This window comes from Dipteris shenzhenensis, chromosome 2, assembly GCF_047967505.1.
Source record: "Dipteris shenzhenensis isolate YYH24624 ecotype China chromosome 2, Dip_SZ_1.0, whole genome shotgun sequence".
Classification (NCBI taxonomy): Eukaryota; Viridiplantae; Streptophyta; class Polypodiopsida; order Gleicheniales; family Dipteridaceae; genus Dipteris; species Dipteris shenzhenensis.
This window is the reverse complement of record NC_141597.1, coordinates 58,606,888-58,678,976: the sequence shown is the minus strand read 5'-3', so window position 1 is coordinate 58,678,976 and position 72,089 is coordinate 58,606,888. Positions and strand designations below refer to the sequence as shown.

The 72,089-nt window shown below is 41.6% G+C and overlaps 1 protein-coding gene across 5 annotated transcripts; it reads right to left on the bottom strand.

The window, feature by feature from the left end:
- Positions 1 to 26,655: 26,655 nt before the first annotated feature.
- LOC147905055 (putative sulfur deprivation response regulator) lies at positions 26,656 to 60,719 on the bottom strand. 5 transcript variants are annotated; one of them, XM_087397187.1, is made up of 10 exons: positions 60,240 to 60,719; positions 36,922 to 37,184; positions 36,295 to 36,538; positions 35,963 to 36,132; positions 35,536 to 35,647; positions 35,224 to 35,388; positions 34,926 to 35,051; positions 34,457 to 34,720; positions 27,214 to 27,327; positions 26,656 to 26,986 (listed from the first exon to the last, which is right to left on the bottom strand). In XM_087397187.1, the coding sequence occupies exons 1-10, from the start codon at positions 60,282 to 60,284 to the stop codon at positions 26,843 to 26,845; spliced, it is 1,647 nt and encodes a 548-aa protein (XP_087253313.1). In that variant the 5' UTR covers positions 60,285 to 60,719; the 3' UTR covers positions 26,656 to 26,842. The 5 variants fall into 5 exon arrangements, with proteins under 5 accessions (XP_087253313.1, XP_087253318.1, XP_087253328.1 ...); XM_087397192.1 differs by lacking the exon at positions 27,214 to 27,327; XM_087397202.1 differs by lacking the exon at positions 36,922 to 37,184 and having other exon boundaries at positions 36,295 to 36,549.
- Positions 60,720 to 72,089: the final 11,370 nt, after the last annotated feature.

Genomic DNA, 72,089 nt, shown 5'->3' with positions numbered 1-72,089 from the left:
GAATTTTCATAGAGAAGTCTACTCTACATGTGGGTTTCTTCAAAAGCCATCCCATTATGCTCTCACCATTCCTACAGATTCACCTAAAGATTCTTGTATAAAATAGGCATTGGTATAATACTTTGCATATTTCTAAGTGAAACTATGTTTTCTTCTGATCGATTTTTGCCATATTTATGCATAGTTGGAAGCTTTTTTTTTCCTTCGCTCGGACGCTCGGAAGATTTCGCTCAGAAAATGCTCGTCCCCGTGAAGATAGTGGGAGAGAGGGAAGGAGTCTCACTTGCGGCTTTCTCACATACACAATGGGGGAATACACACAAAGGTGGAGGCTGAAAACAGTTTTCTTAGTTGTGAAAAGCCAAAAGAACTCAAGTACAAAGAAAATCTGCACAATAGGATGTGCAGTATCATCACCAGTCTCCACAAATCCTGGCTTTTCCATTTTCCTTGCATCCTGCATCCATTCTGCATGACCTATCATGTGGTTTGATGCACCTGAGTCAACATACTTCTTCACTTGTCACAGAATTGGTCATATGCTGCACCATAAATAAATGCTCATTTCTGTCATCACCAGTCTCCACAAATCCTGGCTTTTCCATTTTCCTTGCATCCTGCATCCATTCTGCATGACCTATCATGTGGTTTGATGCACCTGAGTCAACATACTTCTGCACTTGTCACAGAATTGGTCATATGCTGCACCATAAATAAATGCTCATTTCTGTCATCACCTGTCTACTGGAAGATGCATAATTGCCTTGCTACAATTTTCCATTCATAATGTCATTCTGCTTTTTGTAGCAGTCCTTAGCCATATGACCCATTCTGCCACAATAGTAGCATTCAACATTGCTGTTTGCATTTTGGCTTCTCTGCCATCCACCACGGCCTCTTTGGCTCCCCCTGCCTCTAGAGTTACCACGTCCTCCTGCATAGGACTGGTTTTCTTGAGTTTGCTGCATATTCTGATTTCTACCACGGCCTGCAGATCGGCCTCCTCTACCTTTGCCTCTACCTCTTCCAGCATTTGAGTAGAAGACAGTTTCTTTACATGTTCCGCTTGAAGAAGATGCACCCCCATTTCTCTGCTCTTAAGAAATTAGAAGAGCAACCAACTCTTCAAAATTAGGAAATTTTTTACGGACGGCAATGGATGTCCGGAACTGTGCATAGTCCTTTCCTAGACCATTCAAGGTCACAGAAACTAGATCATCATCTTCCACTGGCGACCCAATGGAAGCAGTGCATATGCAATTTTCTTCACCTTCATGTGGTAGTCATTTATGCTCAAATTTTCTCTCTACACATTGTGCAACTCCTGTTTGAGCTGCATTTTTCTGGCTTGTGTATTTGTGCTGTACATTTTTGCCAAAGTGTCCCATGCCTCCTTTGGTGTACTTGCATCTTGAATATGCACAATCATAGAGTCTGAAATACTGATAGACAGCCAATACATAACTTTTCTGGCTCTCTCATGCCATCCTTTAAATGCTTGCATTTCTTGTTGATTGGGAACATTAGGAAGAACTGGTTCTTCTTCATTTCCTGTAATGAACTCCCAATAGCCTTTTCCCATAAGGAAATTCGTCATTCTAAACTTCCATGCCTAGAAGTTGTTCTTGTCAAGCTTTTCAGTGACAATCTGTGAAAGAGAATCAGACGCCATTACAGAACACTGCAAAATATTCTGTCACTGTAAAAAACACAGCTTTTGCATCACACGGGCAGATCTGCAAAACTGACGAAAGTGGTATTTCACCACACAGTCACTTCCTAGTGACGATTTTGCATCAACAGGCAACAAACATGATTCTGCAACTCCCAATATCTCTACACACAGGCATACGATGCAATTTCTGTGGCAACTTTTCACCGACTAGTCGAGCAGTGGTCGACAGCAAAAATAGGGCCTTTTTCTGAGTGCGTGCGAAGAACTTCTGCCTTCGAAATGGGCCAAGAAATGGCCTCGAATCAAAAAAACGGACCCCTTTCCCGCAGCATATACTACGCTCTCGTCACACCACGAAGGGCGTCTCAATCTGAGACAATGCACTCTTGCACTTTTGGCTGTGCTACCTGCAGAGATTTGCTCCCAAACTCGAAATAGGAAAGCAACACTGGTCCTCTTACCAGGACACCACGAACTTGGTTTTCTTTCTTGAGCTCCTTACCACGAACAAGGCTCTAATACCATGTGAAGATAGTGGGAGAGGGAAGGAGTCTCACTTGCGGCTTTCTCACATACACAATGGGAGAATACACACAAAGGTGGAGGCTGAAAACAGTTTTTCTCTTCTTAGTTGTGAAAAGCCAAAAGAACTCAAGTACAAAGAAAATAGAAGAACCCTATATGTGGGTCTCAAACCAAACTCAACTAACTAAGGTGGCATACTAACTGAGCCACAAACTAGAGTAGATAAGGATAGCTATCATCCAGCTATTATTCGTGGGCAGTGTACCAACCGCATCTGCAGCTAACAAGTCGATGACATAAATACACAACGGTCACCCTGGCATATCACGAGTGGAGCTCGATATCTCAACACCCTTACCTATCAAAGTCATCGATCTCCACTACTCAATCTTGGACTCTTCCTAAACACTACAACCCCCTCTGGGAACCCTGGAACTCCTAGATAGCTCTCTCAACCATTTCCCTTTTTCAAACCCTGTAATTCCCTTCTAAACCCTTGAACTCCTGTGGAGGCAAGAGCCTACATCCATAGTTGTGAGCAAGCCCTCTTTCTCACCCATGTGCACATGAGATCTGGTTTCCATGCTTTAGCCTACATCTCTCACTAGAATACAATCCAAGGACCTATGCTACGCTTATGAACACCTATGCTACAATGAGCAACGACATGATTGTAGGTGACCAACACCCTCAAAACCTACACATGGGAGAAAAAGAGACAACACTGTGGAGGAATAACACCCAAGAAGAATCATGAGGGGAATCTACATTTTCAACATTGGAGCATCTCCTATTTCCTTTAAAATTTGCTCCCATATCCTTCATTTGGAATAGTAGGACTTGAACCTATGACATCCATCATCTCAAGATGGCATGCTACTGAGCATGAATAAATTACTAACTAAATGTAAGTATTACATTCAAGATGGCCATACTTTGTATTTTCACTTAAGTCTACCCCACCCTACCTTGTTTTCTAGAATTTGTTATTGTACCTTTTGAGAATTATTTGGCTATTGCAATCATTTTGGGTCCTCATTCTCCTTACTTGTGGAAATGTTCATCAAAGATTTGGAGTTCCTTGTGACAAGATATCCAATCCTCATCAACGATTTAGAGTTCCTCAAAAGAGGAGTTTCTAGCCTCTTTCTAGCCCTCTAGAGGACTCCAAGGATCTATTATATTTTGATTATATCATAGCTCCACATAAAATGCAATCCCTTATTTCATTTTTTCATCTCTTCATCAAGGATGATTCGAATTCAAGTGACAACTCATCCACCATAGACAATTTGAAGAGGGATTGCAAATGGATTGCAATAGAGTGATAAAAGAAGTTTGTCAAAGATAAATACTCCGTAAAGACCTTCACTTATAAGACATCAATATAGTGGCATCTCATATGGGAATCTATGTGAGACTTACACATATTAGTAATGCTCCTCTACATAGAGGCTTATTCCTCAAGCTACTTTTGAAATTTTGTCCTCATCAAACAAAGAGATGGCATTTGCAAACAAGTCTTGAATATTAGTTATTCAAGCTTAAATGGGGATAGCTTATGGAGGAATGGATCTATTAAGGAGAAGGTCAAAGAGGCATAGGGATAATTTTTTGGCTTAGACTTTGACTACTATTTGGGAAAGGTAGTGGAACATGCCATCTTGAGAGAGATGTCCCTTTTTAAGGCTAATATAGGAAAGAGGGAGAAGATATAGCACGGCCTACTCCCTAATATGGGAGGGAAGAGGCAGAAGATATAGTGGCCTAGCCCTTACTATGGGAGGTAAGAAGGAGAAGATATATTGGCCTACCCCCTACTATGGGATGTTAGGGGAGAAAGTTCTATTGAGTAGGGGAACAAGAAAATCTCACAAAGGTTTGATGACCTCTCATGTATTAGCCTCCTATTGTCTAGTTCGATTGATCTATATGAACTAAGAATCCCATAGATCCAAGCTAGGAATTCCACTTACCTTAGAAAATAATGGCTTTCTTCTCATATCCCATTAGGCTATGTAAGAAAACAATACAACGTCTGTGCTCAACAGATAATAGGATCTCGTACGCAAGAGAGAAAACAGATAGTATGGAGAATCAAAAATTTGATTACTATAAAACTGATACAATAGATGGCATTGCATCTCAGCCGTGCGCTCCTGTGAAAGAAGCTTCGATGGTGAGTTGGAAACAGTAGAAGACGGAGGCTGGATGCTAAGGAATCAGGGTTGCTGTAGCCAGTGATGAAATGGGCTTCACGGGCTTGTTCTTATATAGCCACCACAAGTAGTCGGTTAGAGCCAATTGGGTGACCGACCCAATCTACCCAAAATAGGCCAACTGGCAGTCCCAAAATAGGCCACCGACCACATGATAGAGCTGGTGCACAAAATAGAGCCATCCGGGATCATCTGAGGCTCCAAACGGGCCGTGCAACCTGAGAGGGGGCTGCCCCGAGAAATGCTCCATCTACCCTTAGTGCGGTCAGTCATGGGATGCCTTCCTACACTTGCATGTAGCCTAATTGGTGGTGTGCCAACTCTATCTCAAGCCATCCAGCCATCAGGCCACACATGGCCCCCATCTGGTGTCTAAACTAGGACCTACCAGATAACAGACCTACTCAGTTAACTAGTCTTGATTCTTGAAGTCACGTGTTGAAGCATGGTTTTACTTTTTTGTAGACATGTGTTCTTCTATAAAACCCTTATCGTTAAGGTGCTCTTAAGTTTTCTTCCCTTTTAATGTTCTTTTGTGTAGTCAACTATAGGGTTGACCTTTTTTTTCCTTATTTTCCTTGTTTTAAACCATTAAACTCCCTTAGTAGTTGGAAATTTTTGCCTTTTATATATGTATATAAGCTATTACAATAATTTATGTGTTAAAAATTTGATAAAGGTTAGCTCCTTATTTATTACTTTTAGGTTATTTTTAGAGGGTGTTGATGACTTATAGAGGAGTTCGAGATGACTGACGTAGGCATACTTCACTACTTCCTTGGGATTGAGGTGAAACAGGGAAAGAGCAATATCTCTATTTCATAGGAGAAGTATTGCAGGGAACTGCTCAAATGCTTTGAGATGGAAAATTGCAAAGCTATAGTGACTCCCATGGAAACTGGTCTGAAGTTGAGCATGTGTGATCCATCTCAAAAATTGCAAAGCTATAGTGACTCCCATGGAAACTGGTCTCTGAAGTTGAGCATGTGTGATCCATCTCAACCAGTTGATTCATCACTATATCGATGCTTGGTGGGGAGTTTGCTTTAACTCACCAATACTTGACCAGACATTTCCTTCGCAGTTGGATTGCTTTGTCAGTTCTCCGCCACACCCAAGAAGGCTCATTGGGATATAGTATGAGGATGCTAAGGCACTTGAAGGGTACCTGCACCTATGGCATAACTTATACCAAAAGCATCGAGTTGGGAGGTTTTTGTGATAGTGATTGGGTAGGTGACATCGATACTCGGAGATTGATTTCTAGATATTGTTTCTTACTCTCATCAGGAGCCGTGTCATGGCTGAGTAAGAAACAACCTACTGTCACCCTTTCATCTTCCAAGAGCATTCGTGAAGATGTCTGTAACCTTCTCTGTAGTCAAACAGTACACCAAGTCAACCTATCCATCCATGATGAGCTCGCGTACAAAGTGATATTGAATCTCAATGTGTTTTGTGCAAGCGTGGAACACAAGATTCTTTGCAATCACCATGCAACTCTGATTGTCACATGCATAGGCTTGTTCTGCACTGCACCCATGTCCCCTAAAATCCTCCTAAACCACACTGCTTCGCAAGAAGCAAAGCATGCTAATTTGTACTTAGCCTCGGTAGAAGAATGAGTAACTATAGGTTGCTTCTTGTTGACCCATGACACAGCTCCAAATCTAAGTGAGAAACAGTGACTTGTCACTGATCTCCTGCTGTCTGCATCTCCTTCCCAATCCGAGTCACAGAATCTGGTCAAGATGTTGCCCTTGGTATAGGTGATGCCATAATCAAGTGTGCCTTTGATGTATTTCAACACCCACATACCTACCTCCAATAGTTCTCCCAAGGCTTATTGGAAAACCTGCTTAGAACACCAGTCGCAAAGCTGATGTCCGGCTGCATGTTGCACAAGTAAATCAAGCTGCCCACAAGCCTTCTGTACTTCGCTTCATCCACCAGTGGTGATGAATCCTCATTTGAGAGCTTCACGTCAACCTCCATAGGGGTACCAACTGTCTTACACTCAACCATGCCAAATGCCTTCATTATCTCTCCAGCATACTTCAGCTGTGAAATGAAGATCTGTTTTGGCTCTTGCCAAACTTCAATCCCCAAACAGAAATGCATCAGTCCGAGGTTTGTCATTTCAAACTCTCTTCCTAGCAAATGCTTTGTTTGTGAGATCTTCTCTTCATGGTTCCTTGTTATGACAAGGTCGTCCACATAAAGGACCATGATCATACACCTGCCTCCTCTGAAGATATACAAATTTGCATCAGATGGGCTGCTCCTGAACCCATTTTGTAGAAAGTAGGCATCAATTCACTGGTACCATGCTCGTGGGGCAAGTTTCAGCTCGTAAAGTGCCTTCTTTAGTTTACAGAGTTTACCTTATGAACTGGGGATCTTGGGGATCACAAAACCTAGTGGTTGTTCCACGTATACCTCCTCCTTGAGATCTCCATTTAAGAAGGCAAATTTTACATCCATCTGAAACAGGGGCCAATTTCCCTAGGTTGCTAAAGCCAAAACACTGCAAATTGTGGTTAGTCAAGCTGTGGGAGCAAAAGTATTTTGATAATCAAAACCATGTACCTATGCGAATCCTTTTGCCATGAGCCAAGCCTTGTACTTATCCAACATGCCGTCGGACTTGTACTTGGTCTTGTACGAGTCTTGTACACCCACTTGGTGCTGATTACCTTACATTTTGGTGGTCGATCCACAAGGTCCCAAGTGTTGTTCTTCATTATGGAGCCATACTCGAACTGCATAGCCTCCATCCACTTATCATCACCCTGTGCCTCTTCAAGACATTTGGGTTCCTTAGCACGGATCACCTCTGTCATCAAAGCATAGTTGACCAAGTGTTCCTGTGCCCTTCTTTGCTCCTCTAATCTCTTGGACCGATGATGTTCGGATGGTTCCTCCTCAATGGTTGGAGGTTCTTTGCTGTCCAAAAGCTGCTTTACCCACTTCGAGAATGGCCATTGCCATTGTGGTTCTATAGGCTCTTCTTCCTCTTCTTTATCTTGAATCCTCCCAAGCACCATTGGGGGAGTTCGGTCTGCTGTTGGTGGTTGTACTGGATGGATATCCTAGTCCTGGATGTCTGGGAAGGAAGCACCGTGCTCCAATTGGTGCGGCTGTTCTGAGAAGACCACATCATGTCTTACTATTACCTTCTTGGTAACAGGGTTATAAAGATAGTAACCCTTCGCCTCTTCACTGTAGCCCAAGAACATATACTTCCGGCTCTTCGGTTCCCATTTGATCCTGTTAGCATCAGGGACATGCACAAAACAGTCACATCCAAAAACTCTGAAATGTGCAACTGAAGGTTTCTTACTAAAAAAGGCCTGTAGTGGAGTCATCCCATTCACAGCCTTCGTGTAGCTACGATTGAGAATGTAAACTACCATGTTACATGCTTCAGCCCAGAAAGTCTTTGGCAAATCTTTCCCTTTCATCATACTCCTGCCCATTTTGTAGATGATGCGCATCTTGCATTCTACTACTCCATTTTGCTGTGATGTGTGTGGGGGGGGTTTCTACCTCTTGATCCCGTGACTTTTGCAGTAACTTTTGAATTCACTTGATGTGAAGTCTCCACCTCTGTTTGATCTCAACTTCTTCACCTTCCTCCTCGATTCTTTCTCGACCATTACATGCCATTCCTTGAACTTACTAAATGTTAGATATCAATACTCCACTCTCATGTACCTACGTGGGAACCAGCTAACTCTACTTGTAAGCCCCCCATATGAGGAGAAGGCATTTGAGTAGCTCGATTATCCGATAGGTCCTAGTTTGGACACTAGATGGGGGCCATGTGTGGCCTGATGGCTAGACGGAGTTGGCACACTGCCAACTAGGCTACATGCAAGTGCAGGAAGGCATCCCATGACTAACCGCATTGAGGGTAGACAGAGCATTTCTCGAGGTAGCCCACTCTTGGGTTGCGAGGCCCATTTGGAGTCCCAGATGATCCCGGATGGATGTGGGCTGAACGGAGCCCATAGGTTAGTTGCTTTATTTTGTGCACCGGTTCTATCATGTGGTCGGTGGCCTATTTCGAGACCGACCCCCAGTCGACTATTTTGGGCGAACTGGGTCGGTCACCCAATTGAGCCCAACTGACTACGACTAGTGGCTATATAAGAGCAAGCCCGTGAAGCCCATTTTATCACTGGCTATAGCAACCCTGATTCCTTAGCATCCAGCCTCCATCCTCTACTATTTCCAGCTTGCCATCGAAGCTTCTTTCACAGGAGTGCACGGCTGGGAGACAATGCCATCTATTGTATCTGGTCTATAGTAATCAAATTTTTTATTCTCCATACTATCTTGTTTTCTCTTGTGTATGAGATCCTGTTATCTGTTGAGCACAGATGTATTATTTTCTTACATGGTATCAGAGCCTGGACTCTAACAAGAAGATTTGGTAATGTGTTTTTGTTTGCGAGCAGATTGTGAGAGATGGCCCAGCCCGCAAGACTGCAAATCCCACCGTTCGATGAAAGCAAAAAGTTGGATGGCTCTAACTATCCACTCTGGAAGTTCAAGATGAAGACCATCCTAAGTGCATATGAGCTTTGGGACACTGCTACTGGGGTGGACATGAGGCCGGTTGCGAGACCAGATCCAGCCAATGCAGGACAACAGATAGTACCAACTGCAGATGAGATTCTCGCATGGACAAGAAGAAATGCAGATGCGCTGTGTTCTATTGTCTGTAGTGTAAGTGATTCCATCATGGCATTAATTCAACATGTCACCACAGTGGAGGAGGCATGGACCGTCCTAAAAAATCAGTACGAGACCATGAATCAGACGCAGATTCAGAATCTGGAGACTCAACTCGTGAACGAGAAATTGTCTGAGTCTGAAGTGGCAGAGAAGTTCATCACCAAAGTGAAGAATCTGTGCGATCAGATGACTGCAATTGGCATAACCATCACTAGTGAGAATCTAGCACGAAGGTGTATACGGATTCTCCCACCAAAGTATGGCGGTCTTGTTATGGTGTTGAATACGTAGAATAAAAATCTGCCCCTCAACTTTGAGGATTTCAACGCGATGCTTCTAGAGGAGGAGATGCATCAACAAAAGACGAGGACTAGAGAAGATTTGGCTTTCTACACTAGATCAAAGAAAGGTAAGGGTAAGGACTCTGGTAATCCATCTTCTTCTGATGATAAAAAGAGAAAGAAGAAGATCAAGTGCTTCTATTGTAACAAGATAGGGCACAAGCAAAATGAGTGCCGAAAGAAGATTGCAGATGAGAAGAACGGAGTAAAGAAAGAGTCCAGCAATAGTGCACACGCAGTACCAGTAGAGCTATTCATCGCAATTGAGGAGATTTGCACGGACGTAGTTCATGTACCTCCGGATGAACCGTGGATCATTGACAATGGTGCATCGTGCCACATGACCAGTCGGAAGGATTGGTATACCTCTCTACAGCCGGTAGGGAATGACATCCTGGTAGCAGTCGGCCATGATGCAAAATTTCCAGCAAAAGGAAAAGGTACAATTGCTCTCAAGTCAAATGGAGTTGTAAAACAGTTGTCCGATGTTCTTTATGTGCCAGATATCAAGAGGAACTTATTGTCCATTTTCGTGATCACAGATCGAGACCTCAAAGTTCCATTCGATAAGAATGGTGCATAGATGCTAGATCTTCAAGGGAAGGTCGTGTTGAGATATCAAGCTCCACTCGCGATATGCCAGGGTGACCGTTGTGCATTTATGTCACCGACTTGTTAGCTACAGATGCGGTTGGTACACCGCCCACAAAAATAGCTAGATGATAGCTATCCTTATCTACTCTAGTTCGTGGCTCAGTAAGTATGCCACCTTAGTTAGTTGAGTTTGGTTTTGAGACTCACATATAGGGTTCTTCTATTCCTTTGTACTTGAGTTCTTTTGGCTTACACAACTAAGAAGAGGAAAACTGTTTTCAGCCTCCACCTTTGTGTGTATTCCACCATTGTGTATGTGAGAAAGCCACAAGTGAGACTCCTTCCCTCTCTCCCACTATCTTCACATGGTATCAGAGCCTTGTTCGTGGTAAGGAGCTCAAGAAAGCAAACCAAGTTCGTGGTGTCCTGGTAAGAGGACTAGTGTTGCTTTCCTATTTCAAGTTTGGGAGCAAATATCTGCAGGTAGCACAGCCAGAAGTGCAAGAGTGCACTGTCTCAGATTGAGATGCCCTTTGCGGTGTGGCGAGAGGGAAGTATATGCTGCAAGATAGGGTGAAGCCCTTGGTGACTTTATTTTTTTTGATTCAAGGCCATTTTGGGGCTCGTTTTGAAGGCAGAAGTTCTTCGCGGACACTCAAAAAAAGGCCTTGTTTTTGCTGTATGACCACTGCTCGGCTGGTCGGTGAAAAGTTGCCACAGAAATTGCATCGTATGCCTGTGTGCAGAGATATTGGGAATTGCAAAATCATGCTTGTTGCCTGTTGATGCAAAATCGTCACTAGGAAGTGACTCTGTGGTCAAATACCACTTTCGTCAGTTTTGCAGATCTGCCTGTGTGAGGCAAAAGGGTAGTGACATGAGGCAGTAGAAATGGAAGAAAGGGAGCGGGCGGGGGGGAGGGGGGCAAGACCATTGTGTTATCTTTCTTGCATAAAATTGTATGAGCAGAGAGAGTGGACCAAAATTAGTTTGAAGGTGATGGTGTCTATTGACAAAAGGAAAAGGATTAAGAAGCATCACAAGAGGAAGAATCAAGAGAAGCGTGGAAAAATGAAGGAGATGGGGGAGGGAAGGAGGACACAAAGAAATAGAGGCAAATCTATTAGTACCATTTCAAGAAAGGGACAATTGGGTGGAGTTTAATTTAGGGTTACATAATATGTAGGGCCTAAGCACGTTTATCTGCAAGCAAAAAGAGGATAGGAGAAAATAGTATTAAATGGTATGAAAGGAAGGCAATAAAAGAAAGGAAGGGGGTTTTATTGTGGAGCATAACATCAATGATACATGTGCATTTTTTGCTCTTTATTAAAATTTCAATTTGTGATTTTGTGGATTATGTGAAATCATTCAATTAAAAAGCCCCTTACATCAATTGAACCCACACTATAAGGCTACATTTATTTATGTGCAGCCTTGGGGTATCTCTTGCTCTATTTTTCCTCTTCATAGGTTGGCTTTGATATCATGTTATCAAAGATAAGCACATCAATTCATAGAATTATATAAAGTCAAATGGCGACATGCAGATAGTGGTATGCAGGTATCACGAAAAGGAAAAGAGAAGGTAGATCAGCCCATGTTTGATGTGAATGGAGGTCACTCTTATGTGGATGGTGAATCCAGTGGCTCAGAACAGAGCATTGATGATGAGTTGGGTATTCCTTCTGTTGTTACACCTGGATTAAGGAAGACCAGGGATGTTTTGAGAGCACCTGGAAGTGAGCCTATTTTGCGCAGGTCTACCAGGGTTAGGTATCCTGTGGATAGGCTGAAATATGATGGATTTACAGCCATTCACTATGCCTATATGGTCAAAGTGATACAGGAACTAGAACCCACTTCTTTTGAGCAAGCCATGGGAAATGAAAAATGGGAGAAAGCCATGGATGAAGAAATGGATGCCTTCGAAGCCAATGCTACATGGGAATTGGTGCCTTTGCCTAAAAACAAGAATGCAATTCGATGTAAGTGGGTTTACAAGATCAAGCACAATGCAGATGGTTCTGTGAACAGATACAAGCCAAGACTAGTTGTCAAGGGGTATGCACAGACATACAGCATTGATTATGAAGAAACATTCAGTCCGGTTGCAAGGATGGCAACTGTAAGAGTAGTCATTGCTATGGCTGCATCAAAGGGATGGTCTTTACATCAAATGGATGTAAAGAATGCCTTCTTGCATGGTGATCTGCAAGAAGAGGTCTTTATGGAGCAGCCAGTAGGTTATGTTCATGCTATTCATCCTGAGTTTGTTTGCAGGTTGAAGAAAGCCTTGTATGGCTTGAAGCAAGCACCTAGAGCATGGTCTGACAAGATAGGATAGTATCTTGTCACTATTGGCTTTTAGATTTCCAAGGCAGATTTCTCACTCTATGTGAGAAAAACAGAGAAAGGGATTATGCTGCTTGTCATTTATGTTGATGATTTGATCATCACAAGTGATAGTGATGAAGATATCCTTCATGTGAAAATGCTATTAAAGCAGAAGTTTGAGATGAAGGATTTGGGAGAGCTACATTATTTCTTAGGCATTGAAGTGATTAGATCACCAAGTGGGATACAGCTCTTGCAGAGGCAGTATGGATTGGACATGCTATCCAAATATGGGATGACAGGCTGTAAACCTATTTCAGTTCCTTTGGAGCAGAATGTGAAGTTGAGCACAAATGCAGGTGAGCTTCTGGAAGACCCTACTATGTACAGACGCATAGTAGGAAGTTTGATTTATATGACTATTACCAAGCCAGATTTAAGCTATGCTGTTGGATTGGTAAGTCAGTTTATGCAGGCTCCAAGGAAACCGCATTTGGATGCAGCTAGACGCATACTCAGGTATGTGAAGTCCACATTGCAGTATGGACTATTTGGCTGGGGTTCAGATACAGTTGCATGGATACACTGATGCTGATTGGGCTAGTAGTATTTCTGATAGACGATCTACCAGTGGATATGTGTTCTCTTTTGGGAGTGCTGCAGTCACTTGGAGCAGTAAGAAACAGCCTACAGTTGCCTTGTCGAGCACAGAGGCTGAGTACAGGGGTGCATCAATGGCTGCATGTGAGGTAGCTTGGTCACATAAGCTACTCTATGATATGCATCAGTCTACAGATGGGCAGTTGTCATTTATTGTGATAACATGAGCAGTATACACTTGGCAAATAACCCTATCTATCATGCTAGAACAAAGCACATTGAGGTGCATCATCACTATGTGCGGGAGAAGGTTTTACTAGGTCTTATTGATCTAGTTTATGTCAACACAGAGGATCAGGTAGCTGACATATTCACAAAGGCATTGGGTGCAGAGAAGCTATGCAAGTTCAGAGACCTGCTTGGTGTGCAAGAATTGGGATTGAGCTCGAGGGGGAGTGTTGAGATATCGAGCTCCACTCGCGATATGCCAGGGTGACCGTTGTGCATTTATGTCACCGACTTGTTAGCTGCGGATGCGGTTGGTACACCGCCCATGAATAATAGCTGGATGACAGCTATCCTTATCTACTCTAGTTCGTGGCTCAGTTAGTATGCCACCTTAGTTGAGTTTGGTTTTGAGACCCACATATAGGGTTCTTCTATTCCTTTGTACTTGAGTTCTTTTGGCTTACACAACTAAGAAGAGGAAAACTATTTTCAGCCTCCACCTTTGTGTGTATTCCCCCATTGTGTATGTGAGAAAGCCGCAAGTGAGACTCCTTCCCTCTCTCCCACTATCTTCACAGGTCGTTGGTAAAGGTACATGGCGTAACAACATCTATGAACTCTCAGCTTTCAGTGCTCGAGCGAGTGTGAAGAACACTAAGCTGTGGCATGAGAGGTTTGGTCATCTAAACCTTAGTTCTTTGAAGGAGATGCATAAAAGTGGTTTGATTTTAGACCTACCAAAAATTTCAGATCTACCTGATGTATGTGAAGCTTGCATGATGGGCAAGCAGCATTAGCATCCCTTTCCTAAAGAGGCCAACAGGGCAAAGGCTCCCCTAGAGCTCATTCACATGGACCTCTGTGGAAAGATGGAGATGGAAGCTTTGGGTGGTTCCTACTACTTCATGACGCTGATCGATGACTACAGTAGAAGGATATGGATATACTTCCTGAAGACTAAAGATGAGGCTTTTAGTAGGTTCAAGGAATGGCATGTAATGGTCGAGAAAGAAACGGGGAGACAGAGATGGAGAGTTCACATCAATTGAATTCGAAAGTTACTGCAAAAGTCACAGAATCAAGAGGCAGAAACCCCTACCACATACATCATAGCAAAATGGAGTAGCAGAACACAAGATGCGCATCATTTGCAAAATGGGCTGGAGTATGATGAAAGGGAAAGATTTTCCAAAGACTTTCTGGGCTGAAGCATGTAACACTGCAGTTTACATCCTGAATCGTAGCTACACAAAGGCTGTGAATGGGATGACTCCACTACAAGCCTTTTCTGGTAAGAAACCTTCAGCTGCACATTTCAGAGTTTTTGGATGTGATTGTTTTATGCATGTCCCTGATGCTAACAGGACCAAATGGGACACGAAGAGCCAGAAATGTATTTTCTTTGGCTACAGTGAAGAGGTGAAGGGTTACCATCTCTATAACCCTATTATCAAGAAGGTAATAGTAAGTCACGATGTGGTCTTCTCATAATAGCCGCATCAATTGGAGGAGGATGCTTCCTTCCTAGACAACTAGGACCAGGATATCCATCCAGTAACACCACCAACAGCAAACAGAACTCCCCCAATTGTGCTTGGAAGGATTCAAGATAAAGAAGATGAAGAAGAGCCTATAGAACCACAATAGCAATGGCCATTCCCGAAGTGGGTAAAGCAGGCTTTGGAGGGCAGAGAACCTCCAGCCATTGAGGAGGAACCATCCGAACACTGTCGGTCCAAGAGATTAGAGGAGCAAAGAAGAGCACAGGAACACTTGGTCAACTATGCTTTGATGACAGAAGTGATCTGTGTTGATGAACCCAAGTGTCTTGAAGAGGCACAGGGTGATGATAGGTGGATGGACGCTATGCAGTCGGAGTATGGCTCCATAATGAAGAACAACACTTGGGACCTTGTGGATCATCCACCAAAACGCAAGGTAATCGGCACCAAGTGGGTGTACAAGACCAAGTACAAGTCCAACGGCACATTGGATAAATACAAGGCTCCGCTCATGGCAAAAGGATTCACACAAGTACATGGTTTTGATTATCAAGATACTTTTTCTCCCACAGCTCTGACTAACTACAATTCGTAGTGTTTTTGCTTTAGCTGCCCAGGGAAGTTGGCCCGTGTTTCAGATGGATGTAAAATCCGCCTTTCTGAATGGGGATCTCAAGGAGGAGGTATACATGGAACAACCACCAGGTTTTGTGATTCCCGGTTCAAAAGGTAAAGTCTATAAACTAAAGAAGGCACTTTACGGGTAAAACAGGCCCCACGAGCATGGTACCAGTGAATTGATGCCTACTTTCTACAAAATGGGTTCAGGAGGAGCCCATCAGATGCAAATTTATATGTCTTCAGAGAAGGAGGTAGGAGTATGATCGTGGTCCTTTATGTGGACGACCTTGTCATAACAGGGAACCATGAAGAGAAGATCTCACTGACAAAGCATTTGCTAGGAAGAGAGTTTGAAATTTCTGTCTGGGGATTGAAGTTTGGCAAGAGCCGAAACATATCTTCATTTCACAACTAAAGTATGCTGGAGAGATACTGAAGGCATTTGGCATGGCTGACTGCAAGACAGTTGGTACCCCTATGGAGGTTGACGTGAAGCTCTCAAATGAGGATTCATCACCACTGGTGGATGAAGCGAAGTGCAAAAGGCTTGTGGGTAGTTTGATTTACTTGTGCAACACACGACCGGCGGACATCGGCTTTGTGACTAGTGTACTAAGCAGGTTTTCCAATAAGCCCTAGGAGAACCATTGGAGGGCAGGGATGTGAGTGCTGAAATACATCACCTATACCAAGGGCAACATCTTGATCGGATTCTGTGACTCGGATTGGGCAAGAGACGTGGACAGTAGGAGATCAGTGATAGGTTACTCTTTCTCAATTGGATCTGGAGCTGTGTCATGGGTCAACAAGAAGCAACCCACAGTTGCTCTTTCTTCTACCGAGGCTGAGTACAAAAATCAGCATGCTTTGCTTCTTGCAAGGCAGTGTGGTTGAGGAGGATTCTAGGGGACATGGGTGCAGTGTAGAACAAGCCCTACACAGTTATCATGTGACAATCAAAGTTGCATGGCGACTGCAAAGAACCCTGTGTTACACGCTCGCACAAAACACATTAAGATTCAATATCACTTTGTACGTGAGCTCATCTTGGATGGAGAGGTTGACTTGGTGTACTATTCGACCACAGAGAATGCTGCGGACATCTTCACAAAGGCTCTTGGAAGAGACTAGCTGGAGAGGCAGCTTCATCGACTTGGCATTGGATCGAAAAAGTAAGTTCACTTGCGGGTGGACATTGAGGGAGGGTGTTAGATATTTATACTCCACTCTCATGTAACTACATGGGAACTAGCTAACTCTACTTGTAAGCCCCCCATATGAGGAGAAGGCATTTGAGTAGCTTGGTTATCCAGTAGGTCCTGGTTTGGACACTAGATGGGGGCCATGTGTGGCTTGATGGCTAGATGGAGTTGGCACACTGCCAACTAGGCTACATGTAAGTGCGGGAAGGCATCCCATGACTGACCGCATTGAGGGTAGATGGAGCATTTCCCGAGGTAGCCCACTCTCAGGTTGCAAGGCCTGTTTGGAGTCCCAGATGATCTCGGATGGCTGTGGGCCGAACGGAGAACGTACGTTAGTTGCTCTATTTTGCGCACCGGTTCTATCGTGTGGTCGGTGGCCTATTTCGAGACCGACCCCCAGTCGATCGTTTTGGGTGGATTGGGTCGGTCACCCAATTGAGCCCAACCAACTACGACTGGTGCTATATAAGAGCACTGTGAAGCCCATTTTATCATTGGCTATAGCAACCCTGATTCCTTAGCATCCAGCCTCCGTCCTCTACTGTTTCCAGCTTGCCATCGAAGCTTCTTTCACAGGAGCACACAGCTGGGAGGCAGCGCCATCTATTGTATCAGTTCTACAGTAATCAAATTTTTGATTCTCCATACTATCTTGTTTTCTCTCTTGCATACGAGATCCTGTTATCTATTGAGCACAAATGTTGTATTTACACTAAAAGCCTCATCTTTAGTCTTCAGGAAGTATATCCATATCCTTCTACTGTAGTCGTTGATCGGTGTCATGTAGTAGGAACCACCCAAAGCTTCCATCTCCATCTTTTCACAGAGGTCTGTGTGAACGAGCTCTAGAGGAGCCTTTGCCCTAGTGGCCTCTTTCGGAAAGGGTTGCCGATGCTGCTTGCCCATCATGCAAGCTTCACATACATCGGGCAGATCTGTAATTTTTAGTAGGTCTGCAATCATTCCACTTTTATGCATCTCCTTTAAAGAACTAAGGTTTAGATGACCAAACCTCTCATGCCACAGCTTAGTGTTCTTCACATTCGCTCGAGCACTGAAAGCTGAGAGTTCATAGATGTTGTTACGCCATGTACCTTTACCAACGACCTTCCCTTGAAGATCCAAAATCCATGTGCCATTCTTATCGAAGTGAACTTTGAGGTCCCGATCCGTGATCGTAGAAATGGACAACAAGTTCCTCTTGATATCTGGCACATAAAGAACATTGAACAACTGTTTTACAACTCCATCTGACTTGAGAGCAATCATACCTTTTCCTTTTGCTAGACATTTTGCATCATTACCGACTGCTACCAAGATGTCATTCCCTACTGGCTGTAGAGACGTATACCAATCCTTCTGACTGGTCATGTGGCATGATGCACCACTATCAATGATCCAAGGTTCATCCGCAGGTACATGAACTACCTCCGTGCAAATCTCCTCAATTGCTATGAACAACTCTACTGGTACTGCCTGTGCACTGTTGTTGGACTCTTTCTTTACTCCGTTCTTCTCATCTGCAATCTTTTTCCGGCACCCATTCTGCTTGTGCCCTACCTTGTTGCAATAAAGCCCTTTGAATTTCCCTAAATTTCTTCATCTTCTTCTTCCTCTATAAAATCAGTTTCCTTTGGTGGAGAATATTTGTTAGTGACTTTTAGTGGCAATGTTTGCACATGTTCTTAAGTATTCTTGCATAGTGCAATCCAAAACAATTCTTTGCTATTTATTATCTTGGTCTCTTTGCTATTTATTATCTTGGTCTCTAGGATATCATGTCCCACTTTGATTGGAAGGGACTTGATGAGGATGATGACCCATGAATATATTGAGGATTTCTAATTATTATAATGTTTATATAAATATTTTCTTATAGCTTAATCATTGTTGAATCAACATAAATTTTTTCGTCTTCCTCTATGAAATCCTTGTCCATTGGTGGAGAATGTTTTTTTATGTTTTTTATTGGCAATGTTTGCATCTCTTGTTAACTATTCTTGCATAGTGGAATCCAAACTAATCCTTTAGTATTGATCTCTTAACAATAGATTTCAATTGTCCTACTATGTCTAAGTCTAACAAGGTAATTAGGGCCTATCGCTATCTATGATTTGGTTGCATTATTCAATTGAGTTTGAATCATCATGATTTTTACCACATTAATTACATTGAATTGATTATCTGGATCTTTCCATGTAAAGCTCTGAACTTAATTTGTTGTCAATGGTTTTGTTGAAAATAAACCTATGACTTTAGGTCCCCTTTATATAGATAGAATAGTATACACAAACACACACGCACACACACACACACACAGAGGCACCATGGGTGAAAAAAGCACATGCATAATGTGTGAAATAATATCTTCTCCATAAGAGCCTTCATTTTTGTAAGGTTGAAACAAAACACAATTAGAAACAAAAACATTCTTAATTTTCTTTCCTATGTAAGGGAAGATAAGCAAGGTCTTGCCAGGATGTGGGAAGCTAAATTTTATAAGAAAACCAATTGAGTTTGTTTTCTAAGAAATTTGAATGCTTTATAAAGAATACACCTCACTTGATATATTTCACACACAACAATATTGACCATACTCTTTTGTTACAATAGGGGCACATTATAAACCATATGGACCCATGAGAATGTTGTAATGGTCCATTAGAACATAGAAGAACCCTCTTGCATTGCACCCTCTCTCTACTCTAAGATATACTCAGATTTATCTCCCCTATTCATTAAAGATCTCTATTGGGCATTTTGGGTTTTGCCACATTGAGTCCATATTGAGAGTGGGTGAGTTAAGGGAGTACCCAAAGAGAGGCAAATTTATGCCTTATTTGATCTACAGGGAATCGAGTCAGAGGAGTATTTCATCTTTAGGTGCCTAGTATATTATGAGATCTAAGGCCGCTAATATTGTCTCTTCAAAGATAGCTTCAGCTGTTCTCCCACTTCCTTTCTTACTACACTGTGGAAGTTTAAAATTACTACTATTCTGGATTCATATGAGCTTCTGGAGACAGTAATGGGGACTTGACCCAGAACCACAAGGAGCCCCCGACCCAACAAATTCAGAGAGTACGCCTTCGAAGGAGCCCAAGATGGGAAAGCAAGTGAGAAGTGCAATAGAATAGGGTTTTGCAGGCATCAGTAGACTTAGGCACCCACTCTCTCAAACCCCAAAGTGTAGAAGACACCCTTCACTTCCATGTAGATATTCTTAGAGTATCTTTTGCACAATACCACCTTAACCTAGCTAATGCCCTCTAACCTAATTACTTTATTGAGGAGAAGTGCCATGTGATTGTAGATTGCTGGGTCAAGAAAGCAAATGAAAAGAATAGTACCCTGAAGAAGATAGATAAGGGGAAAGAGACAGCTAACACAGCGGAAGCAGAGTTGGATCTATTTTTGGCCATTGAGGAAGAGTGTTCCTCAGTTCAAGGAGCATCAACCACTGATTCATGGGTGTTGGATAGTGGTGCCTCCCGTCACATGACTTGCAAGATGGGTCGATATTGTTCCATGTAGCCTCTACAGGAACCCATCACTGTGATGGTTGGAAATAACACAAAATGCCTTATTGAGGGTACAGGTACGATTTCATTTGTTTCTGTAAATGGAGATGTTAAGAAACTATCTAATGTGCTATATGTTCCACAAATCAAGAGAAATTTGCTATCAGTTGCTTCCATAACTGACCTTGACCATGAGGTGAGGTTCCACAAGATAGGAGTAAAAATTTTGGATAGTGCTGGCAATCTTGTTGGCACAGGAGTAAGGAGGAACAACTTGTATGAGCTAAGTGCTCTTATAGCCACCGCTGGAGTAAGCACAAGCAGACTTTGGCATGAAATATTTGGCCACATTAGATTTACAGTGCTTAAGGAGATGCAGAAGTGAGGTATGGTTGCTCACTTACCTACAGTAGCAGAAATCAAAGAACCATGTGAAGCTTGCATGATGGGCAAGCAACAGAGAAAGGAATTCCCACAAGAAAGCAAGAATAGAGCAAACGCTCCTCTAGAGTTGGTGCATGTTGACTTGTGCGCAGTAAGATGCCTACACAAGCCTTGGGGGGATCTTCCTATTTTTTATTGATTGTCGACGACTATAGTAGGAAGATGTAGGTGTACTTTCCTCACAAAAAGGCTCAAGCTTTTGGTAAATTGAAAGAATGGCTATAGCTTGTTGAAAATGAAACAGGGAGAAAAGTGAAGAAAATCAGGTCGGATGGTGGTGGTGAGTTTGTTTCTATAGAGTTTGGAGATTTTCGCAAGATTAAAGGGATCAAGTGACAAATGACGACACCACATACATCAGCAAAATTCGGTTGTTGAATGCCGAATGTGGACCACCGTGGAGATGGGGAGGTGTATGTTAAAAGGTGCTAGACTGCCAAACCACTTTTGGGCTGAGGCTAGCAATACTGCGGTTTACATCCTTAATCGCAGCTATACAAAGGCACTCAAAGGTAAAACACCACATGAGGCTTACAGCGGTAGTAAGAAGCCATTTTTCTCCCACTTCAGAACATTTGGGTGTGAATGCTATGCGCATGTACCAGACAAAGAGAGAAACATGCTACAACCAAAAAGCACCAAATGTATCTTCTTAGGCTATTATGATGAGAAGAAAGCCTATAAGTTGTATGACCGAGAGGTAAAGAAGATCATAGCGGTGGTGTTCAAGGAGCAGCCACATGCAGTGGAGAAAGAGAAGAGCTCTTCCACTTTATCATCAAGCAAAGAGGTAATTCACTATGGACCTATCCCAAGAGCTATAAAGGAGGAGGAAATATCATATGATGAAGGTATAAGTCACCAACCTATTGTTACACCATCGGAAAAGCCATTGCTGTGATGGGTAAGGCAGCTCTATGACCATGATAACTAGATGCCTATGTCTATTGAGCAGCGTGCAGATGGACCAAGGCGGTCTCGAGATTATTGCAGAAGTAAAGGAGCTTGCGAGTTTGGAGGAAGCACTTGCAGATCGAGATTGGAAAAATGCAATGCAAGTAGAATATGATAGCATCATGAAGAATGAAACTTGGGAGTTGGTAGATCGACCACCTAACAAAAAGGTTATTGGCACCGAGTGGGTTTGGAAGGTAAAGTACAAGGCCAATGAGACTTTGGAAAAGTACAGAGCCAGATTGGCTGCTCATAAAAAGTGGCCAGTTTATCAAATGGATGTTAAATCAGCATTCTTGAATGGTGACCTCAAGGAGGAGGTGTACGTGGCTCAGCCACCTGGGTTTGAGGCCCCCCATTCTGAGAACAAGGTATGTAAGCTGAAGAAGGCTCTGTACGGGCTGAAACAGGCCCCAAGGGCATGGTACCAATGGATAGACAAATTCTTTCATAAATTAAACTTCAAAAGATGTGCCTTAGATGCTAACTTATATGTGTATAAGAAAGGTGGAAAATCTGCTATTATTATTCTATATGTGGATGATCTCCTTATTACAAATGACTATGAAGACATGATCCAATAGACTAGAAAGGCATTGAGCACAGAGTTTGAGATGACAGCAGACTTAGGCTTGATGCACTACTGTTTGGGGATTGAAGTCTAGCAAGAGCCAGGCAAGCTCATCTCTCAGCAAAAATATGCAAGGGAGATCTTGAAGGCATTTGGTATGTCTGAGTGCAAGGAGATAGCTACCCTATGGAGGTAAATGTGAGGTTGTCTATGGAGGATGCCTCACCACCAACAAACATCGGGAGGTACAAGAAGTTGGTCGGCAGTCTCATATATCTGTGCAACACCAGATCGGACATCAGTTTTGGTGTTGGCACTTTGAGCAGGTTCTCCAATAAGCCTCGGGAGAATCATTGGAATGCAGGGATGCGGGTGCTCAGGTATGTGAAGGGCACTCTTGATTATGGCATCACTTATGGTACGGGCACTTCCTTGGCTAGTCATTATGACTCAAATTGGGTTGGAGATGTTGATTCCAGGAAATTAGTTTCTGGATATTGTCTCTCTTTAGGTTCAGGTATCTTCTCTAGGATCAGTAAGAAACAACCAATAGTGACATTGTCTTCTACCGAGGCTGAGTACAAGGCAGCATGTTTTGTTGCTTGTGAAGCAGTGTGGCTGAGGAGGATCTTATGGCACATGGGAGTGCAAGAAGATGAGGCAACTGTGCTGAGGTGCGACAATCAAAGTTGTATGGCCATTGCTAAAAATCCAGTGTTTCATGTGTGCACAAAACATATAGAGATTCAGTATCACTATGTGCGTGATTTGATTGAGGACGGAATAGTGGAATTGGTCTAGTGTCCAACAGAGCCAAATGGAGCAGATATCTTCACCAAGGCACTCGAGAAGGATCAGCTTCAGGGTCATCTTCAGAGACTCAGCATTGGGCCGAGAAAGTAGCTCACCTGTAGGAGGACATTGAGGGGGGGTGTTAGATATGCTCAATGCCCCACCCTCCTGGCAACCACCAGTGGTCCAAGGTGCTCAAGTTGTAAGGCCCCCATATGAGGAGAAGCCATGTGTGAGCTCGAGACACTGGATGAATCCTAACTTGCATGTCAGATGAGGTCTATCAAAGAGACCGTTGATGGTAGAAAGGTGATTGTATGGGAGCCCCTTATTCTTACTAGGGCTTGGGGGCCAACGGCCCCCCTGGTAGGGGTTCGGGGGTGAGAGTCCCCGAGGCGATGGTATAAGGAATATTCCCTGAATATTCCATGGACGACTAGTCGGTTCCACCAACTAGGTTGACTGGTCGACTTCACTGACTAGGTTGGTTCCATAGACTACATTGATCTAACTACCGCCCTCATAGCTATAAAGAGGTGACCTCTCTAGTCCATTGCACTAGATCAGATCTTCCAGCTCGTAGCTCTTCATCTAGTATCTATCTAGATCACCATCTAAGTTCCACTATGGGAGCGCACGGGTGGACGGAGCCATCATCTGTACTATATCAATATTGAAGGAAAATTTTGTTCATCTCCAGCTTGTTGTGTACTCTCTATTCTTTGTTTAGCTTTTGTTCTGCTACGCCGTGTAATTTAACGGGTCCTTCAAAGAATTTAAAACTCTCTCTCTCTCTCTCTCTCTCTCTCTCTCTCTCTCTCCCTCCCTCCCTCCCTCCCTCCCTCCCTCCCTCCATCTCTCTCTCTCTCTCTCTCTCTCTCTCTCTCTCTCTCATGCATGCCCGCGATTCTCTATCTTTATTCAAGCTTCATAATATAAAAATACTTTCTAATCTTGTTCATTTGTTACATGTAATCCTAGCGATTGGTTTTCATTTCGTTGATGATCTTTTGAATTTTGTCAACTATTAATCATCCTCGGGATGGCATGAGATTATGTGTACTATTCAACTAGCTTCCTCATTATTTTCCATTCCATACAATAGAATTACATTAGAGAGTAGTACAAAAGAGTATCAAGAAGAACAAGATAGGTCACTAGTGAGGAGGAACAAGGAAAAGATAGATGCATAGCCTTGGTTATCACTATTTAAAAAAGATAAAAAATTGAAGGTATCTTAAATTGATTCAAGAAATCCATACAAAACAATTGGAAAAAGATTTCCAATATCAATGCTAGCAAAATTTGAAATAATAGGAAGAGAAAATGAAAATGCATTATACATAAAATTATCAACAAAATAAAACATGAAACAATTCTTCAAATGACTAGCTTTGAACAAGGAACACTAAGGGACTAGGATTCTCAAAAAAACGGTACGGTTCCCAAAAGCTTTGAAAAAATCAACAAAACATTCTCTAGAATTTTAACATTTGTGAATGTTTAGTCAAAAATTAGACTTCAAATTTATATGCATATTCAATTATCAAATATTTTCCATCTTTTCTTACATTATACGATACTCCTCACATTGATACCCTCAATTTTTATGTTTATTTATACTTGCAATTTCTAGGACTCTTAACCTCAATCTAGGGATACATCATCATCATGGAATTGATGTTAGATTTGGCATCCCCTCTATATTTTCAAGGATATGTCTCTTTTGGCACGAATTGACCATGTACCACCATGTGTCATCCAATTGGTCAAGATGAAAGAAAACCTATTTTGTATTTTCACCTCCATATTCTTCCTCATATAGAGGTGAATATACAAGATGATGCTAATTAGTACATATACGAAAGATATAAATAGGACATTCTAGTATGCGTTACAAACCTCATATCAAATCTTCAAGAGTCCAACATGCATTGCTCCCGATCAAAGAACTATAAATATATCTTTGTATTTACATGATAAAGTTGTTGCAATGGAGGAAGATTATCACAAAGAATGGAAAGTTTTATATATCCAAAATTAGTTTACAAAAGGGAAAGGTAAATTTTATGAGAAGAAATATGGGAAAATGGAAGATAATGGAATGCATTGTGCATATATGCACATAAGCTAGGAGGTTGTTGATGTGTCCAACATGCCAAACTATCAACAAAAGAAAACATGAAATAATTCTTCAAAATGATACACTTTCAACAAGGAACACTTAGGGACTATGACTTTCAAAAAGCTAATGGTTCCCACAATCTTGTTTAAAAACCAAATAGCCACTCTCTAGAATTTTAATGGTGTGTTTTCATGTTTTTGTGGACATTTAACTTTAAAATTAAACTTCAATTAATATGCACATTCTATGTTTCCACCTTTTCAATTTTACATTATACAATACTCATTATGTTTGCCTACTTTGACACACGCATCAACATTGATTTCATCATGTATATTTACACTTTTTAGCAATTGTAATCTCATTCTAGGGATACATGATCATCATAGAATTAATATTTGATTGTCTATAATGGTAAGAGAGGAGATGATTATCTTCTTGCTACCCTAAAAAGATTTTCCCCTTGCATTGAGTTAGGTTTTGTTGGTCGATATGGCTACTAAGATCTCAAGGGTTGATGAGATCACTTCTTTTTTATATTATTATCTTGATTCTCCTCCTCTATTTACTAGAATTTTCACTTATTGTATTACTTAAAAGAGTGAGACAAGGGCCATGGTCATGCACTTATGCACCTACAAGAGTTATTTTTGCAACTTTATAAGAAATTTGTGGAGCAAGTTCATCCTTAGTTTTTTTAAAACAAGTCATGGCATCTCCATCCACATTTCTTGTGGGAGTGTTTCATACAATTGTAGTTGTGCCATTTTATAGTTCAAGGAGTTTCTACTTGTGATATTTATGGCTCTTCCTTTGTAAACAATTATGGCCAAATTTTCTCGATAAGTATTGCAAATTATTGGTAAAATATTCAAATTTTGTTATTAGGTAAAATTAGAAAATTAATATTATCAATTTTCATAAGGTGAGTACAAAAAAAAGATTTACAAGGATCCGATGGGGCCCTGGATCACTAGGCACCATAATAGGATAAAAGATCCCCATCCAGATCGAAACCTTTTCCCCCTGTCCCCTCCCAACTAGAGCCTTATTTTCTGGTATAATTCAAGTTTGCAAACTTCATATGATAGGCAATTAGGGAGGATATAGGGATCTAGCACGTCCAGGGCTTAGTAGCCTACCCCCCAATGACATCCTATAAATCCCTATCCCAATTTAGAACTCTTGTGCCCCTACTAAAAATTTACTTTATGGTCATGTGTAGGTCTAGACACTACATTGGTAATTTCTCATGTGGACAAATTTTTAGAGTGATGTATAGGGGTCTACCTAGACCAATCATCCACCAAGCCTAACACTATCTCAAATCTATTTGGTCCATAGAATATTAAGCCGATCTATGGTGATACCACCATACCGATGTCACAAGGATCATTCCATAAGCTAACAATTACAAGGTTTTGGGACAAGTATATCAACAAAAAAAGAATTGAAAAAAATATAATGCCAATCCCTACATGCAAATTTCCTAAACATACAAATCTGAGATTATCTCTAGGCATACCCTAAGCCATACAAAAATCTCTACACAGTTCCTTAGATTATTCTATCAATAATCTAGATAAAAATGCAATAGCATTCTCAATGTATGCAAATATTAAAAATGCAATATGATTCTTTTGGGGGACAAAGGAAATAAAAACTGCAAATCTTATCAATGTTATTGTAGATTCAAGATGTGGATTAATTAGATGTATCAACGATTATTATAGAACTACTCGCCCCATTTGTACTGAGAGCAACATCTTCTATTTTGTCATCAAATGGGTTGACACACTACAAACTACAAAGCTTATCAACATTATTCTAGATTCAAGATGTGATTTAGAAAGATGTAGCCACGATCATTGCAGAACTACTCATTCCATCCTTACTGAGAGTAGCATCTTCCATTTCCTCATCAGATGGCTTAATGCAACTACTTGTCTCTGGAGGTAAACCCTTTTTGTAATTTAGACTATTCCAACTCTGCAATAATACCACATTATGTGTATGAGTGCTCAAAAAGGGCTTCAAACTTGCTTTAGGCCTTAATTATATTCTAAATCACTAACGCATCCATTGGTCAATCACATCTATAACTATATTTTATCAATGAGCATCTACAATATTGATAGTGGCAAGGATTTTAAAAGTACGATGGAGGTATAACAATGAAAGGCACAAGGCAAAAGTAAACGAGGACAAATAAGTACCAATCTAGCAATAAGGGGCACAGCACAAATAGTCACAATGATAAGGATGCTCCACCATAGCCACCAAAAATTAAGGGAAGCGGTGACACCAACAGTGACAAAAAGCAACCAAATCTGTCAATTTCACAATTCAAACTCAAATATTCTCTCTCTCTCTCTCTCTCTCTCTCTCTCTCTCTCTCTCTCTCTCTCTCATGTGTGTGTGCACGTGCACGTACATGTTTCCCTAGTTTCCTATGCATGTGTGCATGCATATACACATACATATCTAGGTAAATACCATATTGTATGTATATGTAAGTACAGATGTATGTATATTACCATATTGTATGTATAGGTGGCTACATATCATATTGTATGTATATGCATGCATGTACATATACAATGTATATGTATATGTATATGTGTATGTGTATGTATATGTATATGTATATGTATATGTATATGTATATGTATGTGTATATGTATGTGTATATGTATATGTATATGTATATGTATATGTATATGTATATGTATATATATGCGATTGTGTGTGCACGTTCATCACATTTTTGGATAGCATTATTACTATTCATGTAGCTGTCATGCTTGTAATGCCTACCAAAGACAAGACAAATTTCCAAACACTTGTAAATAATATAAGTTTTCAAGCATGAAAGAACGATGTAAGTAAAAGCGGATGAGACAGATATTTACACTAAAATCGAGAAAAAAGTCACAGTGTTACAATTGAAGGCAAATAACTAGAACTGGAAATAATAAGGCCTAGTTTTGAAAATGGTCACAAGTGGAATCTCTTTTTTAACAAGATACATCTAAGGGTTTGTTGAAAAACTAGGAGTTGTGAAATAAAACCTTCTAGAGCACCCACTATTGTAAGGGTTTAACTTATTATTGATTGTAAAACATGGGACATTTCCTCATTAAAAGAGGGTATGTTGGTATCAGCACCGTTGCTCTCGTCGATGTGGCTAGGGTAGTCACGTTGGTCGGAGGCAACAGCTCTGTCCCCTCGCAATCCCCCACGACTCTCTCGCTCCAAACCTTCATTTTCCACAACGAGTAATTGGTCCCGTCGAGCTTGCCCATCTCACCAACATTTGGGATCTGATATCTGATGGCCATAATAATGAACTAAAAGAGGTAGGAGTTTCGAGCGTCATACACCCGCCTGAACTTGAGTCTCCCATCTAGGTACAATCCTTCAGACGCCTTCCTAAACCTGAGCCTCCCGCCTTGGTACATTTTTTGAGACACTAAAGCTAATTCCTCCAAGAAAAGAATCAAGGTCGGCATCCAGCAAGGTTCTTGCTTTTAAGCTCCACTTCTCGAGAACTTCTGTCAGGGCTCTGATACCATGCTAGAAAATGAGATGCCGCCGAAGGGTATCCCGTAGCGAAAGACTGATAGATGAGCCCAAGAACTACACGTGGAAGTGTTTCACTACGGAATCAAACTTCATACCGTGTGTGTACTTCATAACCATTCCATCCACCATAGTTACCAGGAAACGGGAACATTTCGAAAATTTGGGTGTCGGAAACGCAAACGTTCTGAGAAGGGGGAACGGGAACTAGGGTCCAGAACGTCATGTCATACACGACACATCATCATATGACATAAAACTATCCTAGAAAATGAAAGAAACTAACATTTTGCAGATTTAAACTTTCTATATAAGCTCTAAAATACCCACTTGAAACTTACAAAGAGAATTTGTTTTTTCTTTGTTCCGGGGCCGTATGGTTACGTCTAGCTTCGTGGAACAACATTCCCAAATGTCGGAATGCCATTCCGTGGTAACTATGCTGTCAGCAAACTGGACACAATACATTACCAAAATGTTCTCCTACTATATGCTTGGCACCTCTAGATCTCTGAGTCCGCGTGCTCCACTAAGCTTACGTACACTCTGTCCAAAGATCCATTCCACCTTGCTGTCCGGAAAGCCAGCCTAGGTGGGCTGCCACTCTTGAGCTAAGCCATCTGCCCCATAGGCCTTCCAAAGCTTGCTGAACCTGTGTGTCTTCTTCCTGCCTCTGTTCCGTGCCATTACAACCTCTAGAATCGCTCCAGAGATGCTCGTACGGTCTGTTGTACTGTCCGAAACCTTTGCTGATGTCAGCACCTTGTCCACGCAGTCCTTGCCTGTTGGAAACCATTCCCAGATCTACCCTTTCCATCTGTGGGCAGCCTCTACCCGATCTCCCCTCGAAGATGGCTTTTCTCTACCAGGGATCTCCTTTCTCTCTTTGTTACCCACACAGCAGCCCATGTGGCAGCCCCATGTCCCATCCTATCATTCTATGGTCCACCCCCCTGATGCACTCCTCATATGGAGGCTCACAAGTGGGGAGACCAACCCTATTCCATCCAACACCCCCTCTCACCGACTCACATTGGCCTGATCCAAATCCATCGATGAAGATGCTCCGATAGCTCCCGTGTCGTAACCCTGCCCAGATCTGCCCTTTCCATCTGTGGGCAGCCTCTACGAAATCTGCCCTCCATGGTGGCTTTCCTCTGCCAAGGATCTCCTCTCTCTCTCTGCTTCCCACATGGCAGCCCCATGTCCCATCCTATCATTCTTTGGTCCAACCCCCCGATGCATTCCTCATATGGGGGCTCACAGATGGGGAGGTGACCAACCCTATTCCAACAGTGCCTGTATTTCGGAATGGCTTATGGAGCTAGACATGGAGGAATAGGTGTTGCAGGATAAAAGACCAAAGATCAAAGATGTCTCTAACTTGTTCCTGAGAGCTTCTCTATGGAGCTGATGGAGCATCAACATCGACATGTGGGTTTCGACCCATGATGGATCAGCAAGAGGGGGTGCTGGGATTTTAGGGGTCCCCCCAAAAAAAAAGTTCAGTGTCTTAAGCGTGTCTTAAAGACACGTACATTTCTTGTTAAATGTCTTACCTATAAGACACTTGTTTGACATGTACATTTCTTGTTAAATGTCTTACCTATAAGACACTTGTTTCTAGATAACCATGAGTCAAATGGTTTTTTCCTCACTCATAAAGCAACGCATCCGCAGAGGCTCCACATAATCCTCATCCCAAAAATAGACGATGATGGGAGGAAGCTGAATGAAGCAGCAATCACCCATCCCCTTGAAAAACACCTAGGGTGACTGCAAGACCATAAACATGCATAACACTCTCAATGTGGGAAGACTAATGCTGGCAGATCAGGAATCTGCCTATTCCTTTAAGCCAACTGCCCACCACTAAGACATACTACCAAAGCCATAGTGCAGCTTTACACCCTCTTGCCACTGCTCTCATCAGTCAAGGCATGGTATCTACAATTCTATGTTCAGGAAACCATGTTCCCGAACATGCAGAAATAGCATTGGTGCAAAGTCTTGATGGATGACCAGCCCAGCAATTCATGGTGCGTGGTTGCCCTACGAAGGACTAGGACATCTCAAGGAGTCCAGGGCACTCTAGAAAAGTTAGAATTAAGGTTTTTCTAGCCACACCTTTAAAGTGAGTTCCATCAATATGTCTCACATTGCCAAATATGCCAGAAGTGAAGGTTTCTCATGAGCTTCGGCCTAGCCTGCTCTAGCACCTGAAGACTTCAGACCAGCCTTCCAGATCAGTCTAGAGTTTGCCACTATGTGTTTAACCTAGCCTGCTCTAGCACCTGAAGACTTCAGACCAGCCTTCCAGATCAGTCTGGAGTTTGCATCCATAGCCCAGAAACTATGTGTTTAACCACAAAACAGGGCTTCAGAAAGTTTGTCATGTTATTGCTGTGCAAACGCACAACTGATGCTCAAGACACACCATGCTTGTTCATCAGATTTTGATACCTATTTGTGGCAATCGCATGGTCATATTGCCAGATAAAGACTCCGAGTGTATGTTCAGCTTCTTTCAACAACTTCGGTCCACAGCTGAGTCCTTCCAACAGCTGATATCCTCAATCAGATGAAGATCTACAAACAGCTCGCGTTTGATGTAGTGAACAGTTAGATCAATGAGACAAAGGCCCGGTGGAAGCAATATCTTCCATCAGTGCGGGGGATTCTGAATAACAGCATTGGTGAGAGTCCGTATGAGGCTGCAAAATTTCTAGTGACTTCTTCTTCTGAATGGCATACATTCCTCTACTCTACGGATGCTAATAATGTACAACAAATTATTGATTGTTGCTGTTTATATGGGGGTAGAACATGGAGTACAAATAGGCAGAACAGATGGAGCTGGTGCTATAGGATGCACGACTCCCTTGTTCCAGATCGTGATGCATGAAGGAACATGGTGTAGAGGGAGAGGGAGAGAGAAAGGATAGGCTAGGGAGAGAATATAATACTCAAATGGAAACATAATGAAAATGAAAGGAAATGGAAATGAGCAATAGACCAAATGGAAAGACTCACATTGATAAAGCTTGATATAGACTTCTTGATGTGTTGATGTAACACTAGTACAATCATAGACACACACTTTTTCCAAAGTGTATATGGGATATCTTCCAATATGACACGTGGCACTCGCACATAGGACTCTACTAAAACTCCCTAGTAGAACACACTAAAACACACTCAACTTGACTTCATGTTCTAACACCCCCCCATGAAGGAAAGGTGAGGGACTACTGGAATGGAACCAAGGACAAAACATGACAGTGACAGACTACCAATTTGTGCAACCCATGTAACTCAGAGGCTAAAGTCTGAGTGTGTTCAGAGGTTGATCCAAGCACTCTCATGGCTTGAGACTCAACATGACTCGGAGGCTCATGTCTTAGCATGACTATATGACTAGCTCATATGTCTAGGAATGCACCAACATCTTGGAACTCGGCCAGGCCTAATAAAGAGACCCTATCAAAGCCAATACATGGCTCCCACAATACATCCCCCTCCTGGCTCCAAAACAAGGTGACATAGAGCCACACATCATAGATAGCAAAACATCATTTTAGGGGACTATCCAACGCTGAGAACCCAAATTGACTCAAAGAGATTATACATTCAATTTTTGGGAACTACCCAAGGCAGAGTACCCATATACATCAAGCTCATGGACATATTTTAGAAGACATTCATCATCCTCATCTACCTCTTGAGGGAAGGATAGATTTCGGAGATGAGCAGTGGGAGCAAAAGTTGGTATCGAAGTGTCATCTTCTTCTTCTTCACTAGTAGCAGCCAAGTTAGCATAATCCTTGGATTGTAACTTGGCAAACAATCTGAAAACAACGGTCCTCTGTATGACCAAGCTTCTTACAATACGTACATTTGAAAGGTTTGAATCGCTTCTTACCCTTGGAATATACTGCATGCTCGTCATGGACATCTTTGTGCCTTCGTTCATGATTGAGAAGCATTGCAACCACATATCCCGTGCTACACGAAGCGCTGGTATATATCACAATACTGAGAAATATCCTCATGTTGGAAAGGAAGACAGCCACCTAATCATCTTCCCCAACAAGGGCCTTCAAAGCAACAAGTCGGGTGATGAGGGATTCCATATGATTCAAAGGAGCAATAAGATAATCTTCATGCTTCATATGGAGCTTAAAGAATTCATGTCTGAGAAATTTAGAATTGATGATTTTGTTGCCAAATAAGCGCTCTAGCTTGTCCCACAACTCATGTGCACTGTCATCAAAATCCAAGTGATGAATATCTGAGAAATACTTTGGAATTGATGATTTTGTTGCCAAATAAGCGCTCTAGCTTGTCCCACAACTCATGTGCGGTGTCATCAAACAATGTCATCAGACAAACCCAAACCAATTATAGAAAGACCTTTGTCATTGAGAGTTTCCCACAATACAATTTTCTTTTCATCAGATTCAGGTTTCTTGTCTTTGCCACTAGCCACCTTTCATACAACTTCCCTCATAAGCAGAAGCCTCAGCTTGGTTTGCCTAGTTGAAAAGTTCTTATCAAAAAACTTTTCCGTGACAATTCCCGCTCTAATACCACATGAAGGAACATGGTGGAGAGGGAGAAGGAGAGAGAGAGAGAGACGATAGGCTAGGGAGAGAGAAGATAAAACTCAAATGGAAACATAATGAAAGTGAAAGGAAATGGAAATGAGCAATAGACCAAAATGAAAAGACTCACATTGATAAAGCTTGATGTAGACTCCTTGATGTGTGTTGATGTGACACACAAGTACAATCATATGTAGGATAGACACACACTAGAATACCAAAGTGTATGTGGGATATCTCCCAATATGACACGTGGCACTCACACATAAGACTCTACTAGAACTCCTAGTAGAACACACTAAAACATACTCAACTTGACTTCATCTTCATACAATGCGGTTAAGGGAAAGCTTGTATGGACAAGATTATTGTTTAAGATAAAGACCTATCTTATTTGATTTTACATTGCAGCTCCTCATGGCTCATATCCAAAGAGCAATCAAAGAAGCAGAAGCTGGAAATGCTATGATGGCCTTTGCAGCTGGGGGGGTAACTTGGATTTCTGAATGCGATACCTTGTTTCTTGAATATTTGGCGCATGACGAGGGGAGAAGGCATACCAGGTTTGTCATCACTCTAAGGGTCTAGAAACCACAAACTCACGGCAATCAGAGCGCATTACACAAAGTACCCTCCCAATTTCCAGGAGCCTTTCATTTTTGCATGATTGAAAACAACCCTTTGCTATTACAAACCAGTATTAATTGTGATTTTAGTGGCAAAATCTTTCTGGGCAAGGATTGTTTTAATAAAGGGCAGACTAGGCTACATGTACTTAGGGTAGAGTGGGTTAGGGACTGTATTAGCAGCATTTGATCCTGAAGGATACTCTTGGGGTTTACTCCCCCTTCCATGCATCTACCACAGTTTGCTCATTGGTGGAATGGACCCTCACTGTCTCCCTCCTCCTCCAGCTTAACTCCTCTATCACACCATCTCCAGCTATTCCCCTCACTCAAACTCACTTTACCCTGCACTCCCATTTCTCCTTCCTCTCCCTTTTCAAACTCACTTTACCCTGCACTCTCATTTCTCCTTCCTCTCCCTTTCCCCTCCTTTCCCTTCTGAAGTCCACATTACCAATTACCACTCTCTGTCCCTCCTCTCGTGCAACCTGCTAGCTTTCCCCTTCCCTCAACATCTGTTTGCCTTCCTTTGCTAAATCTAAAGAAGGAAAAAATATGTGAAATCAGTACATAATCTGTTATAGCAACTACAAAGGATATTCCATAATCTCATCACCGCTTTTAACAGAACAAGGGTTGTCACTAACCTGCATTGGTCCACCGTAGACAATGTAATCTGCAAATTTATAGCCTCCAGGCCCATATACCATAAGGTTTGTTGGACATCCTGTTGGAGTCATCAAGCCAGCAGATGCAGCTAGCATCAATGTGTATGCAAAAGGTCGAAAGTCCAAATTTCCTGCCTGTGCTGCCGAAAGTGCTACTGGAAACATGATAGTGACTGCTGCATTATTTGTAATGGCCAATGAAAAGAGGGTAGTGGCAATGTATGTCCAAGTGATCAGGCCAAACTGTAGTATGAAATCAAAGCAGCTATTTTTGTAAGCACAACGTCACTGTTGTGAAAGTGATACTTTGAAAGTTAATTGATCAATTTGGTTGAGAAAACCGTATCTTTTATTTCAAATCAAAATCGAAAAGCAGAATCGAAAAAGCCCACATTCATGATGGATGCACAACTATTAGACTAAATCCAAGTAGAGGCCAAGGTCATACTTGAGATGTTCCTGCAAGACCCATAAGAGCTCTAGCAACTAAGTCGGCAGCTCCACTTTGTACCATGGCCTCAGAAATTCCAAATGCAGCTGCAATCATGATCAGAACTGGCAACTCTACCGCATTCTGGAAAATTCAAGTGCATGGTTAAGATAGGAACCATTACCTGGAATCACAAGATACAGATATGTTCAAGGTATCTACTTAGAAGGGGACAAATCAATATTTAGAAGTAGTTATAGAAAAAGCTCCAATTGAAAACTGACATTAAAGAAAGGAAGAATAAGCAGGAGCAAACCATGGCATCCCTAGGAGAAAGGCACTTAGTTATCAAAAGTCCAGCTGCTGAAAACAAAGCTGCTGTGATCAACTCAATGCCCATCCCACTTGCAGAAACCATAAGCAAGACAAAAACTGCTGCTATACAAGCCTTCTGCCTCTGAAGGGGCTCAAAACCTGGAAGCTGCATGCATTGAATATTTGAACGTCACCATGCAGGTGTAAAATCATGAGTCATTAGCAGACATAAATATAATGTAATCACTCACTTAAAGACAGTTTTAAAACAATTTGATTTCAGAAAAGCTAAGCCTCACCCAAATCCAAATACCTGAGAAACTAGAGCAAATGTAGAGTTATTTCTGTGTTTTGAAACAAACTCAGAGCCATCCGCAACCATCAACAAGCAATCACCAGCTTCAAGCTCAGTATCCCCAATGGCACTATACACAGTTCACATACGACTCTTAAATGAAGGTCTAAGAAATGAACCTATATCATTTGTACAATTTTTAGATTATATTTACTCAAGCTAGAGCCATCATTTGTCATGGAAGAGACTTCAACCAAATTGCCCTTACTGTACACAAAAGCAATGCATCTACTTCTGAAAGACAAAACTATAGCTTTTGACATTGTGTGCATTCTCAAAATCAGGAATCAATAAATGCAGGACTAGAGCAACAAGGGTTATCTTCTAGTCTCAAAAAAAATATTCTTGTTGAATAGTGGCAGAGTCTAGTCAGTGTTGAAATTACCTATTCAGCTGTGCTCCGTGCCTATGAATGGCGACAACTGCTGCTCTGTAGCGGGAACGGAATTGAAGGTCTGAAACTTTCTTTCGCACCATTGGGGATCTGCTTGCAACCACCGCTTCTACAAGGTATTGATTCTTTTTCAAACGATTCAAGTCAATTTGCCCTTGGCCCTGCCCAGACTCAAATTGAAGGGTCTTGTGAACACAGTGCTTTAAAAATAGATGCATAAATAACAAACATTAGAATTTTCAGAATATGAGCTATTTAGTGAAAATGAAAAGAAAGGAGAGGGATAGCGGCCAGAAAAAAATATTTGTCACAAATAGGTTTACCTCATCCTCAGCGAGTACCAAGCCATCAAGCTGTGTTAAAGCAAGCACTGCATCTATGACCCCAGTAAAGTGAATGCAATCTTTTGGTAAAATTACCAGATCCCTAGCGGGATTAGGTATTGCATCTCCCTCTCTTTCAATCTGCACTAAGTTTAGACCTGGCATTCTTCGTAACCCTGTTTGTTCGACTGTTTTCCTATTCAGTGAAGATACCGGTTTCACAACCAAGACAATGTTGTATTCCCTGTAAAATAGCTGAAACTTACTTCTCGGTCACTGTGTATATATAACTGCTATCTTAGCTCAACAAAGGTTCCTCGTCCTTAAACTTAGGGTTTGGTATGGTTTTTAAACACATGCAATTCTGGGAGAAACCGATAATGGGAACAGAAATAATGAAAATATGTACAGATATCTGCTTCTTTGTTAAACTGTTTTTTAAAAAAAGGTGCGTAATCACCATCTTGAGAATCAGCGGCATGAAGAATAAAAATAGGATTGCATTTTGTACATAGTTTTATAAAATCAAGTGGTTCCCAGTAATCTCATACGAAGAAAGACACAATTAGGCAAAAAATTTAGCAAAGAAGATGCAATGATAAACCTGAGCTTATGACCATTGCTGACCTGGCATTGATGCTTGTGGCTTGAATAGCAAGACGATCAGGCAGGAGTTTTCCAGAAACTGTCATTATATAGAGAATCCCAGCGACAGTTACAGGCACACCAACAACCCCTATTTCAAAAAGATTCATTCGTAGCTGTGGAATCTTTTTGGCAGCAAGTGATACAACCACAAGATTTGTGCCAGTCCCAATCAATGTAAGTGTGCCTCCCAAGAGTGCTGCATAGCTTAGTGGAAGTAGAAGTCTTGATGGTGCAATATTAACCTAGTTCCAGTAGATATTTTATGTATTTCAGGCCCATAGAACTTACCTATAAACATGACAATAAGCTGATAAAACAGGAGGATGGAGCATAGCAAGGAAATTCTGGTCTATCCTTCTATTTATAAATGCAAGATAGATTTGATTAACAAACTGCAGTCATCGACCCAAGGAGACAAGCAGAGTTTGATGATGCTCCATGATGTGCTTCATTATCAAGAGTTTGAATTTTAGTTTTGTTTTGAAAACTGTAGCCTATTCATCTTACCCGGCGTGAAAATTCAATTATGGGAGGTATCATCATTGCCACCAAGGGAATGTTGGCCAGAAAAGCACTAAAGATAGCCACTGGTACCATAAATTTCAAGAGTATCCACACAATGCTATTCTCAATTTTGCCAACAGGCTGACCGGGTTTATCTTCTGCCTTTCTAGTTTGAAACATCAATCTAGAAACATATTCCAATCCTCCAGAGAGCTCTATTCCTGTAAAAACCAGCATCTGGTGGTTTTTAATGCAGTCTATACAAGCAGGGTGGCATAAATTATTTCAAGTTCTGGCTCTGATCCCCGAGTTAAAAACATATATTTTGTGTGATCCATATCTGCATGACATTCACAAGAACTAAACTATATAAAAAGTCATAGACTCCAATTTTTAACGAGCAAAGAGGGTCTGGTTTCGAAAATGAAACCACTTGCCTTTGGCCACAATGAATAAAACAGCAATGGAAAGGACAGCACTATCGTTAAATCCATGGAGAGCTTGCTCTAAATCAAGTATACCAAGAGGAAGAAAAATAATAAGTGTCCCCATCATCACCAAGTAAGGAGGAGCAAGCTCTGCTATAAGTGCCAAGAGCATGAACAGTATTAAAGCTAATGTCACCCATCCTTGCCATCCAACAGTGGACTCCATAGTGCATGGATTATTCTTATACAACCCACCGCTTTATGTGTTGCTTGAAATATGTGATCAGCCTTCTGCTGGCATGATTTATCTGGCAAAACCACATTCTTCAATACTTTTAATTGCCTGTTTCTATCATATTAGAGCTTAATAATTTATTTGTGAATACACGCAGCATACATTACGTACATACACAATGAGACAATCTTATGGAAATGTTGGTGATAATAATTTAAACAAATTATTACCTAGGTGGACTCATTGTGTTGAAAATGCTATACCCCATTCCGATCGTACGTGAGACTACATCCAACTTAATAGTATTATTGTCTTTGTAGATAAGAAGAATTTGAAGGACAACGTAGAGAATGAAAAAAGCAAGAGCCAAAAATTAGATGTCAGAATCAAGAAAATAGGCATCACGAAAACTGATGATAAGAACTTTCCTTAATCTACTTTCTAATATTATCTTCTATTTCGTTATGTACAAAGGATCACATATACAGGAAAGCATCCAAGAGACACATAGACACTGATGTGAAGGTATCCTTAGTGATGGTTGGAATAAGACAAACATGGGAACATGTAAAGGAGAAAATGCCAAAGATGAAAGGCTGTAACCCACTTAGACACTACTTCTGTAACCTCTTTTCTTGGAACACCACATATTCCATTTAAGTGGAGCCACCACAGCTGATCCAATTCACCACCCTACATGCCATCACAATCAGTTTTCTCAAACCAACACATGCGTTCAAAAGGAGATGTCTCCAATCATGTATTGCATTCCATGGGCTTGCCTGCTAGATCAAGGACTGTTCAGAACTTTAGCAACTTTTTCCTTGGAAACCCCTTAACCAAGAAACAGCTGAACGAGGCAATGGATGTAATGGCTAATGGCAAGACACCGGGGGAGGATGGGATTCCTATAGAGTTCTACAAGGTATTCTAGGAACTGCAAGCTCCTTTTGTATTGTTACTTCGGCAGGAGAGTGTCCTAGAACAGCAATGTTGGCTAATAGAGGAGCTCCTAATTCTCTCTCTCTCTCTCTCTCTCTCTCTCTCTCTCTCTCTCCATAGAACAAGAATGAAAAAGATTGCAGGAAGTACCAATAACACAATAGTAACTCAAAAAACTTTCTCGATATCAAACTAAATACAGCTCATCCCTATTGGGCTTGTCGCATGTTACAAAATCGACTCAAAGACGTATGACCAAACTACTACGACACTGTCAGCTACTCGAAAGGGCCGACTGATCAGCTAACAAGACAACCTAAGAAGCTCTAAGCTCAAACCAGCACTCACGAAGATAAGAAGAAGAGACTACCGCAAGAGCAAAAAGAAGACCACCTCACTGCAAGGCTCCTTTAAGTCACGAAACCTTCATCAATATATTCCGCCACCACGTAGTTTCCATGCACGAGTGGCGCCGCGTCAAATTCGCATGGCCAACCCCCTTGATTAATGTACCCTATGAAAGATTAACCAACAAGAAGTTGCCTCAGCATTTGAATAGAATATCATTAAGCTTATTCCTAAGGAGCAACAAGGAGGAGATAAAAAATTAGGGACCCCTAACTATGCTGAATTGTAGCTATAGGATATTTGCTAAGGCTCTGACACTAAGGGTGACAAAATATAAAGAGAGGAGAGGAGAAGAGTGGAGATGAGGAGAGAGGGCACAGCTAGAGAGCACACCGCAAATTACTAACTGTAAACTAGATTTAGTTGAAAATGTAGAATATATACAAACCCATTTAGGGTTAGGGTTAGAACATCTAACCGTTTCCTTTATAGCACTCTATTGGGTTAGTGCTATGCACATATGATCACATGATGGTGCTATGCACACATGATCACATGATGTTGAGCGTGAACTCTCAACACCTTCCCTCAAGATCAACATCATGAAGTAGGCCTTCCCTCAAGATGATGATTCTGGAGAATCAAAGAAGGACTGAACATTATATTCCATCACACCCCTTTAATTGAAATGTCCTTCCTCTGCGTCAAACCAAGAGCTAGTCGGTGTTTCTCGAAAAGCTCTTTACCGAGTGGTTTGGTAAAGATGTCTGCAACATTCTCTTTGCTATCACAATGATGCAATGTGATGTCACTAAGTAACACTCTTTCTCTGATGAAGTGCTCTCTGACATCAATGTGCTTTGTCCTAGAGTGATATACTAGATTCTTGACCAATGCTTGAGCCGATTGATTATCACAATATATTGTTATTGGCTTGACTCATCAAAGTAATCTGTTTTTGACAATAGTCTTCTAAGCCATATAGCTTCTTCACATGCACCTGTAGTGAGTACTCTATATTATGCTTCAGTCGAAGACAAAGAAATAGTTGGTTGTTTGTTTAACAACCATGATATAGCACCTTGACCAAGGAAAAATACATATCCCTGTGTCGATCTCTTGGTCTCATGATCTCCGGCATAGTCACTGTCACAGTATCCATGCAACCATGGATGACTTCCTCTGTATTCTATCCCAAATTATCTTGTACCTCTGATGTATCTCAAGACTCTTTTGGCTACATTCCAGTGAGACTGTTTTGAATTTGTCATTAACTGTGCTAGTGAACTTACTGCATAACAAATATCTGACTGCATGATAGTCAGATATATAAGAGATCCGCTGAGCTGCCTATAGTACCTATCACTAACTGTAGGCTTTTCTGAATCTTTAGTAAGTTTCAAACTCTGTTCCATGGGAGTGGCTGCAATCTTGCAATCTGTCATATGAGACTTCTTCAGGAGACTGTCAACATACTTGAGCTGACTCATGAATGTGCTATCTGAATCTCTCCAAAACTCAATTCCAAGACCAATAGTGCATAAGTCCAAGATCTTTCATGTCGAACTGTGCAGATAAGTCTTGTTTAGTTTTTTTATGAAGGTATCCTTGCTTCCTGTCACAATCAGATCATCTACGTATAAAAGTGCAATAGTAATTTCTTCCCCTTGAACTTTGTAGTAGAGAGTATGATCTGCATTAGACTTTATGTATCCCAACTCAGCAAAATACTTATCAATTCTGCTGTACCAACTTCTAGGTGCTTGCTTTAAGCCGTAGAGACTTTTCTTGAGATGGCAAACCTTATTCTCCTTTCCTGGTTTAACACAACTTGCTGGTTGTTGCATGTAGACTTCCTCATCTAGATAATCATTGAGAAATGCATTCTTGACATCGAGCTGATACACATTCAATCTGCTGATTTTGCAACTAGTCTGGCTTTGTATCTTTGAATACTTCCATCTGGATTGTACTTCACTTTGTATATCTATTTGTTTGCTATGGCCTTCTTTCCTAGTGAAAGGTCACATAATTCCCATGTATTATTCTTATACAAAGTATCCATTTCTTCATTCATAGCAGTTTGCCATTCTGCATAACCTGCTGGTTGTTGCATGTAGACTTTATCGTCTAAATAATCATTGAGAAATGCATTCTTGACATCGAGCTGATACACATTCCATCTGCTGAGTGTTGCTAGTGATATCCAGAATTGTATGGAATCCATCTTTGCTATTGGAGTATAAGTCTCATAACCTGGTTCAACATAACCTACTGGTTGTTGCATGTAGAATTCCTCGTCTAGATAATCATTGAGAAATGCATTCTTAACATCAACCTAATACACATTCCATCTGCTGAGTGTCGCTAGTGATATCAAGAACTGTATGAAATCCATCTTTGCTACTAGAGCATAAGTCTCATCATAATCCTGACCATGTTGATGTGCAAATCCTTTTGTACTTCACTTTGTATACCCATTTGTTTGCTATGGTCTTCTTTCCTAGTGGAAGGTCGCATAATTCCCATGTATTATTCTTATACAAAGTATCCATTTCTTCATTCAGAGCAGTTTGCCATTCTGGCTTGTCTAGTGCATCTTTGAAGTACACTCGCTCTTCTATAGCCATGATGGTAGTCATAAGAGCATAGTTGGTCGTTTCAACCTGAATTGCTTTGTCTTTCTGAGCATATGACAATCTAACTGGAGGTCTGCTTTTCCTAGTAAACCATCTGAGCTGCTATGACTTTGCTTGGGGTGTTACTTGGCAATTCTTGCTCTTCTTCATCAACCTTTTCTGTAGATGATTGTGAAGTCGATGCTTCTATCTCCTGTGTGTTTGAGGTTTTCCATTCTAATTCCTCATCAAAGATTACATCTTTGGAGATAATGACCTTATGGTTGATGGGATCATACAACTTGTATGCTTTGCTTTCTTCACTGTAGTCAACCATGATGCATTTGCGTGACTTCGCATCCAATTTCCAGCGATGATCATCATGTATGTGGGCATATGCTATGCAACCAAATATGCGGAGATGCCCGATGTGTGGCTTATGTCCAGTGAATGCTTCATAAGGTGTCATACCATGTATCGGTTCGATCGGAAGCCGATTAAGCAAGAAGTTTGCAATGGCTATTGCTTCTGTCCAATACTGACTCGAAAGATGTTTCTCACTAAGCATTGCTCTAGCACTGTCTGCTAAAGTACCATTCTTCCTTTCAGCTCTTGCATTCTGCTGAGAAGTATCTGCACAATCGAATTGTCTTTGAATGCCGTGACTTCTGCAAAAGTTTATGAATGCTGAAGACATGTATTCACCTCCTCTATCTTATCTCATGACTTTGATCCTTCTGCCTGTCTGGTTTTCTACCATGGCTTTGAAGTCTTGAAATCTGAAAAACACTTCAGATTTCTCTTTCAGAAAGTAGACCCAATAATATCTACTGTAGTCATCAATGAAAGTTAAGTAGTAAAGTAAACCATTGATGCTGCGGGTCTGGACATAACCCCATACATCTGTATGAATCAAATCAAGAATACCTTGTGCACGAGAGGTACTTCTGTCAAAGTTGGTTCGCTTTTGTTTGTCGAAGCAGCATGCTTCGCGAACTTTTCCAAGAAACTGTAGCTTTGGAATCCCAATTGCCATATTCTGATTCCTGAGATCTAACAAGTACTTGAAATTAACATGATCATATCTCTTGTGCCATTTTGCAGATAGTGACATCTGTTGCGGTTGAGCTGACATGGCATGCTTCTCTGGTACTGTAGCTAGCATTCTATACAAGGGTCCTTCCTTGATACCTTTTGCTACTAGCTGACATCTTCTGGATTTGTCTCTGATAGTGTATTCATCTCTGTCGAAGATGACTCGGTAGTTGTGTTCCGTCATTTAACCTACGAACAAAAGGTTCTTGCTGAGTTTCTGAACATAGAACACATCTTTCACCAATCCTTTCGTACCAATGAAATTGTTCATAGGGATAACACCTATCCCTTGAACTGGATTCGGTATATTATCTACTGTGTAGATGACATTTTTCTCACTTTCTAATGGTTTCATCTCTATAAACCATTCCTGATGATTTACCATGTGAGATGATGCACCGCTGTCGATACACCAAGAATCCTGTTCCACTTGGTCAACTTGGTCATGAAAATCACTGTATGAATCAACTGCAAAACACTGACTGTGCCAAGTGAAATCTGAATTATCGGTGAAGATAGAATTGCAATAGATAAAATCTTATCTGTATTACAAGGCTTGTGGCAAATGATGCCGGGAATAGCCAAGAGACTTTACAAGGCTGAAATGATGTGCACAATGCCGTAAAGTAGCCAAATAGGCTTTACAATGGTGGCATGTGTGTGTAAAATCAAATCTTATGCTATCTGCCCACTAAACAATCAGCAATGCCTCTAAACACTTTGAAGTCTGCTCACTGAACTGATGAACGTCAGGTTTCTAGGTAATGTGATGATGTGAAACCGTATGTGAGCGTATGGACTGACTCCGAGTAAGTACTAGTCGAGAATTTCGAGCATGGCTTAGATTGGCAACTTGGGGGGATTCAAAGTGTTTCCTCTATGGCGATCTAGTCTCCTCCGATCTAGATCTATACCAACCGTTGATCGATGAAAGAACAACAAATAATTTCTTTTCTTTTGTTCTTTTAAGTGCTGAGTCAGATGCGTCAATGTAGAGGGTGATGTGCGTGTAGGAATTGGATTTGTCGGCGACGCTCAAACGTGAGTGTAACTTGCGCAGAAATGTGCACGTGATATGATGAGCACGTAGAGCACGAAAAATCGAGCGACTTTCCTTTTTGGAGCACCCTCAAATTCTTCTTGGATCAAGAGATACGACTTGATCTAGGTGGAGGGGCAAAAAAGGGTGAAAATGTGCTCAGTGATGATGTGGCCAGTGTGTTCACATGTCCCTAGGGGTGTGCCTGCCAAGGGGTGTGCCATTAGAGCAGTGTGCGGAGGTGGCACTGAGATTCACATGCAATGCCTATCAAGGGGTAACTGTGCCTGTAGGACAGGTGAGGTGGCAGTTTGGCTGACCTAACCTAGGGTCAAGTTGACCTAACCAAGGTAAAGGTAACCATGATGATGTGACAAGATGACAACTGGCAAGTGAGTCAGCAATGATATGGCAAAATAAGGGTCTGCCTACGTGGCATGGATGACGTGGTTGGCTAGTGTGGTTGCTGATGTGGCTGCCACTGTGACAGATGATGTGGCCCGTGGACTTTGACTGATGACGTGGTAGATGGGGTGACGTGGCAGAGTGCTAACGTGGCAAATAGGGTCTCCTTGTGCTGATGTGGCACGGTGCCACGTGGGAGATAAGGTGACACGTGGCTCTTTGTTGACCAAGCCTTGGGTGGTGACCCTCTAGGATAGGGTTGAACATGTGTGAAGCTCCAAATGACCGAAATCTTGAAAGATTCCGATGAAGATGCCAATTCTGGTGCTCTCTTCCGTCCGATTCGGGTGTGGCTGGCTGGCAATGGCGACGTTGAAGAAGACTATTAGCCGTTTGGAGCTGTGGGCTAGTAGATGCTTTGTATGGAGAGCTCCAGAGAAGGAGCCGCATCGTTGTTTGCCGGTGGGTTGCCTTGATCAATAAAACAGCCTCATCGTCTTATGCTCCCGCTCTCCATTCACTCGCGGTGATTCGATTTAATGGAAGCGAGGGCACAAGGAAAGATAAAGACTTGAAGGCAGGAGCTCAGCTCTATGCGGGGGCTGCCTCCCTTGGACATGTGGATGCTATAAGCGAATTCAGCCACTGTTTACAAGACGGATACGGAGTTAAATAAATATTGCGGAAGGTAGACGCTTTTTGCTGGAAGCATGCTGGTGGTCGTAGGCTGCAAGCGCGCTTGGAGCCTTGGAGCCCAGAAGATGTAAGTGGTTTCTTGGCAAGTTTTTTAAAAAAATTAACAAGTGGAGAGGCTTTCAAGAAAATCTGGTTGGACAGAGGATGGTTTTAAATTATTACACTTATTCTATAGATATTTTCCACTTCTCTTGCTGGTGCCCCTCTAATTTTGGGTTGGAAAAGTTCATCAAATAGTGCATATCACTTATTTGGGGAGGAAACATCACAAGAAAGAGATCTCTTGGTCAATTGGTCCTTTTGCACAAAACCCAAAGAGGAAGGTGGTTTAAGGGTGGTTGACATTCCGAAGGCTGCTTTAAACTTATCAACATCTTGGATAGTTAAGGGTGTTCTTCGCCCTGATAAGCTTTGGTCTTAACTCTTATTGAGAAATTTTGGTTACTTTAGACCTCTAAGGGATCCTAAGTGGAAGAGGTACACTGTCCTTTTACACTCTCCAGCCCTGAACCCTGTACTTCCAAAGGAAGCCCTCTTTGGGAAGTCCTTTGAAGCCAGAAAATGTCAGATTATTTTTTCAAGGAACGTATCTTTCATGAGTTAGACCCCATTTGGGTATCAGTAATCTTCAAAGAGAATACCCTCAATGACAAAGAGTTTATTAAGGCCCGTTTACTATTTGAAAAAGGGCTGTAAAGTTGGGTGGCAATTATGGAAAAGAGAGGAACTTAGGTGGAATGTCTAGCCTGAAATCAAAAGGGGGTTTGGCCTCACCAACCAAGACCAGCCATTCGTGATGAGCAGAATTGATCTTTGAACTGGTAATACTCACTAGAAAGGGGGCACTTAACCTCGTCTACAGGAAAGAATTCAGCTGGGTGTGTGATCCTCACTTCTTCACTATTCCCACCCTTAAGTATGACATTGAGGAGGTTTGTAGGTCTTAAATTCCCGATGGAAACTGGCAGACAGTAGACACTGCTAGAAATCCAGGTTTTCAAAGGTTTGTGTCAAACCCATACCAGACCAAATGTCTACTCATCTGTGGCTGATATGGAATGAAAAATCCATTTGGACTAACTGTAAGAGAGAGAGAACGGGCAAAGGGGATGGAATGTGTGAAAGATGTCCAGGGCATAAGGACGATGCCTTCAATTATTTGTTGTGCCAGGAGAATCTGGAAATTTGTGCAGATTCAGTTAGGGGAGCTCATAAACTGGAAGGCTATATTATTAGGGGCGCAGCAAGGTAAAACAGGAGCTCTGGATTCAAGATAGGGCTTCAGCTATCTAGTGCATCTGGATAGCCAGAGATAATCTTTCGTTTAATAATGTTCTTGTGAACATCAACGAAAAGTTTTCTATTGTGGTTTAACATGAACATCAAAGCCTTGCACAGGAAGTCCTGAATTCAATAAAGCCCATGGCCAACTTCTTAAAGAGACTAATGAGCATGTTGAAGACCATGTGAAGAGCTGTACTTCCAGAAAAGCACAGGAGGACCAAGCTCCAAGCAACAGCAAATCCAAGAAAGAGTGCAACAAAAGGGGTAGTTTAGTGACTTTTTATTTACCCTTGTAAGTAGTACTTTGTACTTTAGGCTGTTAGGGTATTGCTAAGTGGCAGTTTTGGGGAATTATCCCGTAAGCACAGTTGTAAAACAGCCTACCCTAGTTTCTATAAGAGATACGGCTGTCCCACATGCACTCATCTTATCATTGGAAGTACAACTGGATTGTACAGCAAGGCTCACTACTCGGCTGGGAATTCAACAAGGAATAATCCTTTTCTATCTTGTGCAGCCCCTCAGCAGCTACTGTGTAAGTCCAGCTCGACTTACCTCTTCTTCAACTTTAAAAGGTACCTCCCCGTTACTTCAGCACCTCAACTCTAAAAGTAAACTAAAGAATGAAGCTGCTGCTATAGCCTAGATCTCATGATAGGATAGAATTCTCTAGTAAATCTGATTATTTCTAATCTACTGTTTGGAGTGGTCTAGGCTAAGGATATCTGCTGGTCCATAATTAATTAGAACTAGTTAGAATAGAGCTAGTTCTGTTTCAATGATATCAGAGCATGAAAATCATGGTAAAGTGTGGGAAAATCATGTCCAATTGATTTGAAATTTGGAGCATGTCTTTGGAAGTCTAAGACCCTACCTTTGAGTAAAAATTGTCGGAAAACAGGCCCAATTCTCAAAGTTGTCACAATTGAACAATTTCTAAATCAATATGATCATAATGACCTGCTGAACAAAATCCCTCATGGATCACTGCAAAATTCGTTGAATTGGAGCTGTTTTGGGTACATATGATTGCCGCGAGAAATATCCTATAAAAGCTACGATCAGCAAAATTAATTTGTCAAATTTCAATCAAACTTGAAGCATTGTGTAGCTCCAGCACTCTCCGGGGTTGCACCAAGTTTCAGAAGATTGGATCATGATTGATCTAAGTTTTAGGCAAAAGCCCATTGTGTCAGGGGCCATGTCTAATTCCAATTGAATTTCTGCAATCGTGGGATTTATCTACTCTTTCCTCAGCTGATGCTCGACTCGATCCAGTGTATGTACGAAGCTTGGGAAAATTCTGAATTTGGAGCTAAATCTAGGCCTGGAAGCTGAAAATTGAATTTTCAAGAAACTATCATGCTCTGCTGATATTTTGCTTCAAATTGAGCCTTGACAACAAATACTGAATCGCAATTGCTGTTAGCAGGCTTGTGCAAAGTATGATTTCAAGCTGAACTGATTTGCCCCAATTTTGAAGCACTTTCTCTTGCTGTGCGCAATGGGCAGATACAACTAATCCTAGCTGAATTTTAGCAAATCTAGGAATATACCATTCTATCCTTTGGTTATGCTCTATTGACTTCAGTCTATGCCATAAATTTGGGGAATTTTTGAATTTTAGATCAAAACAGTGAAAATTATTGAATTTTGAATTCTGGATCAAAACAGTGAAAATTATTGAATTCTGGACTTCTCTGCATCTGAAATGTCTACCAAAAAGTCTGGAAACCAGTCCAGAAGGCAGGGATTATTGGAAAAGGACCCCAATATGAAAAATGAGGTGATTGAGGACCTCCTCAGGTCTGAAAGCATTGACATTTTGGGATTCAGATCTACTGCAACAAACACGCTGAAGGGGCAAGTAAAAGTAAAGAGCCTGAAGGCCATAATCAGGGCTCTATAGGAACCATCCATCAAGAACAAATGCAATCAATACATGAGCAATTAGTTGCTTGGGTCCTATGACCCAAGAATTCAAAGAGCTAACTAATGAAATCAGAAGGATACAAAACCTACCTGATACTATGAATAAAGGGTTGATCATATCAAGAGGAGCCAAATTCAAGAAGGAAAAAGACCCACAGTGTGACTGATTTTGAAGCAGGGCTCTATGGAAACCATCCATCAAGAACAAATGCAATCAATACATGAGCAATTAGTTGCTTGGGTCCTATGACCCAAGAATTCAAAGAGCTAACTAATAAAATCATAAGGATACAAAACCTACCTGATACTATGAATAAAGGGTTGATCATATCAAGAGGAGCCAAATTCAAGAAGGAAAAAGACCCATAGTGTGACTGATTTTGAAGCAGGTCCCGTCTGAGATGATGATCCTGAACATGTGATTAACCTTGAAGGAATTATAGCTTCAGCTAGGAGGGCTCACTATAAGTTTGAAGAGACAGTTCATAAAGCAAAAGAGCTTTCACATGGAGCACCTCAAATGTTGGAGTTAGTGGATGCTCATCCTCATGAGGTTATCTACAAAGTTAGGGTAAGTGGTGTGGTTAGTGTTAGAACATGAAGCCAAGTTGAGTCAGTTTGGTGTGCTCTAGTGTGAGTTCTAGTCTAGTGTGTCCTATGGATGCCACCTGTCACATTGGGAGTTATCCCATATGCATAATGCATAATGCTCTCTTACATAAGAGATGTACTTGTCTAGTGTCAAATCAATCAAGTATCAAGGTACAAGCTCTTTGGTCTACATGTGAGTACTCTCATTTTTGTTCATTGCTCTAGTCATTTCATTTCCATTTCATTATGTCTGCTTTTGAGTATCACTTCCTCTCTCCATAGCCTACCCTATCTCTCTCCCTCTCTCCACCATGTTCCTTCATGTGGTATCAGAGCCACCTCTCCTACCTTTCGTCTTCCCTTCTCCTAGCTCAACCTACAGGATGAGGGAGGCCCGCAAATGGAAGCTACCCTCTCCCTCCAAGGTAGAGCTGCCCTCCCCTTTCCTTAGCCTCTCCATTGAAGTCCGATGCTGCTCCAGCCCGCCATCACTTTGATCTTGTACTCAAACCATCTCTTCAGCGATTGCCGCACCTTCTCTTTGCTGGTCCAGCCTTCTGGAGAGCTTTTGGATGAGTTTCATCACGAGAAACGCTTGCTGAAACAAGAAAACAGCTTTTCGATTGGGTGGTTTTGATCAACTCCAAATTTTCTTGCATATTTGCAGTCACTACAACGGGGCGCCTCATCCTGGTGCAAAAGCCCCTTCAAAATCAGCTCCCATCCTCAAAACCACTGCTAGTATTGCCAAAACCACCTCCGGTTTTAGGGTTCCAGCCATCTTTTTTGACATTTTCTGCTTCAAAACTGGCCGTCCTACTGAGGAGAAGCTTATCCAATACTCACAGCAAGTTTCCAGGTTCATTTCGTGCTGAAATCTGTGAAAAACTGTCAAAACTGTGATTTTTGACCTGAAAATCAACTTTTGCAACTTTAGCCCAGATTTTCAGTATTTTTTGGAGATTTTGGCATATTTAGCCTCTGATGCGCTAGGGCTTACAGTTCTACATGTTTCTGAGAAAAGATCAGAAACCCTAATTTCAAAAATTAGGGCTTTTCTGATTCTTTGATTCCTACAGTTGTATTACAGCCTCCTCTATGTAAAACTCTTGAGGCTTGCCAAGAAATTTTGCAAAATCGCCACTATTTTGTAACATTTGTTCGAGGACATTGTAAAATCAAGTGAAGTTACTCGACATTTGTAACTCCTTCCAGCACATTGAGAGTCATGACGTGATCTCCCTTGGTAGCTGCTCCTATGGCCTTCATCGACACATCATTCGAGGGCATTCTCGCCTGGTTCTTCACCGACATACCTCTTTGCATCAAGATGTGCACACTCTTGTGCGGTAGCTACTTCGGGCTCATGGGTTCTCTGCCCTTGCTATGCATAAAATGAAAAAAATCTTTTATATTTTTTATATGTTTGAGTTCAAGGTTCTCTGCCTTGAGTAGTCCCTCTAAAATGAATGTTTGGAGCATCAATAAAGGTCCTTTGCCTTGGATTGTCCTCTTAAAATGATGTATTTTCTCTTATATGTTTGGTGTGTGACTCCATGTTCCTAGTTAGTCCCTGGAGTCAAGAGGGGGATGTATTGTAGGAGCCATGTATTGGCATTGATAGGGTCTCGTTATTAGGCCTGGCATATGAGTTCCAAGATGTTGGTGCACTGGTCTTCTAGACCTTTGAGTTGTTCATGCATCCATGCTGAGACATGAACCCTGAGTCATGTTTGGGACGTAAAGCCATGTGAGTGCTCAATCCGACCTCTGAACCATGCTCAGACTTCAGTCTCTGAGTTGGCATGGGAGCCATGTCTAGTTCAAACATTGCATAGTTCAGTAGTCATGTCACTGTCATGTTCTGTCCTTGGTTCCATTCCAGTAGTCTCTCACCTTGCCTTCATGGGGAGATGTTAGAATATGCAGCCAAGTTGAGTCAATTTGGTATGTTCTAGTGTGTTCTAGTGCGAGTTCTACTCTAGTGTGTCCTGTGAATGCCATGTGTCACATTGGGAGTTATCCAATATGCATAGTTGTTCATAGGAGTGTGCGTGCTCTTATATAAGAGTTGTACTTGTCTAGTGTCAAATCAATCAAGTATCAAGGTACAAGCTCTTTGGTCTACATGTGAGTACTCTCATTTTTGTTCATTGCTCTAGTCATTTCATTTCCATTTCATTATGTCTCCTTTTGAGTATCACTTCCTCTCTCTCTCCCTCTCTCCACCATGTTCCTTCAATTAGACGTGATTGTCCACGTGGCATTCTTGCATGCAATAGATTATGTAGGAGGTGGAGGCAACGAGCCGCCCTCATTCTCATAGTCTCCAGACAGTGTCATGAGGGTCGACCTCCACAAATCCAAGGACACATGACTCTTGGCCTCTCCACACTGTTAGAGGTAGATGGTTTGCAAGCTACTAGCAACCACGAGCAGAGGCGGCTTATCTTGGCGGTGTATGTGTTGCTATAAGCTTTGGAGCAGGTCGTATTTCGTGAGATAGCGTGTGTAGATGATTGTGTGAGCCTTTGTGGCTATTTCATATGCATTGTAATGAGCAACAAGCCCGAGCGGGATGCGCTCTCATTGATAAGGAATAGAAGTGTTTGTTGTGTGAATTGATATGTCGTAATTCTTTCTCAGTTCTCTGTCTATTCATGGGCTATAGTTTTAGCTTTGACTATACAACAGTTTAATTGCATGCATGAATCAGTGAAGCATAAAATTAACAGTGGTATCAGAGCCACACGGTCGACGCTTGATCAAAGATTCTTTGTGACAATGATCATTGTGATTCATGCATGTCTAGGAAGGTTGTTCAGAAGCGGTCGAGTATCCCGGTTGTGAGAAGACCCAGAAGCAATCGAGGTCACAGAAATAGTTCGTCCCTCAACATCCTAGATGAGGCATGCTTTCGAGTTCTTCTCAAAACACGAGGTTGTGATGATGGACATGTCAAAGAAAGACAAGCATGGTGCCATACTGGTGACCTTCAATGGAAAGAACTTCGTGTCATGGCACTTAGCTACACCTCTGCTCTTCATGCAAAAGGGATTATGGAATATAGTTGCTGGCACGTACAAGAAACCGAAGAAAAGTTCTCATGACGCTGACAAGATTCCCATCTGGAAGCAGAAAGATGAGAAAGCATTAGGTTACATGGGAAGAGCTCTAGGACTAGAGTACTTCCATCATCTCGACGTGAAAAAGGGCATATAGAGAAGTACTGCTAAGCAATGAGATGAGCAATTGAAACCGACTAAGGATAAAGCAATGGCAGTAGAAGACCAGAGCAAGAATGATGTCACCATGTTGGCCAAGGTTGATCACCTCCGTGATCAGGATTTTGCCTTTTGAATCATGCTTGTTGTGAGCAATCTTGTTGGCAATTGATGTCAAGCTCTTTGTGAGCATTGGATATCGGCTCTTTGTGAGCATATTGTACGGTCGCTCTTTGTAAGTCTCCAGGCGGTGCCATGAGGGTCGACCTCCAAAAATCCAGGAAGGACACGCGACTCTTGGCCTCTCCACACTGTTAAGGTAGACAGTTTGCAAGCTACTGGCAACCCACGAGCAGAGGCGGCTTAGCTTGGCAGTGTATGTGTTGCTATAAGCTGTGGAGCAGGTCGTATTCGTGAGAGAGCATGTGTAGATGACTGTGTGAGCCATTGTGACTATTTCATATGCATTGTAATGAGCAACAAGCCCGGTCGGGATGCGCTCTGATTGATAAGGAATAGAAGTGTTTGTTGTGTGAATCGATATGTCGTAATTCTTTCTCAGTTCTCTGTCTATTCATGAGCTCTTGACCCAAGTGATGCTACATGGGAGAACTCCATGATCAGTGAAGACTACCAGTCCAGTTGCCCAAGAATATGCCGACAGTTTTACATGGGAGAGCTCCATGATCAGTGAGACTACCAGTCCAGTTGCCCAAGAATATGCCGACAGTGGATTGTTGAAATTGTTGATGAATATGTGGATGTTGCAGAGATTCAAAAGGTAACTCTTTTGTAGAGGATGATGAAGTGTATTGAGACACTCAATCTATTTTGTACAGCATCTCTTCAGAAGCTATCATGGGCTCTAGGGGTGGCCAAACTCTTAGATTGAAGGGGATTATTAATGGTAGAGCTGTCCACATTTCGTTTGATAGTGGAAGTACCCATAACTTCATCAACTCCAAAACCATCCAAGCAGTAAGATTGTTCCCATCCACATTGGCACATGGGCTGAAAGTGGTTCATGGGGAGCACTCCATCAGCAAACAATGTTGCCAAGCCATCAAACTAAACTCTCTGGAGATTATACCTACTTGTTTTAGATATGGGGCCTATTGATATTACATTAGGCTGTGAATGGCTGAGGACCTTAGGCGAGTTCTCTATGAATGTAGACAAGATGTTTATGAAGCTTTTGTATTCAGGAAAACAGGTCACACTTATGGGCTTCAAACCTCCTAAATTAACAGTTATATCCTCCAGAAATTTCGCAAGGGAACTCAAGGAGAATTGTGGATTCTTTTCAGATGTTTTTGCTGATCTTCCTCATCACTTACCACCTAAGAGAGATGTGGACCAAGCAATTAACCTTGAGCCAGGGTCAAAACCAGTAAATAAAGCACGATATAGGCTATCACAGGCTGAAAGGGAGGAGGTGGCAAGACAGGTGAAGGCAAGTACTTTACAAACTTAAGGTCAGGCTACCATCAAATAAGAATGGAGCAGGATGAGCCAAAAACGCCTTCAGAAATGAACGCAGTCTATATCAGTTCAAAGTGATGGCATTTGACCTCACTGATGCTTCAGCAACCTTCCATGAACAAGATCCAAGCCCTATCTCTATAAATCTGTCCTGGTTTTCTTTGATGATATACTCAAATACAGCAAGTCTAAGGAGGAACATCTAATGCATGTAAAGCAATCCCTTGAAGTACTGAGGACTCACCAACTCTTTGCAGAGGCTAGCCAGTGTATCTTCATGGCTAATGAAGTGGAGTATCTTGGTCATATAGTCAGCAGCAAGGGAAAAAGTTTTAACGCCATAAAACAAGCTGTGGTCTTAAGACCGGTGTTAAAAATAGTTGATCCCTAAAAACCGTTTTTCATCAAAACCGATGCAAGTGAGGGAAGGTGAAAGCAAGAAGTTTTCTCCCTCTCAACGAGTTGTATGCCGTTGTCCATGCTTGTAAAACATGGAGACATTATTTGTATGGATTAGAGTTTTATGTTGATGTTGATCATGATACTCTGAAACATTTCTGTAAACAACCTGACTTGAGAGGCCGCCCAACTAGGTGGGCAGAGCTCATGCAGGAGTTTAACATGACTATTTGGTACCGAAAAGGAAAGAATAGTAAAGATGTCGATGTGTTGTCACGAATTATGCATAATGAGTTTAGAGTGCTCTAATGGCCGAGATTAGAGAAACTCAAAAGGTAGACGAGTTTGTCCAAAGCCTTTGGCCTAAGGCTTATGTGCTTAAACCCGGGAAAAAGAATGACCTGGCATCCAAAAAAGACCAAACCTATGCAAGATATACCATAGCGGATGGTATGCTGAAATGAAATGGCAAGGTAGTATCAGAATGATCTTAGGCAAAGAGTCATTCAACAGTGCCATGATAGCCCGTGTGCGGGACAATCAGGTGTCGAGAAGACATATGATCTCGTAAAACAAGATTTCTTTTGGCCAAAAATGAAAAAGCATATTCATGAATATGTCGCACGTTGTTTTCGTGTCAAGTAAGTAAGGCAAAGCGGGTGAAGCCATTCGGACTTTTACAGCCCTTGGAAATACCACTAGGTAGGTGGGAGAGCATTTCCATGGACTTTACTATAGGTCTGCCTACAAGACAAGATGGATATGATTCTATCCTTTGGTGGTTGATCGTCTTACCAGTTTGTTAGTGCCTCACAAGTGGAGAATTTATTTATTTCGTTTGCATGGAATCTAGATTACCCAAATCCATAGTGTCAGACAAGGATGTTAAATTTACGAGTCATTTCTGGACTGTTATGTTTGAGGCACTAAGGACTGAGTTAGGAATGAGTAGTGGGAATCATCCTAAAACGAATGGTCAAACGGAAATAGTCGACCAGACTTTAGAAGATATGCTTAGAGCATATCTTTCATTCAGGCAACATACATGGGACAAGTGGTTGCCACTGTTAGAATTTGCTTACAATGATAGAAAACATTCCTCTACAAGAATGAGTCCATTCGAGCTGAACTATGGTTATAATGAGATAACTGTAAAGTTATGTCCCTTGATAAGGCATTTGAGCATTACCCATCTGTTTTGGTAATCTGTAACTACTTGAAGCACCCCTCCTTTGTAATGAGAGAGTATACCAACAACAGTTCCTCCCTTCCCCTCAAAATGAAGAGTATAATACCAATTTCTTCTTTTATCAATTACTTTTAGTCTACTCTATAGACTAAGTCCACTTGCCCTGACTTCTTGCAATGCTAGAAAGAAAGGGGAGAGGGAATTGGCTTTCAATCAACGAGCAATCTCCTACATCCTTTTCAAACTCCTTGGACCAGACATCTTCTATCATGATATCATCCTCAGTTTCTTGGCTTTTCTTCCCTTTGTCTTCAACCTCTTGCTCTTTAAGAGGTTCAAAGGAGTTTTTGGAAGTAGAAGGAATGGGCACTAATTCCTTCCCTTTTTCTAATGTTTCTTGGAGGCATTAGAGGAGTGCACTTTCTATCTATTGTTATCAAGCCCTGAAGGAGCCTTTGAGACCCATTTTTCTGATATAGCAGGTTGCTTATGGGTAGGAGGAGCAGCATCTTTGGGCTTACCCCTCTTCATAGGGACAGTTCTTGACAACATGACTAGACAGACCACAAAGGAAACAAGGTAAGTTCTTGTAGAGCAATGGTTGTTCTATGAATATGCTGCCATTTCTGTTTAGAATGACCAGGGTCTTAGGAAGCTCTTCAGCAATATCAATCTTGATGCACACCTGGGGGTTTCCTATAGGATTTATGAAGTTTTCCTCCTCTACACCTAATACCTCTCCTAGACCAGAGCACAAGAAGGGCAGTTGATTACATAGATACAGAGGCAAATCATGAAGTTATATCCATACAGGGGTTCTTGTTGATCTGGGAGCATCGGGAGAGAACTCCTTAGTCACCATTCCAGATATAGAGGCTGGTGTCTGATTGTCTAAAGCCCATATTGGAGGGCTCTAGCAGCCATTTCAGGCTTTTCAAACAAGAACACAAAAAAGCCTTTTTTCAAGAATATGACATTTAATACATTCATACCCTTCCTGACCCGGTTAGTTCTAATCCAAGTTTTGACTACTTGGCACTAGATGCAATGAGGAGTTTTTCTCAGTTCTCCACCAGTTTTGCAGTTATACCAAGAAGCTTTTCAGTTGAGGACAACTGATAAAGAAGTGGAGGGAATGTCACGAGGGGTGTATTGACGTCCCAAGAAAATGTAAGAGAGAAATAATTTTGGCTGTTTAGACTTCATTCAAAGAATGTTGATGTTTGTCAACAAGAGAAAAGTTTATATATATATACATATATATATACCTTTGTAAGACTAGAATAAGTCCAATCATACAAATTTAGATTTTTTGTTGTTCTAAAGACCAAAAATCTACACAGAAAATGAAAGAGAAATGAAAGAGAAGAAAAAAGAGGTAAACAAAAACTTTTATGAAAAACAAAATGAAGACATACTTAGCAAGCAAAGCAACACTTATGTCATTATCAGTGCCCAAGCATAAGCAGCTATACTAGGTTTCTAAAGACCCGCAGAGTCTCTTGGGCAAACCTAGTGCTTACTAATACGTCAAATAAACAAAAGAGAAAGAAAACAAGAAAGGAAGACGAAAGGAAGAAGGTAACTAAGCAAAAATAAACAAGCAAGTCAAGAAACAAAATCTTCCAAAAAACAGGAATAATCTCTCTCTCTCTCTCTCTCTCTCTCTCTCTCTCTCTCTCTCTCCCCAAAGGACTAGGATTAGTCCAAAGAATCAGAATGCATGCATTGGCTAACAATCAATGGGTGTAATGGTAAGGCTATTGTTTTGTTTTGCGACGAGACTTTGGAGAGTGCTAAAATTCCCACTATTTATTTAAAGGACTAGGATTAGTCCATAGAATCAGAATGCATGCATTGGCTAACTATCAATGGGTGTAATGGTTGGCTATTGTTTTGTTTTGTGACAAGACTTTGGAGAGTGCTAAAATTCCCACTATTTAAGGGGAAAAGCACCAGGACACGTGGCGCCCAACTTTTAGAGGGCCCACAGAAGATAAGTTCACGGATACTTTTGGGAGAAATTCTAAAAGCCCTGCTTTTAGGAAAGTTCACCTATACTAGGCTAAGAAAGCAGGCTCCTGCTTTTAGAAACCACACGCTTTCTGGTGGTGAGCCCCAAGCTATAAATCTAGAGCCTCTGTGCTCTCATGTAGAGATTCGAGTATTGCCAGTATCTTGCTCCCCTGTGAGCCAACTTTGTATCAAGTTTCTTATTGTAATAAAGACTTTCGGGGGGGGGGGGAGCCCTTATTCTAGCCCCTAGTGTCTGTGCCCTGTTTCTCTCTCCCCATCTCCTTCAATTGTGATTTCAACTGCAGCCCCAGTCGTTGAAGTTATGCTGCTGCTTTGAGTTTCCAGCATCCAGTGCGAATTAGTTAAGTCTGCCACGTTTTGAGTATGAAGCCATGACTCATTTGCAGATTTTTGTATTAGTGCTGAAGGGCTGAGATGAAATTGGCATAGGTATTTTTACCTCCTTGAGACCATCATGCCCCACGTTAATTAAATCTGGAAGAATAGAGATATCCATTCAAGATAATGTGCTGATCTCATTTGTTTTGGAGTCTTCATGTATATACCACTTTTTGAAGAAAGCATACTCTCGCTTCTCTCGCAGTTGTACTATAGGAGTTCAAACCCAAAGTAGTCACTCTTTACACACATATGGTATCACATCTGAAATTAACACAAGGTGAATATATAAACGTCTACCATACAGCATATAGAGAGGGAGTTTTTATCAGGTCTCTTTGAAGAATGTATAGGCGGGGTATCTAGGATAAATGTCCATGCATCAGACCACTTATCTAAATACAAAATGGGATTACTATATTACCTCAAAAATGTATGAGGGGAATTTTTAACAAGACCTTGACTGAGGGCAATAAATGCATTCCTTAAAGGATCACTGCCTCAGGTCACAAACACTTGCAGCACTTGTTAAAAGTCAAAAGCAAGAGGTCAACCTGCAAAGGACACAAGAGATTAACCAGCTATTCCTTTAAATAAGAAAAGTTAATCATAGGCTCACCTCAGAGGTAAAACAACCTTGAGATCACAGAACAGGTTGCCAGCCATAGAATAAATGAAACGTACTCACCATATTTAATTTTCTTCAGTTCCTGAGACCCTATGCCACCCTCCTTTGCATGTATGAACCAGGTATAGACATACATGCATGTTGTATGGCTAGACTACTTTCCTTCAATGTCATGCAAAACCTCATATGGCAATAATTATGTCGATGCTTGAACTGAAATCACTGGATTCCCCAGGACTATGAAGACTTTAAAACCTACAAATGGAGTTAAGTCATCCAGGAACTTCAAAAAGTAGCTGCTGAAAAAGGTGCACAGATATGGTACATGTAGGACGGCTCTGATGCCATTGCTTTATTAATGTGTGCTAGCCTGACTGAGCCTATCACTGAGAGCTACTGATTGAGGCATAACAGCCCATTAATCCTGAACAAAGCCCTATGGGCAGGAAAGGATGTAGATTAAATACCCAGCTCGATCTTTCAAAACCTTATCCAACTGAGAAGTGCCCATAAAATGGTGTTATGTGAACCCTTTTATTGTAGAAAGTGATCCAAGAAAGGGGCCGAGTGACAGGAAGAAAAGAAAGGAAGATAAACTTTGGATCACCAGAAAGTTTCAGAAGTCATTGCCACATGTGCCACATGGACCAGAGCAATTAGAACTCTGTCCTAAGTGACTGCCTCCAGCCTAAATGCAAACCAAATCACTTAGTGATTGCAAAAGAGTTTACGAGGTAATGATGGAAGGGCTTGATTTATGAAAGGATAGCATTGCTTGGCTTAACATGATTATCACTGAGGTGTTCAAACATGATCTGTCTAACCTTAAATGAATTAATAGACTCGAACGCTTCTAAAGTGGAGGAAGTAGTCAACAATATTTGAATGTGCATGGACAAGGCCTCTTTATCCCTCAAGATGTCTTCTTTGCAAGGAAGAGGCGATTTTTAACAAGCTCCTTTTTGCCTCCTTATTAACACAAGTACCAATTGGGGCACCAATGGCACAATTTGGTCATCCTTTGTGCATGCTACCGTACAAAGGTCTTGAAGGTCTTATATAGATGGAACCAGTTTGATTGAACTCATGAAGGGACAATAGTCATGATATCCAATTAAAAGGAACACCGTTCATGATATGCAATCGATATTCATTGTCGACAGGTGTAACTGTAACATCATAAAAAGGAACACCGTTCATGATATGCAATCGTCGACAGGTGTAATTGTAACATCATGAACTGACTGTAACTAGCAATGTGAACGGACTGTAACATAGTAATACAGCAAGCGGACGCTGACTCTCAATACAAACTACTTCCTACATGATTGCTCTTCGTGGGCCAAATGAATAATGGAAAAGAAACAATATTTAAAATCAATTTCCTCCAAGATTAGAAGCTTGGAGTGCTTAGTGCTTGATGGAAGCTAAATGTCCAACATTTTCATAGCCAAAGACGCATCATGTCCCGTAACCGATGCACTTTGTTCAAATTGATGCCCCAATACATATATCTTTGTTAACCCTAATCAAGTGCTGCAAGCTAGCCTAGGGGTCGATGCATTGCGCCCACTTGGGATTCAATTGCTGTACAAAATTAACACGCGCACATTGAAAATATTTTGGTTCGAATAATGACGGGTCGCCTGCCGTGGTAGGGTCACAAGAGAGAAATTCATGGGCGATTTTATCGCCAGTAACGATTCTCTCACAACGAAATCACGGAACCTGAATCTTTGGATAAGGTGCTTTGGCCATAAGTAAGATTCGCGGAAAAGTCCCAAAACACATAATCCTCATGGACAATCGTCCGAAAATGTGAGGATATCATTTTACTACTTACTTGGAAAACCGATGAAGCAGCCTGCACGGAGTCGTAGAATAGCATTCCTGTTCTGCTATTTCATAGCCCGTAGAAAACACGTGGATGCGGCCGTCCCAAGCTCATTGAGTCCCAGAAAACATCTGTGTGGCCAGCTGAGCGGGAAGCCCACGGAAACAACCGGCACGAACGAGCATAGCTGCTCCGTTCGATATCAATCAACCAGCCTTTGGGTAAAGTCATTCTGCAGGGGTTCCCGATCGTCCTTTGGAAGTGCCCACATTCTTTTCCGACGAGTCTACCGCGAAGGCATGCAGCACCTGATTTCCACACTTGGCTAACAGAGGGTCCTAGGGAGAATTGATGGATCGATGATCGTTGTTTTCAGCGACGATGTGGGGTGATCTGTAGGCTACAGAGTGAATCAAAGCGGAAATACGTAAGAGGCATTCCCACAAGCACGGCCATCGAAGCGCAGGCGATCGCCAGAGCTTTGAGCACGAGCCGTCAGCAATTTGAATGTGTCGGTTGGCAAGCGCCACGTAAAAGTCGCTCGCATGCATAGGGGGCCAGGAATGGTCATCAGCACGCGATTCCCTGACTTACACGTGCCACCCACATACGAGTCAATTGGGGTTGGTCAACTTTTCGAATTGACGAATGGAGCAAGAAAAATGAAAGAACCGCAGCTTTGTGAGGTTGTTTAGTGTGGAAAAATCTACGAAAGGGAGGCCGTTTGACGACAATAGCCAATCATGTTCCGCATGAAGCTATCGTAAACCCGGATTGCGGCGGTAGTCCTCCCACCAAAAGAAGAAATTAGTTGTCACCCCACTGTTACCCACCCTTTTCGAATTCCCATCATCCTAAAGTACGCACCAAAAATCAAGACACCCAAAAATTTGAAGGGGTTTGTATATTTTTTGCCCTTACTTATCCACCAATCACTACCACCCTCTTACACACCCACGTGTTGCTCCTTTTAGAGCCCGAACAACACGGTCAGAACGAGCTAGGAGGATTCACAATTGTGTTCCCTCCCCTCATCCACTTCTTCCGCTTTTCTAGGGTGTTTACACCCTCCGTGTCATGTAAGTTCGCACTTGTGAGGGTCACTTTATCACACAAATCAGAGGCTAAGGGTTCGCACAAGTTAGAGATAAGCTGAGCATTCACAAAACTCTGCATGTCTGTGTCTCACTTTCTCTCCTCCCCTTCCTCAGATCTATTACCATCCTTGGCGCATTATCAAAGAACAACCTAATGTAGCATGCAGCTACTTTACCTCACAAAGTAAAAAGTAAAAGCCATTGAGGCTACAGATGTGGCACAAATCGAGCATGGCCGAGCTACTTGATCTAGAATGAGAACATGATTATGCAAGGGCAATCATCTAAGTTAAGCTCCCATTCTCCACAAACTCATCTACTTCATCGTTTGGATGGGGCTCAACAAGCACGATTGTTTACAAGAAACAAAGATGAGAGGAGTTGCATTGATTTCGCATTCATAGCTTCCACTCTTATTCCTTGCATACAGTCCTTTCATATTCCAAGGGTCATTATACATGGCAGCATTTGAGTTGAGTGGACATGAGCCCATCACGCACATACCCTAGTTGTGTCTGTTGCTATAGAAGTAGTTGCAACACCATCCACAATAGTTGCATGGCAACTATTGAATGTTGTTAGGAAGCTCAGATGTGTTATTTGGATCTAGTCGGCCCCTTCTTCAACACTTCGGCCATCACCCGTGCTTCAAGCTGAGCCTTACATTAGGAAAAAAGGGAGCTCATTTTGGGCCCCTGTAAGAAATTAACAGTATCTTTTTTTGTTCTTTCGTCCAAAATACATAAAAATGATAAAACATTCGATAAAATATATATGATAACGGTAAGCATGTCAAAGGATGGAGGAATAAAAATATTATTCTATATTCAACATTCATATTCCACAAGATTTTGCATTCAATGCCCCTATACGCCACTTCTTTTTTTGATCGATTTTGTAGCCATCTGGGTGATCCATTTAGCTTCTCTATCAGGACCACGTAACTAATCTCTCCATATCCTTTGTTTTTCAAACTTTCCAAAGCTTACGGCGTTCATCAAAACTTCATTTTATGAAAAGGTGATGAGATTGCGAAGCAATGGGACAACGTTGCTCAGAAAATGGAAACATGCAACCACAACACTACAAAACAGTCCAACAAGAGATGATACCACCATCTTTCATATTGATTTAGCAAAACAATATGCACCTCTGCCAAAACGACAGTACGTAGGTGCGATGCAAAGAGAGAAAACAAGAGGAGAGAAGGGTTATAGCATAAACGTCTAGTCAGAAACTCTGCTCCTCCATCTTTTAATCCGATAACATTGTTGCTGAAGTTTGTGGGTGACAGACATAAAGGTGTGCATGGATATATCACAACTCCATCTAAAGATGCACAAATGTATAAGTGTTTATACGAGCAAGAGGTGAGCTCCAAATTGAAAGAGCAACTACAATACGAAATTGAAGAACATACAAAACAAAAAGGAGAAGTTGCGGAAAGCAAGGACAAAAGCAATTCCATTAGGAGATAGGCTTAGAAATAGAAAATTTCTATTTCTAAGCCTATCCCCTAGGAGAAGTTGCGAAAAGCAAGAACGAAAGCAATTGTGAAATGCAAGAACATAGCAAAAGAAAGACTTTCCTCCAAGAGCGTGCATCTTCCAGGATGAGTAGTGCAATGTGCCCTGTGTGATTGAGGTAGGGTATTAAATCTTGTATTCATAGAAATCTTGAGCTTATGGTGTTTTATTAGATCCTTGATGTGAATATAACCTTGTTAGATATCACTAGCCTACCCTTCTATGTACGCTTCTGTAATTCTCTGAGCTCCTCTGCAAAAAAGTCCCTATTCATAGAAATCTTGAGCTTATGGTGTTTTATTATATCCTTGATGTGAATATAACCTTGTCGGATATGACTAGCCTACCCTTCTATATACGCTTCTACAATTCTTTGAGCTCCTCTACAAAAAAATCCCTATGCTTATCCAATATGGTAGCATAGTCCAGATTTTTCATTCCATGTCTCATAGAAAAGATGGAAGTCATGTTGACCATTGCATTTATGAAGAAAATAAAAAAGCATCAAATCAGATGGCTTCTGATCTTCTTTCAGTGTCTTTCCCTTCAAATAGATTGGCCTTTTTACAACCGGCATGTCCTTGACACCAGTCTCCTCCTTTCCATGTGTCCTCTCCCTCTTGCCTATAGTTTCCTCTCTCTAATGGGTTGTAGTTGTGAAATGCAATCTTCTATTTGAAGGAGTTTGGGCTTCTTGCACTTCACCTTACACCAAAAAATGAAATAATTCATGCTCTCTCTCTCTCTCTCTCTCTCTCTCTCTCTCTCTCTCTCTCTCCCCCCTAGCTTCTAGGAGGGTAGACTCTAAAGGCGGATAGGAGTGACATGAAATGGGTCTAGGAAAGGTGAGGCGACAATAGTTGTTCAAGGTTGACTCTGGAACAAGGGCAAGAGTGACTTGAAATGGGACTGCAGTTGCACCCAAAAATAAATACATACCAAGAGTTAACTATAGATGTGCCCCCAACAAATACAAACTAAATATAGCAACTTCATGATACCTTCACCTCCACTCCCTCTTGCACAAAGAATTCCACAACTCCTTGAACTGCCACATCCACCTTTACTTCAACTGCAATATCCACCTCCACTTCAAGCCACTATTAGGACAACAGCAAATACCACTCCACTATTACTAGCTGTTAGTACCACCATCAGGATGACTAGGGACATCAAGAAAGGCCTTCCTCTATTGACATGTATGCATCTCTGTCTCTCTGTCTCTCTCTCTCTCTCTCTCTACCCCTTGAAACATCCAAAAATTTGCAACAAATGAAACCTGCAAAAGAATGCAATTTGAGAGGTTGGGATTTTTGTCCCCAACCTCCCAAATCGCATTCTTTTGCATAAAGTGTCCTACGTGCATTTTTCAATGATCAAATTGTTTTCAAGCTCTCCCACCTTACACAAGAACAAAGTAGAAGAAGAATCCCGCCCCCCCCTAGCTCTCTCTCTCTCTCTCTCTCTCTCTCTCTCTCTCCCCCCCCCCCCTTGAAACATCCAAAATTGTTCTGCCAAAGTGTCCATGGGTGGAGCAAAGGCAAGGAGATTCTTATCCAATGAGAATGTTGATAAAGAAACACATACCTTGTCTCACAACATCCTAGGTTGGGAGAACCAGAAAGCTTTGCATGAGTGCACTATTAGTAAAGCTTCACATCCTCAAATAGCTATTTTGAGAGAAAAAGTTAGGACAAATCTCGATGCATCAATAAAGTTGCTTTGACAAGGTCAAATCGATAAGATGTTTTATGAAAAATTTATTGCAAAAGTAGTTCATCTTGCAATGAAGACAAGGAGATGTGTTGCTTAGAAGTAGTCCACATGGAATCAAGAGGTACTTTGGTTGAGCTAATCGGTCTATAGAGAACCTGAAGCTACTCAATGAATAAAAAATATATTTTATGACAAATAAAGTGAACATTATTTTGAGTCAATCAATTGTTTCAAATTTTGCAAAGATGTAGCTAGGCAAATTTTCATGTATGTGTGTGTGCACATGTGCATGCACGTTTCTATATAAGTCAACTAAAACTCAAACTTTACTCTAAATTCCTATGGCAAGAACTAAAAGCACTACCAAACCAAAGCGTTCAAGTGCAACCCTTGCAACTCTTACTAGGATATCAGGAGCAACAACTTACCTTCTTTATCCCAATCTTTGTCCTCCAATAGAATGGCATCCTTTAAGATACCCAAGAGTGTTGTCCTAGCCCCCCAGTACTCCTCCACTATCCCTGACTACAAAATTAGTCTCATGGACAATGGTTTGTAGGGTAGAGGTGATTCTATGATTGATAGAGTTAGCTTGTTGGTGTGTTAATATAGACATGAAATGTGGCTATTGCATGGAATCACCATGTAGGTACATGCTACATGGCATCACATGTGAGAAACTAAATAGCCGCTGTGAATGATTTTGATACTATTATTGACATGGTGGTGATTGGAGATTCTTATGAGGATATCGTAAGCTATGAGCAATATTACCTAAGTATTTCTTATGAGAGTCATGTGTGGACATTCGAATGGTTGCCATGCCTTGAACTTAGATAATTTATAGCATCTAGTATTTGAGGTGATGGTTTTGACCTCAATATTGTGTCTTGTCTTGAGTCTTTACTTAGTCTTTATAAGCGTAAAAAAAATTCAAAAGATGACTTAGTTGTAGTCCAAGTTTAATAAAAGGGTCTTTTTTCCATTCCGTTGTGTTACTTTCCATTTGTGATTATTGGATGTATTAAAAGAGATGAGAGATTTGATTCTTACTAGATACTAATAGTAGAATTAGAGCCACAAAGTGTGTAAGACAAAGAGGTTTGTGAAGATATGCATAAAAATGTTGCTAAGTTGTGAGGGTCTAAGAGATGTTAACACTTTGAAATGTAAGCAAAAATAGACAGCTAGTCTAATGCCAATAACCCTATATAGTAGTTGAATCTAAGATGTCAAAGTTCAATGGAGGGAACTACCCATATTAGAAACTATCCCTTAGGTTTTTCTTTATGGAAAAGATCTCTAGGGTGGAGAATTAAGTTTTGGGACGAAGCCCAAAAATGTGAGCAAGCATAAATAGCTAGTCTAAAGCCAACAAGCCCATAGTAGTTGAATCTAAGGTGTTAAAGTTCAATGGAAGGAACGTCCCCTCCTAGAAACTCTCCCTTGGGATTTTATTTATGGAAAAGAGAGTATTTATGGAAAAGGTCTCTAGGGTGTAGTAGCAAGTTTTGGGAAGAAGCCCACAAATAACCTAGATACTAAGAAAAATCCTTGCATGGGAGTAGAATAATGGAATGACTTTTGATATGCTTGGGAGAGCTCTGGGTGTCAATTATTTCCACCATGTGGATGTGATGAAGATTGTAGTAGAGAATCAAACAATAATTGAGACTTTGTTTGGGATAAAAACAAAGAATTCAAAGATACTCTTGAATGTGGGGGTTAAAGGTCACTGTGCCTTTACCCCGGTTATGTACAATACTCAAACACATATATAAATGAATGAAAAAGAAGATTAGGGTGGTTCTACACCCACCAAACTTGTGTGGCTCTCTGATTCTCTCTCTCCCTCTTCCGCTCTTGCTTCCGTTGAGTGCACTCTCAACTGGTATCAGAGCCCGGGTGATCTAGCTGAGCGTGCGTGAATGCTTGAAGCTCAACAGCTCTATGGGAGGAAGGAGAAGCTCTGTGGGAAGCTTTATGGGTGACTTTACTTGCATCTGAGTGTGTAGAGACCTTAGAGGACCCTCTGGAAAAGTAACTTTGGTTTTGCGAAGTGGTTTTGAGAGCCTGTTAAGTGTTTTCAAAGAAAAAGTCGTTTTTTGAGCTTTTCCCTATTCCATTCAATGACAGAGACACTGTATTGACTTGTAGAGGTAACTATTGCTTGCTTTTGGTGTCCACTTCACTTCAGAAGCTTGGAAACACCTTCATTCTTGAATCTGGGATCATTTCATTGGATTTCTGACTCACTATGTCAGTTTCTGCGTTTTTCTGCCCAGGTGTTAGAACTCAAGTTTGGAGTAACCATTTGTAGATCTGTCAGTTCCAGTAGACTCAGAAGGTTCTAGAACTTCTATGTTGCTCATCATTCACACTCCGGTGGAGTTTACAAATAGCTCTGTTTCCAAAAACGTTTTTCAGTCCGTGTGTTGGACCCAGTGATGGAGACCACGGTTTCCAAAACCGTCTATCCCATTGTGTTCTGGATGCCCAAAAACCCCTACCTGTCAGTTCTTACTTGATTTAATAGAGGATTTTTAGAGTTATAGATCTCTGTGTATTCGATTTCATCTCTCTGTTATGCATTTTTCATTCTAAGCTTTTGAAACCTTAGATTTATGCCACATGGCAGTGGATAAGTGTTGACTCCCATTTCTCACTCATCGGTTGGGATTTTGGAGTTTCGACAGAAGAGATATATTTGCAGATTTTCTTGCTAAGTCCGATTATGCAATGGCACCCATGTTTTGAGGCATCTCAGGTCTTATTTTCAGTAGCGGTCATTACCGTGGGACCATGATTTCTTGAGCATACCTTATGCAGATCACTCTGGTTGCAGTTTGAGCAGTGTGCACTCATTCGTGGTGTGCATTGGTTGCAATGGATGATTTATAGGCCATTTGGATGCATTGCAGTCCTTATTGGATATGCTGATAGGCCCAAATTGCCTTGTGGGATGCTATTTTTTATGGGCGCTTTGCACATGGATGCTATTTTATGCTAAGGGACAGCTTTGACACATTGCAATGATGCACTGATAGTGCTATGCTCTCTTGGATGAGATATTATTAATGCATATGCCAGTGGATGGTGCTTATGCTTGAGTCATTTGGCACTTATTGGCATTTTGGATTGCCATTGCAGTTGGCATTTTCTTTTGGGTCAGATTTGCTCATATGGATGCATAGTATATGCACATGAGTCAGACGCATCTTTTGATGCTTTGAGCTTTGAGTTTTGGTGATATTTCACTCTATTGTGGCATACACATTTGGGTGCACCTGGTATTTGATGTGATTCTCTCTTATAGGCACTAGCATTTGGGATTTTGCTTTATTTGCATCATGGCATCCTCTTCCATGTCTGGAAAGAGTTTTTCAACATTAAAAAGTTTGATGGGACAAACTTTTCTTTGTGGAAAGAACAAATAAGGGATGTGCTTATTCAAAAGAAGCAGATTAAACCCTTGGCAGGGATTGAAGCTAAGCTTGCAAATATGTCTGAGGATGATTGGAATGAGTTGGATGCATTAGCAAAGTCTACTATTAGACTTCATCTTGCAGAGTCAGTTTATTTCACAGTAGTAAATGAGCAAACTACGGAAGATTTGTGGAAGAAACTATGTGCCACTTATGAGAAGGAAACTACCTCTAATAAAGTTTACCTCATGAAGAGGTTGTTTGAGCTGCAGATGAAGGAAGGGGTCTTCATTGCTTCTCACTTGAATGAATTCAATATTATTTTCAGCCAGCTTTAGGCTCAGAAGATGAATTTTGATGCAGAGACTAAGGCAATATTTCTCTTATGTTCATTGCCATCCTCATGGGATACCTTCCACACAGCTATCAGTAACTTTGCACCTGGTGGAGTTCTGAAATTTGATGATGTTGTGGGTAGCTTGTTGGTCGAGGAGATTAGACGCAAGTCTATGGACGGCAACAAGCAGGATGCAGCCTTAAATGTGCAAAGGGGTAGATCACAGTTCAGGGGGAAGTCCCAAGAAAGAGCGAAGTCTCGCAGCAAATCCAGGGCATGGAACATTGAGTGTTACCACATAAACAAGGGCCATATGAAAAAGGATTGGTACAAGCTGAAAAGAGAGCAAAAGGATAAGAAAAAGAATGCAAATTGGGGTGCAAATCAAAAGGAAGAGAGTCCAAGGGGGGACAAAGGAAAAGTGAAGATCAAGGAGATCAATGCAGTCACACATGATAGTGACAATGACGTTCTCTTCATGTCTAGTTTATCTGCAGAGTTGCTTACCACTTCAGATGATGCATATTCCCAGGATTGGATTTTGGATTCTGGTGCTTCATTCCATGTTACTCCCCATAGGGAATGGTTCTCCACTTATGACAGAGGTTATGTGCATCTTGGAAATGACTATGCATGTGACATAGTGGGAGTAGGTGACATAAAGTTTTCTTTTGCAAATGGGTCTGCATTTGTTTTGAAACATGTGAGACATGTGCCTAAGTTGACCAAGAGACTTATTTCAGTGGGTCAGCTAGATGATGCTGGTTTTCACACCACTTTTGGCTTTCAGAGTTGGAAAATTCAGAAGGGCTCTATGCTTTTGGCTAGGGGTGCCAAGTGTGCGACTTTGTATCCCTTACATATATCAGGGGTATTTGATCATGTTGTTGGAATAACCGAGCAACCAAGCACTTCTTTGTGGCATTTCAGGTTGGGGCACATGAGCCAGAATGGAATGAAACTCTTATGCTGTTTGGGTTATGTACCACATTTGAGTTTCTCTGATTTTGAATTTTGTGAGCACTGTCTCTATGGGAAGCAGACTAAATCAGCCCATAAAAGAAGGGGAAAGAAAGAGTTTGAAAAGCTTGATTTGGTGCATTCTGACGTATGTGGTCCCATGCCTACACGATCATTAGGCGGGGCTGAATACTATGTGACATTCATTGATGATGCAACTAGGAAAGTGTGGGCTTATGCTATAGCTCGGAAGAGTGATGTGTTTGAGGTATTTCAAAAATGGTTGGCCTTGGTTGAGAATCAATCAAGTAGAACGCTCAAATGCCTATGGACTGACAATGGTGGAGAGTATCTCTCTCATGACTTTCAGCATTTTTGTGATACACATGGGATTAAGAGGGAGCTCACATCCCCTCATACGCCAGAGCAAAATCCAGTTGCAGAAAAGATGAACCGTACCATTCAAGAAAGGTTGCAATGCATGCTTTCCAATGCAAGTCTTTCTGGTGGTTTTTGGGCTGAGGCAATGAAGACTGCAGTGCATGTGATTAGTAGATCACCTAGTAAGAGTTTGGATGGTGGTATTCCTGAAGAGGCATGGAGTGGCAAGAAGCCCTCTTACTCTCATTTGCATATATTTGGGTGTGAGGCAAATGCACATGTGCCAAAAGAGCTTTGAAAGAAGATAGATCCTAAGTCTAGGAAATGCATCTTTCTGGGTTATGGTGAAAGTGGAGAGATGGGCTATCATCTCTGGGATCCAGAAGCAAAGAAGGTCATACGCAGCCATGATGTAGTCTTCAATGAGAAGAAGATGCATAAGGCACCCATGAGGGATGTGGAAATGAGGAGAATCACTTTCCAGGATGTGAATCCACTTGCATATGTTGATAGATAGCAAGTTGTCCATGCACCAAATGTGCAAGAAATGGTACCACCAAGTACTCCCATAGGTATACAATCAAGGGTAGATGATGGATCATCTATTAGTGGAAATGATGAGCCAAACGTGGTTGATATGCAGGTGGGATAGCAAGCTAAAATGCCTTTGAGAAGATCATCTAGAGTGTCTAGACCGCCTGATAGGTTTGTTCCAGGGGTAGACTATGTGATGCTTACTGATTGTGGGGAGCCTTCTTGCTACAGAGAGGCTATGATGCACGAGGATCAAAGCAAGTGGGAGTATGCTATGTAATCAGAGATAAGTTCACTTATGAAGAATAAGACTTGGGACTTGGTTTCTTTGCCACATGGAAAGAAAGCATTGCCATGTAAATGGGTCTACAAAATGAAGGTCACAGGTGATGATGTGCCTAGGTACAAGGCCCATTCGGTAGCTAAAGGGTTCAAGCAAGAGAAGGGTGTGGACTTTGATGAGATATTCTCTCTGGTTGTGAAGATGACCACACTTAGATGCATTCTTGGACTAGTGGCATTAGAGGATATGGAGCTTATACAGATGGATGTTAAGACAGCTTTCTTGCATGGGGATTTGCATGAGGAAATTTACATGGTGCAGTCGGAAGGCTTTGAAGAAAAGGGCAAAGAGCATTTAGTTTGCAAGCTGAAGAAGAGTCTCTATGGTCTTAAGCAATCGCCTAGAGAATGGTATCAAAAGTTTAATGCTTTCATTCGGTCCCAGGGTTTTAGAAGGAGTGAAATCGATCATTGCCTCTACACGAAAAGGGCTAAGGATAATAGCCTGATAATCCTGGCACTATATGTGGATGATATGCTATTGGCTAGCAAGAATACTTATGAACTAGATGCATTAAAGGCCAAGTTGCATGAGGCCTTTGATATGAAGGATTTGGGACTTGCAGGTCATATTCTTGGTATGCGCATCACGCGTGATCAGAGTAGGAAACTCCTTTGGATTTCACAAAAAGAGTATGTTACAAAAGTATTGTAGCGTTTCAATATGGAGGGGGGGAAGGCAGTGAGTACTCCATTGCCTCCATATGTGAAACTGAGTCATACAGATAGTCCCAAATCAGATGAGGAAAGGGCCATGATGGCCAAGGTTCCTTATGCATCAGCGGTTGGGAGTCTTATGTATGCTATGATAGCTACTAGACCAGACATTGCATTTGCAGTGGGAGTTGTTAGCCGGTATATGGCTAATCCAGGAAAGAGGCATTGGGAGGCAGTTAAGTGCATCATGAGGTACATGAAGGGTACCAAGGAGATGTGCATCTGCTTTGGTAGAGGAGACATTCGTGTACTTGGGTACACAGATTCAGACTATGCAGGGCATGTGGATAGTAGGAGATCCACTTCTGGTTATGTGTTCACCTTTGCAGGCGGTGCAGTGTCGTGGATGTCTCATGCACAGAAGTGCGTTGCTTTGTCTACCACAGAGGCTGAGTATGTTGTAGCCACAGAGGGTTGCAAGGAGGCTATATGGCTTGATCGGCTAGTGGGAGATTTGGGGATTCATATAGGTGTACCGACATTGCATAGTGATTCCATGAGTGCTATTCAACTAGCACTTTCATGCAAAGAACAAACACATTGAGGTTAGGTACCATTTCATCTGGGAGGTACTTGAGGACAAGCGCATAGAGCTTGTCAAGGTTCATACAAATGATAACCCTGCAGATATGCTGACGAAGAGTCTACCTAGTCAGCGGTTTGAGTATTGTCGTGTATTGATGGGCATTGGATAATGTGCTCACTGCTTGTTCTCCCTTAAAGGCACATTGTCCTTTAAGCGGGAGGTTGTGGGGGTTAAAGGTCACTGTGCCTTTACCCTGGTTATGTACAATACTCAAACACATATATAAATGAATGAAAGC

Coding starts and splice junctions, on each gene's coding strand:
- LOC147905055 (XM_087397187.1), bottom strand. CDS start 60,284: ATGCTATTCTACGACTCCGTGCAGGCTGCTTCATCGGTTTTCCAA. Junction 36,539..36,921: donor GCCACAAGCATCAATGCCAG/GTCAGCAATGGT, acceptor GCTATTTTACAG/GGAATACAACATTGTCTTGG. Junction 35,052..35,223: donor TTTCTCCTAGGGATGCCATG/GTTTGCTCCTGC, acceptor TGAATTTTCCAG/AATGCGGTAGAGTTGCCAGT.